Below are 53,338 nucleotides of genomic sequence, written 5' to 3'. Positions count from 1 at the left end.
CCATGACTTGATTTTTTTTTTTTTTGATTTTAGAAACATTAGTAAGTTTTTCTTTATCAAATTCCAAAAATATATTTTTATTTATAATTTGACCAATTTTTTATAAACTGCTTGAGGTTAAGGAGATAATAATTTGGATGTCCTTCTTTTGGAATTTTTTCCCATTGATAATGTTAATATCAATATAACCAATCAATATTTAAATAGTAAAACAATCCCTATTTTCATTAAAAATCAATATCAAAATTCGCCCAAATCGATCAAATTCACCGTTTTACAACCAGTATTCTATGATCAAAATTTAAACATGATATAACTATTTTTTTTTCTTCCACAACATCATATTATGGTTAACTTAAGAAATTGATATACAATTTTAACTTTATTAATAAGTAAGTAAGAATAAAACTACGTAAGTTATGAGACATATGGGAAAATTACAAAAAAACGGATCACAAATATTAGAATAGAAGTTTTCCTTGAAAGGCATAAATCATAATAGAAATTGATAAGGTAAAACGTAAGTACAAATGTAAGGGAATGGGTACTTGTTAGAAGATGTCTAATCATTTAATTAATGTGATCTTAGAGTTTTGAGTGATTAGTCTTATGATTTTCGGCTGTGCAGATACTTTGGTACGTAGATCCAAAAAAATGAAAGGGTATGAGGGCATTTAGTGCCCATTTGGGTGGGCGTTGGAGGCCCCATGACGCGCGTCATCACCGCTGGAATTAGGACGCGCGCTCCATGTTATAGCTTTTTCTAAAACTTCGTTCCTACCGCTCCTACCGCTAATCCAAGCGGGCCCTTATAATTTTATTTTGTGGGGGGAATTAAACGCTTAACATTCGAATAGTATAATTTATATAATGTAGCATATGTATTAAAAGTGAGAAATGTTGTGGGGGCACTTACCCCCTTATCATTATAGATCGAGAAATAGAGAGAATGAGGTGTTTATAGATACTTATTAAATGTCTAAGTATCATTCCATAAAACTTATTACTATAAGATACACAATTTTTAACCTATTGTCAATTCATAGTCAAACATAGCCTATTTATTTCAATTGACGGTAGGTTTCTTGCCTCCACACTATATTATGGGGACACCAACAAAGGTTTCAAGTTTCTTCTTGTGAAACTCCTGTGACATGCAAAGGATGATAAGCAAAAGGAATCAATAACAGATCTTGTTTTCTTCTTACTGTGACTCCAAATTCCTCAGTCATGTCCAATTCTTCACTTCTGATTCCACCGGGAAGCTTCCAATCAAAATGATACAACAACATTGAAAGGCCCAACTCAATACTTCTCAGACCAAATGTGCTACCTGGGCATATTCTTCTTCCAGCACCAAAAGGAATGTACTCAAAATCATTCCCTTTGTAATCAATAGTGCTATCAATGAATCTCTCAGGATAAAACCTCTCTGGTTCAGTCCAATAGTTTGAATCTCTTCCAATTGCCCAAGCATTGACTATGACTTTACTTTTGGCTGGTATGTGATAACCATGTATCTCACATGCTTGACCGCATTCTCTTGGAAGCAAAAGAGGTGCTGGAGGGTGCAACCTCAGGGTCTCTTTGATAACTGACTTCAAATATTTGAGCTCATTGGTACAATGTTCATCAACCTTCCCTTTCATATTGAAAACCTCTCTCACCTCAGCTTGTGCTTTCTTCATTACTCTTGGATCCCTTACCATTTCTGCCATTGCCCAATCTACTGTCATAGCTGATGTCTCACCTCCAGCACTAAATATGTCCTGAAAGTTATCAATAAGGTTAAGCGAATGCAAGAATGTTTAGAAAGATAGTTAATAGATATGCAGACAACATGCAGACAGAGTCCAACTCTGCCTATGCTAGCATAGCTGGTCCTATGATTGGATAAATGATGAGGGTTGTGTTAGGCCTTCGGCAGCAGACTTAAAACTGGACGATATCTTTGATATGGATTTGTTATCCATATAGTCGACCTCACCTGGTGGGATAAGCTGATAAGGCTTTGAATGCAAATGTAGACAGACTCCTATCCAACTCTACCAAAATTATGTGGAAAACATTGCACAACTTCAAAGATCTCAAATATGAGGTATAAGATATTCAGGGGAAATTTTTGAACTTTAATCTTGATTCTACAATAGTGAGCAAGATTATTTTCAAAAAAAGCATTTGAAAGAGATTATAATTTATAACACTTACCAAAATCACGGCCTTTATATTGTTTTTAGTTAAGGAAAAATCCTTGTTGTTACCACCATCCTCAAATTTTAGGAGAATATCTACCAAATCTTCCTCTGCTTCACCTTGTTCATCTTTGGCTTCTGACTTTGCCTCTTTGTGCTCATTGATGATGTCTTCTAATATCTTATCAGTTTTATGATGCAATCTCAAAAACTTAGGCCTCAAACCAGTAAAAAGTTGAAGCCATGGAGAAGAAGGAAACAAATCTCCTAAGTCAAAACCTGCCGAAATCTTAATTGATTCTTTTAACACTGATATAAAACTCTCTTGGTCTTTGCATTTCTTGCCAAAGGCAGACATTGAAACAATTGTGTATATTGATGAAATTACTGCTTCAGTAAGGTTGATTGGCGATCCTATCTCTGAATCAATCCGTTTCACAAGATTGGAGAACACTTCTTCTCTAATGTGCTGGAATGAGTTCACACGTTTTAGGCTTAGAAGCTCCAAGTTGCAAATCTTCCTTAGCTGTCTCCAATAATCACCATAAGGAGCAAAAGCTATGCCTGTGGAATTGTAAGACATTATTTCTGCAGCTAGGATTTTTGGTCTTTTTGCAAAGTTAATGTCATGGGTTTTCATCACTTCCTTAGCACACTCTGGTGAGGAAATGACAATAGTAGAAACCTCTCCAAGTTGAAGGTGCATCAAGGGTCCATATTTTCTGGCCAAGTCTCTTAAATTTCTATGGGGTTGAGAGCTTATAAGATTGTGTATGTTTCCTATAAAGGGTAGCTTCCTAGGCCCTTGGGGAAAGTTATAAGTTGAGTCAGTTTTTTTCGGGTTCTTGCCTATTTTCTGCACTATAAGGGTTAAGAGGACAAAGGAGAAAAGACCTGACAAGTAGAGGATTAGTGTAGCCATGGAAAAGAAACAGACTTGTATTGTGAGTCATATCCTACTAGTGTCTGTTTATATAAAGTATACAAATGAGACTATGTTGTAAATTGTAACTATTTTTGGCTGTCTTCAGTTTCTCTAATATTTGAACAGATTCATTTCCATATTTAATTTCTTCTCCTACTTTTGTAGTATCTACCGTCTTAAAGTTTGGCTGACAGTTGGTAGCCGGTTCAAGCGGGTGACGTAATATGGATGGCAACATTTGTTCCACAATGGTATGAGGGAAAACTCCAACATGGTATCTTCTGTTATACAAAGATGTAACATAAAGAGCATCTCGAATGAAAGTTTTTAGTTGGGTTGCTTAAACACTATTTTAGTGGGTTTTGAATTTTTTTTTGAAGGAAATATTCAGATAGTTTTGATGATCTCATTTTGATGGATACCAGCCGTCCTAGGATGTGTGTATAAAGAATATTTGCATCCCCAAAGTGAATCTTTCAGTTATATTATTATAAAAGTTATTTTCTTTCAATTATTACTTCTTGCGAAACCTCACAAGTGACGGCATGGAAGCATAGATCATGCACTATACAAAACAAACAAACATTACATCCGGCAGGATAATAACTTTAAGAAAAAACAAATAGAATATTCTAAACCTTTTTGGAGTAGAGATCTCGCAGAATCAGTCCAGATGGATAACTTTGGTTGGATCAATAAGTGAATTTCTTAATTCCCTCCGGTCTCTTTAGTTATGAAATTGTTTGGTTGACATCTCACGTTCATCCAAAAAGAAATATAACTACACATAAAGACATTAAAAAAGTCAGTGAAAAAGAAAAACTAACAGACGTAAATGAAAGAGGGCAAGAGAAGGAGGTTCAGTAGAGTTTATTATTGTGAATCAAGTGTTACAGCTTTGAGCAAATATAAATAGGAAATAAGTAAAAGACTAAAAGACTATAATCTGCCACTATGATAAATAATAAAATAATCTTATATTATCTAATAAGAATGACTTCAAGCATGTAACACTTCCCGTAAAAAAAATAGAAGTATGTAACCCTTGAATCAATTTTTAGAATTTGGGTTAAATCTAACATTACCTTAAAAGCTAGTTTAGTGGTAAGAGTTGCTCTAACTTTAGTAAATGCTTATTTAGCAATATCTCAAGTCAACGCAAGACTTCTTAATACACTCTCTCGCGTCTAAAATTGGACATTTGGAGCGTAGAATTAAAAGAAATTAACATTAATATATAGACGGTGTACAATAAGCGGATATAATGAATAAAAGATAAGATTGAAACACATTATTGTCATACCTGTCACTTATCTTTCTACTTGTATTCTCATTAGGCGTGGTTTAATTTTAGGTGTGAAGAGAATATTTTTCTAATATTATCGATGTTATGAATCTTATTTAATTTCAATTAACGGATATCATAAATTTAATCTAACATCTAGCAATATCGTTTTGAAATTTTGATTTATTTACAACTCATTTTTTCTTTTATTTCATTTCCACTATCTCGTTTTATCATATATCTCTCATATCTTTTTTTTCTTCATATATTTAAGGAAAACGTTATTGCATCAAATGATTTGCGACACTGCCATATGTATGTTACCACTCCATTGATGTACTACTCTCAAAATAAAACAGAGAAAATACCAAAAGAAATTCTTGATAAAATAATGTCTAGTACCCTAAGAACCCCTTGCTTCAATGTTCACGCACATAGAATTGCTGCTTTTCACCAAACAGAAAGAAATTGATGCACCTTACCCTTACTCCCCTGTTTTTTTCTAAATGGACCTTCAACCATTCTTCTACCCTTTGACCCTTTCTTTCATTTTCCTCATCTTCATTTTCACTCGAAAATTAAAGAATCTCAAGAAAACTGACTTAATTCCAAATATACCACCCGAAGTTTCAAAAAAAAAAAATATACCACCCGGGCCATGGAAGCTACCAATCATAGGAAACATACACCATCTTGTTGGCTCTCCACCACACAGAAAATTAAGAGAATTGGCCCAAAAATATGGCCCCTTGATGCATCTCCAACTTGGAGAGGTCTTCTTCATCATTGTTTCCTCACCACAGTATGCTAAGGCAATCATGAAAACCCATGATGTTACCTTTGCATCAAGGCCTTATTCTCTAGTCTCTGATATAGTGTTTTATGGTTCCACAGACATAGGTGAGTACTGGAGACAACTTCGAAAGATTTGCACTGTAGAGCTTCTAAGCATGAAACGTGTGCAGTCTTTTAGGCCAATCAGAGAAGAAGAGGTGAATAACCTCATCAAATGCATTGCTTCAGAAGAAGGATCAGTCATCAATCTTGATAGAATAGGATATTATTTATTCTCTTTGTAATTACGCCTGTAATTAGGGTTTAATATTTATTGTTAGTCAACTAGGTAAGTTGTATATATAGGGTATTTCATTATCAATAATAGTCACGGAATTGATTTCCTTCATGGTATCATTGAGCAGGTTCAGATCCCCTCTTCCAATCTGACCTAATCCTTTTATTTTATTTCCTAAATTCTCCCTCCAAACCCACCCACTGCCGCTGTCTCTCCCCTAGCACCCGCCACACCGCCGTCGCCGCAGCACTCCTCTCCTTCTCGCGCCGCCGCCGCCACAGGCCTTCCTCGCTGTCGCCGGTTCTTCCTCTCCCATCGAAGAACTCTCACCACGCTGTACAGGTCTTCTCACCTTGTGCCTGCGTGACTCTCTGCGCCTCCAGGCTCGTCGGACGTCCCGCCACCACCGCCGTCCCTCCCGCCGGCCACCGCTGTCCCTCGCGCCTTCAACCGCACGCCCTCCCGTCGCTTCCAGCCCTTGTTGTTGGCAGCAGACCCGCGTGCCCAGCCGGATCCGATCCAGGATCCAAGTTCCTTTTTTTATTATTATTTTATTTCTTTCCGGTTCGCCAGGATCCAACTCGCCCGGACCGGACCGGTTCCAGCCAACCCGGTCTAGCCGCCCACCTAGAAAAAAAAAAAAAAAAAAAAAAAAACTTATTTTTTTTCCTGTTTTGCAGTTTCTATGGCTACCTCCGACTCGACAACTGGCTCTCCAACCGGCGACACCACTACGGTTCCTACGCCCACTGCCACACCTACGGCCCCTTCGTCCCCCACTGTCAAGCCCGAGTTTCATCCGGCCCTTGCTGTTATTACTAACATCAAAAACAACATTCCTTTCAAACTCGAGCTCGACAAGGACCACTATGCTCTGTGGGCTGAATTGTTTGAAACTCATGCTCACGCCACTCAGGTGCTCCACCACATCATTCCACAAGCTGGTTTGGAGCCTCCTGCGCGCACCGATGCTTCCTATGCTCGGTGGGCTACTCTTGACTCTACTGTCAAGCAGTGGATTTATTCCACCATCTCCTTTGATCTTCTCTCCACTGTTATGGAAAAAGGTTCTACTGCTATGGCTACTTGGAACCGTATCGCTTCTATGTTTGAGGACAATCAGAACTCTCGTGCTGTCGCTCTCGACCAGGATTTCATCTCCACACGCATGGAAGATTTTCCTAATGTTTCGGCCTATTGTCAGCGTCTGAAACATATCTCTGATCAGTTGCGCAATGTTGGTGCCCCAGTCAGTGACCATCGTCTTGTTCTTCAGTTGGTCTCTGGTCTCACTGAGCCTTTTCGTGGTGTTGCCACCTTGATCCGTCAGAGCGAGCCTTTGCCTTCTTTCCTCAAGGTCCGCTCCATGTTGATTCTAGAGGAATCTGGTCTCGCCAGGATGTCCGGTCCGGCCTCTCAGACTGCTTTGCACACCTCTGCTTCCCGTCCACAGGCCTCCGTTGACTCCTCTCCGCAGCGCCCCACCTACCGCAGCGATCAGGGCCACTCCAACCATCGTTATGGGTCAGGGCACACTCGCAATTATCAGGGTGGTTCTAGTAAACCTAAGAAGAAAGGTGGCTCCCGTTATCCTGGATCATCTGGCTCCTCTGGTTCCTCTGCTGCATCTCCTCCACCCTGGCGCCCACCACCGCAGGCATCCTGGAATCCCTGGGGTTGGGCTCCTCCCCCTGGTTGGGCTCCTTCCCCTTGGGGCATGCCTCCTTGTCCTTACCCCACATCTCAGTGGTCGCGTCCCATGGGTGCTCCGCCGCAACCCGGCGTTTTAGGTCCGCGTCCTCAGGCCTACACCGCTACTGCTTCTCCAGCACCCACTGATATCGCTGCTGCCATGCACACCATGTCCTTGACTCCTACAGACACCACGTGGTACATGGACACCGGCGCCTCGTCCCATACTGCGGCATCTCAAGGTACTCTCACGTCTTATTCTAATTTAAGTCATTTAAATCAGAAACTGATAGTTGGTAGTGGTCAGGGCATTCCAATTCAGGGTTCAGGATACACTTCTATTCCTACCCCTCACAAACCTTTAGCACTCAATCATGTCTTGCACACTCCGCGAATTATTAAAAACTTAATTTCTGTGCGACAACTCACTACTGACAATAATGTTTCTGTTTCTTTTGATCCATTTGGATTCTCGGTGTCTGACTTCAAGACGGGGATGCCTCTCCTGAGATGTAACAGCCTCGGCGACCTCTACCCAGTCACTCGTTCCTCTCCCTTTGCTGGTCTTGCTTCTAGTGTCTGGCACAATCGACTTGGTCATCCAGCTTCCTCAGCTTTAAACCATCTTAGGAATAATAAACTTATTTTTTGTGAACCTTCGCGTTCTAGTTCTGTTTGTGACTCTTGTGTTTTAGGCAAACATGTCCGGTTGCCTTTTCGTTCATCTGAAACTATTACTTTGAGACCATTTGATATTTTGCATAGTGATTTATGGACGTCTCCTGTTTTAAGTACTGCTGATCATCGTTATTACGTTTTGTTTTTGGATGATCACACTGATTTTTTATGGACGTTTCCGATTAGCAAGAAATCTCAGGTTTATGAAATGTTTACTACTCTTGCTACACTTATTCAAACACAATTTTCAGCAAATATTAAATGTCTTCAATGTGATAATGGACGTGAATATGACAATGAATCCTTTCATCAGTATTGTGATGCTAATGGCCTTATTTTTCGCTTCTCTTGCCCTCACACTTCTTCTCAAAACGGCAAAGCAGAACGGAAAATTCGCACCATTAACAACATGATCCGCACCCTCCTCGCTCATTCGTCAGTTCCTCCTTCATTTTGGCATCATGCCCTTCAAATGGCAACATATCTTCTGAACATTTTGCCACGCAAGACTCTTCAGAATGATTCTCCTACTCAGCTGTTGTATCATCGCGACCCTTCCTACTCCCACTTACGTGTCTTTGGTTGTCTATGTTTTCCTCTATTTCCTTCCGCTACAATAAACAAATTGCAACCACGATCGACTCCGTGTGTTTTTCTAGGGTATCCGATGAATCACAGAGGTTATAAATGTTATGATTTGTCACACAGAAAAATTTTAATATCGCGGCATGTCATTTTTGACGAAACCCGATTTCCCTTTGCTGACCTATCCTTGACTCCTGCCCCTTCTTATGAGTGCTTCACCAAGGACCTCCCTCCTTCCTTGATCCACCATTGGCAAACCGTATCCTCCCGCCCACCTGACCCTCCGGTCCAGCCGTCGAGTCCCACTGACTCTTCGCCTCCCTTATCGGCTCCCGTCTCCCCTACCGCTTCTCCCTCACCTTTGCCCTTGCCTCCGGTCCCTCCTGCACCACCCGTACGGACCATGACTACCCGTAGCATGCACGACATTTCCAAACCTAAAAAGCCTTTTAGTCTTTCGGTCTCTATTGATGACCCGTCCATCTCACCCTTGCCTCGTAACCCAAAACAAGCCTTATCCGATCCAAATTGGAAGTCCGCTATGCAGTCTGAATTTAATGCTCTTATTAGAAATAATACGTGGGAGTTGGTTCCCCGTCCTTGTGATGTTAATGTTATTCGTTGCATGTGGATTTTTCGCCATAAAAAGCAGTCTAATGGTTTGTTTGAGCGGTATAAGGCTCGTCTTGTAGGTGATGGCAGGTCTCAGATTGCAGGTGTGGATTGTGATGAGACATTCAGCCCCGTGGTGAAACCGGCTACCATCCGGACAGTTCTCAGCATTGCTCTATCCAGATCCTGGCCCATACATCAGTTGGATGTCCAGAATGCTTTCCTGCATGGTGATCTCCATGAGACTGTCTACATGCATCAGCCTTTGGGTTTCCGCGACCCTCACCACCCGGACTATGTCTGCCGTCTGAAGAAGTCCCTTTATGGTCTGAAACAGGCGCCTCGTGCTTGGTATCAGCGATTTGCTGATTATGTTTCCTCTATTGGATTCCGGCACAGCACTTCAGATCATTCTCTTTTCATCTTCCGGCAGGGTTCTGATATTGCCTACATACTTCTCTATGTTGATGACATCATCCTGGTTGCATCATCGCATGATCTCCGCAAATCCTTTATGGCACTTCTTGCATCCGAGTTTGCTATGAAGGATCTCGGTCCTCTGAGTTACTTTCTTGGCATCGCTGTCACTAGACATGCAGGTGGCCTTTTCCTCAGTCAGAGCACTTATGCTACTGAGATTATTGCTCGCGCCGGCATGGCCTCATGCAACCCGTCTGCTACACCGGTTGACACCAAGCAGAAGCTCAGTTCTTCCTCTGGGACTCCTTGTGAGGATGCCTCCCTATATCGGAGCCTTGCGGGTGCCCTACAGTACCTCACATTTACTCGTCCTGACATTTCCTATGTTGTTCAGCAGGTTTGCTTACATATGCATGCACCCCACACCGAGCACATGCTTGCCCTCAAGCGGGTTCTCCGCTATGTTCGTGGCACATTGACTTATGGGCTACATTTGTATCCCTCCCCGGTTGAAAAGCTTGTTTCTTACACTGATGTTGACTGGGGGGCTGTCCTGACACCAGACGCTCCACTTCTGGTTACTGTGTTTTCCTCGGTGACAACCTCATATCTTGGTCCTCCAAGCGGCAACCCACTCTCTCTCGCTCTAGTGCTGAAGCTGAATATCGCGGTGTTGCTAATGTTGTCTCTGAGTCCTGCTGGATCCGCAATTTACTTCTGGAGCTTCATTTTCCTCTCTCTCAGGCAACATTGGTCCACTGTGACAATGTTAGTGCCATCTACCTCTCTGGGAATCCAGTGCACCATCAGCGTACCAAACATATTGAGATGGATATCCACTTTGTTCGGGAAAAGGTCGCGCGTGGCCAGGCTCGCGTCCTTCATGTTCCTTCCCGTCATCAGATTGCGGACATTTTTACCAAGGGCCTACCTCGGCTTCTTTTTGATGATTTTCGTTCCAGTCTCAGCGTCGGTGAACCTCCCGCTTCGACTGCGGGGGTGTGATAGAATAGGATATTATTTATTCTCTTTGTAATTACGCCTGTAATTAGGGTTTAATATTTATTGTTAGTCAACTAGGTAAGTTGTATATATAGGGTATTTCATTATCAATAATAGTCACGGAATTGATTTCCTTCAAATCTCTCTCAAGCAATTGTTTCATTGATGTTCACAATCACTTCTAGAGCTGCTTTTGGCAAAACGTACATGGGGCAAGAAGAGTTCATACCATGTGTAAGAGAAGTTCTGAAGCTAGCTGGGGGTTTTTTCATCGGAGATTTGTTTCCTTCTGCTAAGTGGCTTCAGAACCTCACTCGAATGAAGCCTAAACTTGAAGAGCTACACAAAAAATTGAATAAAATTCTGGAGACTATCATCGATGACCATAAGGCAAAGTCAAGAACCAAACAAGGCCAAGTTAAAGGAGGAGAGGAAGATCTCATTGATGTTCTCTTAAAATTTGAGGACAGTGGCACTGGCCAGGATTTTCACATAACCAATAGAAACATCAGAGCCATACTCTTTGTAAGCATATCAATTGTCTTGCAAAATCATAAACATGTGAATAATTATATATTCTGGTGCGAAAATCAGCTTCTTTTATCATAGAATCAATTCTGACACTCAGAAGCTCCCCACACAAACGCTTCTTTTAGGAATTGATCACTCAGAGTCAATTGTCAAAAATTTCCTAATCACTTTCCGGGAATTGTGCAGTACTTTGATGTGCTGGATACCTTTGATGTTTGAATTGATTTAACTTGATATATTTATATATTGCCTTTCAGGATATCTTCACTGCTGGAAGTGACACAGCAGCAACTACCATTAACTGGGCAATGGCTGAGATGATGAAGGATCCAAGAGTATTGAAGAAAGCACAAGCTGAAGTGAGAGAGATATTCCATAAGAGAGGGAAGGTTGGAGAAACTTGCATGGATGAACTCAAATACTTGAGAGCAATCATCAAAGAGGTCTTAAGGTTACACCCTCCTGGTCCTCTTCTAATTCCTAGGGAATGTGCACAAGCTTGTGAGATTAATGGCTATCACATACCAGCCAAAAGTAAGGTCAAAGTCAATGCTTGGGCAATTGCAACAGATCCTAAATATTGGACTGAACCTGAGAGGTTTTATCCTGAGAGGTTTATTGATAGCTCTATTGACTTCAAAGGAACTAATTTTGAGTATATCCCTTTTGGTGCTGGAAGGAGAATTTGTCCAGGCATGAACTATGGTGTTGCAAATATTGAGTGGATTCTTGCTTTGTTGTTGTATCACTTTGATTGGATACTTCCCAACGGAATGAAAAATGAGGATTTGGACATGACTGAGCTATTTGGAGCGTCTGTCATAAGAAAAGATGACTTGAACTTGATTCCAATTGCTTCTCTTCTCCTTCTCTGCTTGTAAAATGAACCCCAAAAGTTCAATATTTGAACTTTATTACTGTATAATGTAAGAATCTAACCGAAAAAAATATTCATAACCCACTCTTATGTATACACACTCAGACAAAAAAAAAGAGATCAGAGTGAAGAAATGAATTGGTATATGATATAATGTGATAAGGTGGAAATAAAGAGAAAAATGTGTTTATGACTTATGAGTGTCTATATTATTGTGTTTAGGAATCAGTCCTCTTATTTAAATGGTTCTTGTGGTCTACCACCAATTGCAACTTTACTTTGTTTTTAATGAATAAATCTGGATTGGTCTACCACCAATCTATAAACACTACAAAGGAAGAAGCTAAAAGCTACTGTTCACTAAGAGAGTTTTGTAGTATGTATGCTGGTGCACCGTAAGATTCAATGCTGGCAACCTTTTTGATTTATTTAAATGTTTCTGGTATCCTTTTTGTCACTTTATGAGGTTTATGTAATGTTATAGATCAGTGTTTTAAAACTCGGCTCGGTCATCGACTCGGTCGAGGCACCGAGTCAATGAATCACTGGTCGAACCAGTGAGTCATTGGGTTGATTGCTTAACTCGGTTTATATTAAAAAAATAAAAAAATAGAAATACTAGCTAAGATTGGTTAATAATTTTAGTGTTTTAAGCAATTACCAAACTAAAATTTCTTTAATTCTTTGTTGTATTCACTTGCAAATATTTAAATATATATTTCACCTTGGTTGCTTATGTATTATATTACCTATTATATAATTATTTTCATCCAGGAAGACAAACAAAACACGCTGTTAGCATAGTGGTAAGGCTCTCCGTGTGTAATGTCCATGTTATGTGTTCGAGCCCCACCTATAACATTTTTTATAAAAAAAGGCTATTAAACTAATAATTGAGGGTGACCCGCCGGTCCAACCGAGAATCGACCGAGTCACCGGTTTTATGGTCAACTCGGCCGAGTCACACCGGTTTTATCCGGTTCGATGCATTTCCGATCGAACTACTGGCTCGGACCGGTCACACCACCGAGTCCCGGTTGAACCGGTCGGACCGGCCGGTCCGAGCCGAGTTTTAAAACTATGTTATAGATACTTTTTGAAGTGTTGTACTTAGAAAAATAACTTTTTGTCAGTATGATTATATGTTGCAGGACGTTGTTTGATGAAATTGTTATGTATTATATAATTTTTAAATCTGAATGGATAGTTGGTGAAATATTAATTATTTTATTAATGTAGTTAACGAAATTTTAGTTTGGTATTTTTTCTCTTACATAAATAGTTTTAATTGAAATATGGTGATGAATTATAAATGTGTTTTGTAGTACCAATTAAATTTACGTTTTTAATTAGTTATACTGGGGAAAATTAATATGTTTTTTAACATTTAAATCTAAGTTAGGATTAAATTAAGGTTGGTTTTACACTTGTAGGTAGGAGCCGATAAGAAAATGGAGATTAGGTTTAGTGGTTTCTTGCCTCCACCCAAAATTAGGTTCTGGTGATTTTCGAATTTATCATTATGGATCGATTTGCAGACTGAATCAGGTGATGAATTCTTAGGGTTTATGTTTGTTGTCGAATCCCGAATTAAGGTTCTGGCGATTTGCCATCCTTTTTCGTTCAGATCATTCTTCCTGTTTTTTCGAAAATGAATTTACTTTTGTTTAGGGTTAGTTGTCAGTGGTATCTGATGAAAACTTTTTTCTGTTCAGATGAGGTTGTTGTAAGATCAAGTTTTGATCTAGTAGTACAACTCTATGTTTTGATGATTACAAGTTAACCTTTTGATATGAACAATTGTGGTACTCTAACGTGTTTTTCTGAGTGTGCTATTTACAGGCTCTGACCTCAAATCAATCTCACACAAATCAGAAGCACTGTGTATAAAGAGTGACCCAAGCAACGCTTTCGCATTCACCATGTTCAGTATGAACAGTGGAAAAGCTTCAGAAGTTCTGAAGTTATACAAACTCTGATGTGGACTCAGTCACTAGAAGTTCTGAAGATCCAGAAAGTCTGATAACCAAGAAACACTGAAGGCTCAGATGTTCTGATGGTGTAGAAGACTCTGAAGATCCAGAAGCTGAATAGTGGAAACTCTGAAGTCCAGAAGCAAGAAACTCTGAAGGCCATGTTCTTCCCTCTGAGTTCAGAATCAGAAGATACAATGGTCAGAGGATCTGTGCTTTCCCTCTGACTCTGATCAACCGGCTTCACAAGTTCCAATATGAAGCATTCCCCTGATCAGAAGTCTCCTAGGTTTAAAGGTCGCGTCGCTATCCAAGTACAAAAGCTACTGTACCTTCCTGACGACCTACCTAACGTTCTCAGCCACAGCAGAAGCTGGATTTTCCAGAACTGCCCTCCAACGGTAGCATTTCCCATGCATCGCTCAACCCTAATCCTTGGAGTATATAAAGAGGCTGAAGACTGAAAGAAACGGCTAGAAGCATTCACATACGCAAGACATATTCAAAAATCTTCTAAGTTTTCTTTCATCTGAAATTCATTGAGTTTACTATTAGCTTTTTAGAAGCAAATCTCTTGTAAACAATTCTTTGATAAACAGTTTGTTTAGTTCCTTTAGGAGATCAAGGTTGATCGGATCCTAGAGAAGACTAAGAGAGTGAATCTTAGTGTGAGCTAAGTCAGTGTAATTGTTAGTCACTTGTAGGTTTCAAGTGCAGTTGTAACTCTTACCTGATTAGTGGATTGCCTTCATTCTAAGAAGGAAGAAATCACCTTAACGGGTGGACTGGAGTAGCTTGAGTGATTTATCAAGTGAACCAGGATAAAATCCTTGTGTGCTTTTCTATCTCTTATCTTTAGCACTTAAGTTCTCGAAAGATTTGTCAAAATCTTTAAGGTGGAAGTTTTATACTGAAAACGTTATTCAAACCCCCCCTTTCTACCGTTTTTCATACCTTCAGTTGTGAGATGCTTTCATATGTAGTGTGTTTTGGTTTTGATTGTTTTTTCTTTTATTCTGAGGGAAGTACAATTTAAAGCAGAAAATTTTGTTTGTTTTTACTTTTCATGAAAGTTCTGAGCGCTGAAAAACTTTTTGTGGGAAAATAGTTTTCTATGTGCACGCCTTCTTTCGTTGGCTATATAAGGCCTTGCATTTGTCATTTTTGTATGTTCCAGATCGATTCCTATTTTCTTTCCTTTGTGCAACCTAAGTTTAATTTGCTTTAAGTCAATAGTCATGAGTTCTACTGATTCAATTGATTCTGTGTTGACTCTTTGTCCTCCAACCCATAAGTGGAGGATCAAAGTTAGGGTTGTGAGAATGTGGGTTGCTGATTCCTATATGGGTGATAACAAACCTGTTTCAATGGAGCTGATCTTGCTTGATCAACATGTGAGTATTAAATATTTTGTTGGCTTTGAAATTTTGCTGTGTATTTGATGTTTGCTTTCTATTTGATGTTTTCTTTTTAGGGTGGAAAAATTTAAGCTACAATAAGGAAACTGTTGTTTAGGAAGTGGGCTGAATTTATAATGGAAGGAAAAGTGTATTTGATCTCATTTTTTCATTTGATTCCAAATATGGGTTCCTATCGCCCCACTGAACATGGTTTCAGGATTTTATTCAATAACAAAACTAATGTTCTTCCATGTGAGAGCAGTATCATACCAAGGTGGGGATTTTCACTGAAGGATACTAGGGATCTGAATGGGGATGCTTTTCAGTCTGAGTATTTAGTAGGTAAAGCTTTTTCTTTTTATGTTATCATGGAATTTAATGAATTCAGTTATGTGGATAATTGATTTGAAGATTTATCCTTAGATGTGTTGGGTTTGTTGACTGCTGCTTCTGAACTGAGGACCTATGTTAAGGATGAAATTTCTACTAAAATGATGTTGATTGAGATCAGTGATGAGAAGTAAGTCCTTTTATTTTTTGTGTTTTGCACTGCTTTCCTTAATTTTCTAATTTGACTTTTCTGATCGTATTCTTTTATTTTAATAGGGGTAAAGTAGAGTGTGCTCTTTTTGGAAATTATGCTGATCTTGTGTCTGAATATATTGCTGCCAATCCCAATGAAAAACCGATTATAGTGTTTCAGCTTGCTAAGATGAAAACTTTTAGAGGTTTGATTCATTGGTTTGAATATTAATGATTTATAACAACTTTTAATTTCCTTATTAATTTAGTAGTTGAGCGGTCAAACTTCTATATATGTATTTTGTAGGAAAAAATGTATTGCAAAATGTCATGAAGGCTTCTAAGATTATACTAAATCCTGATTGTGCAGAGGCCATTTCTTTCTTGGATAGGTAAGTGAGATGTTGGTTGCTAAATTTTTCAATGATGTGTAAATAATGATATGTAATTTTTTTCTGAAATTTAGTTAACATTTGTTTTTAATTTGATTGTGAAGGATTTCAATCATTGATTTTAAAATCAATCAAGCTGTTGGTGAAATTTTCACTCCTAAGCCTGCTGTTCCTATATATGAAGACTTCATGAATAACCATCTGAAGAAGACAATTGCTGGGTTGAATGAAACAGAGGAGGTAATTTGTTTATACCTAAATTAAATGATTTGTTTTCAGTTGTAATTGTAATAAGTTTATGTTAGATGTCATATTTGTATTTACTTTCTACAATTCAATGTAGGATGGGTTTTTCATTGTGCTTGCAAAGATTGCTGGTTTGTTGCAAGATGACCAATGGTGGTACTTTGCTTGCAAGTGCCACAAAGTTGTAACCTATGATGATGGTTTATACTATTGTGGTGGGTGTTTTAAGCATGTCATGGATGTTATTCCAAGGTGGGCACTTGTATTTTGATGCAAAATTCTATATTCTGTTTGTTACATATGTTTTAACTACAATTATTTCTTATTGTTTTAGGTATAGGATTAAGCTTGAAGTTACTGATGAATCAGATTCTGCAGTCTTTATGCTATTTGATTCTGATGCTCAGCACCTTCTAATGAAGTCATGCAAGGAGGTTTTGTCCTATGTGAAGGTTATTATATGCATGAATTATTATATGCATGAATATGTTTATCCGTTTTAGAAAGATTTTTTGATTGGTTTTTAATTATAATGTGTTTTATATCATTTTATATTCTAGGATCCTAAGTGTGGGGAGTTCCCTGCCATGATTGAAGATATATTGGTTGGTAGAGAAATGTTGTTCAAGGTGGAGAAGAAGTCAAACAGCCTTTTTCAATATGATGAGTCCTATCGCATCAAGAGGGTTTGTAGTGAAGTTGCTATCATAGATGCATATAAATTAGCTGGGGAAGTTAATACACCTGTTGTGGTATATAACAGTGTTTCAGTTTTAGTGATAGCAATTGTTATTTTTTTCAGCGTTTAATTTTGGTATTAAATTTAATATTTAATATTATGGTTTGTTTTTTGTGAAGCCTAATGTTGTTCCATCCACTGCTGTTAATCTGTCTGAAGAAAAAGATGTTTCTCAATGTCCTTCACAATCATCTGATCCTTCATCCCCTGAGGTTTTAACACCTTTTTTGGGAGATGGTCCATCTTATGTTGGGGGTTCTGGTAATATGTTCAAGAGGAAGGTTGGTATGGAGTTGCCAAAAGTTGAAGAAGTGTCCAAGCTGAAGCTCAAGCAAGTTAAAATCGAGAAAGAGTATGGAAACATGTGTCCAAGCTGAAGCTCAAGCATGTCATGTTAAGATAAATAATTGATGAGAAACAATGTGTATTTTGGATGGTTTGAAGGTTGTTAGGTATTGTCTAAGTATTATGGATGGTTTGTACTGTTGAAGTAGTTTATTTGTTCCGGTGTTAAGTATTAAGTTGTGTCTATCTGTATCCTAAGGTTGTTGTTCTTCTGTGAAGTTGTTCAGGGTGTAGACAATTTGCTGTGATGTTGTGGTTTGTATAATAAGTGGATTATTATATTATATAAGGTGATTATTCTATATTTTGTAATTAAGTTTACTAAATTTGTTTAGTTAGCACGTTATTATTGACTAAGTAACCTTTTTATTTGTTGTTTTGTGGGAAACAATTGGTTGATGGTAAAATAATAAAAGTACGAAGAATGGAAGTGAAAATAGCTCTTTTTGGTAGTGAAAAGGGTTTCAATATTAAGGAATGAGAATAAGAAAAATGAGAGGTATCCTCATAGACAAAATAAATTTGTTGTTTTTGAGAGTTTTGTTTTAGCTTCTTGAATATTATGATTTCCTGTTTAAAAAAATATTGTGTTAAAGAAGAAACACTCTTTTTTAAAGAAAGAAGACTTTGTCTTTGATTGGCTTAAAGAAATAAGACTTTTGTTAGATTGTGTTATAATGGGAAATAAATAGGAAACACGATTTTACCATTGTTATTCATATTTTCTGCTTGGAGTGTCATGTATATGAAATTTTTTAAAAAAGTAAACTTGTAACTTGAATTTGTGAATAAAGTTATTGAATAAAGTTAAAAAAATTGTATTTTTTTTATTTAAGTTCTAAAATAGATGAATAATTAACTTTGGTTTCATATTTTTTGTTGGGGAAGTCATTTTTAATATTGACATTTTTTGTTTTCAAATTTTGGATGGTATTTTATTCGGTTATAGGATGAAAATGACATATTTGATGATTTTAAGTAATATAATGTTTACTTTTCGTAATTTTTACTATATATTTTTGTTCTATTTTTTGTTAGTTGCTAATGTTTAGAAGTGAACTTGGGTCCATTTAAAAAAAAAGTGAACTTGGGTGCATTTTAAAGTACTTTGTTGGTCCATGATTGAGTTTTATACTTCAAAAATTAAGATTCCGTTTTAGGTTTACGATAGTTTTCCATGGGTAAACCGTCTGTGGAGTTGTTATGTTCCTTGCTTCCGGTTTTTTCTGGGAATAGCAGTTGTTGTTGATGAGAATTTGTTGGGTGTGATTGTTATTGTATACGAGGAAGGAAGGCCAGGTGAGTTTCTATTTGATTTGATTTTTTGCTATCTTTGATGTATGGTGTTGTTTGCGGATTTTTTTGAAAACCAGAACGTGATAGATCAGTAAAATTGAAATTTGTATATTTGTGTCATTTAGAAAGTAGGTTCAATTCTGAATGGGATGGGAAAAAGGTGTTTCTGTAATTTTCTGATGGCTATTTTAGCTTTTTTGGCAGGATATGAAGTATAATTAACAATGGCTTTTTACTTTTTAGATATCTAAAAGTTTGTATTTTCCTTTTTGGGAGATATTAAGTGTGTAAAAAACTTTTTCTGAAGTGAACCACTTCTAAAAGAGGTATAAATACTTGTGAAATCACCATATGGATGTAACATCATTGTCCTCATTTGAAGTGTTTGATTACAGAGTCATCTAAGGGTGCTCTTTGTAAACATTCTGTTCAAGTTATTGAACCTATTTGTTGAATGGATAGAGTTATGGATTTGTGTCCTCCAAGTGTTAAATGGTGTATCAAAGTGAGAGTGATTCGTAGATGGATTTTACCTGCATTTGCTAAAAATGATAGTGTTTCTTCACTGGAGTTGGTATTCATGGATCATCATGTATGATTATCCATATTGAAATATAGTTAATTTTTTGATGTATATATTTGTTTGTGTGATGGTTAACCTTTGTCTGGTTATCTGCTTATGTAGGGGGATAAAATTCAAGCATCATTAGGGAAGGGAATGTCTCGCAAATGGGGTGACAAATTTGTTGAGGGGAATGCATATGAGATAAACTTTTTTATTGTCCTCCCTGCTAAGGGATCATATCGTGCTACTAATCATGCATACAGGATTGTTTTTAGTGGGAAAACAAAGGTTGTGCTGTGTGAGAGTAATATCGTACCCAATTGGGGACTATCACTGAAGTCGTCTGAACAACTGAGATCATCTCATTCAAATACTGAATATTTATTTGGTATATGCAGCCTAACTATTTTAGTGATTAGTTCATAGATGATAATTGTTAAAAGTAATTTGTGATTAGTAGGTACTGGTTTTTTTTGTTCATTTTCCTAACTGAATTTGTTTTATTATTGTTACAGATATGGTTGGTTTTCTCACAACTGTATCACCTGTTAGGATTTCTAAAAAAAGAGGAGTAGATATGAAGATCATGATGATTGAGATTTCGGATGACAAGTTATATTATATTTCTCAATTTTTTGTTTATTTCATATATTTATGGATTTAGAGTTTTATGATATTTAATTTATGATTTGTTTGTGTTATTAAATTTATGCAGAGGGAGAGTGCCCTTAGTTGTAGCTGGGGATTTGGTTGTTTTACTTTTGGATTATTTATCTTGTCATCCTAATGAGAAGCCAGTTGTGGTTATACAATATGCAAAGATAAATGAATTTGAAGGTAAACCATGTTATGTTAGTAGAACTTTGATATTTGTAGTTTCTTAATTTATTTGACTTTTGTTAATTCAATCTAAATATTGTTGTATTTCAGGCCAGAAGTTATTGCAGACATTAATACCTGTTTCAAAGATATTTTTTAATCCTGATATTGAGGAAGTTGCTGCAGTTAGGAATCGGTATCATTTTTTATTATATAAAAAATTATTTAGTTTTTTGTTTAAGTTGGGTTTTTAAGTTCTTATGGAGTAACTTTGTTCAGGGTTTCTTTGGGTGTGCTTCATCATGGAGGACCTGTTTTGGGGACATCAAGTTTAGACATTTTCGGTTCAATACTCGATGAGCTTGAAATTAGATATCCGAACAAGGTATTTTTGGTAAATCATTTTTGTATTACATGATATGTATGAAGACTGTAAATAAAATTAGAAATAATTAATTTTGAATATCCACATGTAGGAGTTCCATTATGCTGATTGTGTACCATATTGGTATTTTCCTATCGGACATAATGAAGTTATTGAAGCTGAAGAGCAGTTTCTGAAGTATTTGAATGAAAAGTGTGTTGGATATTCTTCTGAATTTGATTGTTGTGATGTCATGCACCCTCATTGTGTTTCCCTGTTATGGCGGATTACGTTTTTTGTAAGTGTATCTGATATTCTTACTTATTATTGTATAGTTATCTATGTTTGTTACTAATCTTTGTCGTCTTTGTTTATAAATTGTTTTATTATAGGGAAATCTTTGTGAAGGTTTACCATTTGAAGAGTTTGAAAATGTTGAAGATTTGATGGTCTATTTTGATAGAAGAAGTGATTCACATGGAAATGATGATTATTTGATGGCTCATGGTAATGAAGATGAAAAGATCAAATGCCAAGAACAGAAGAAGTAATTAGAAGAAGTGCAAATGTGACTAGAAGCAATTTAGTGATTAAATGAATATGTATTTTATTATTATAGTAAGCATTAAACTTATTTAGTGGATAGTCTGTGGGTCTAATTTTATGATTCAGTGGAAGAATAATGCACTTGGTGACATTGTTAGTGTCTTCCAAATTGAGCTATAAAGTTGTAATATTTTTTGTGCTCAACTCCTTTTGCTGTTATTTAGTATATTCAATATATTGAATATTTTTATTAATTGTCCTATTGGTTTATATTTTTTCTTTGGTTTAGCAATATACAATTTGAATTGTAAAAAAGTTGTACTTAGTGGTTTAAATTGAAGTAGAACGTGTTTTGAGTAAAGATTTATAGTCCAGTTTTGTGATATTGTACTTGGGGTTTAGTTGAAATCAATTGAATTTATAGATTTTCTGAAAATCTGATTGTAATGTTAATTTTGAAGTATTGAAATTTTAATGGATTATATATATAATATGAGTAGGTAGCATTATAGTTATTTGTGATTAATAATAATAATAATTAGGTTGGCAACCAGATTTCCCAAAAGAGAAAAAATAGGTAGTGGCTTCAATATTTTGTGCATTTTGGTTTGTTAGATTATTCTATTGGTTTAAAATTTGTTTGAGTGAAAAATAAAATAAACATTTATCTGCCATTATGCAGTGGAAGCATGACTTAGTCCAATAAAAGAATTGGCTTTCGTAATGGATAAGAAATTATTATTTTTTCTAATAACAATTGATTTAGCTTATTTGTATTTTTAAGAAATGCCCTTTATATTTGGTACCTAATATATGAAATTTGAATAAAACATTGGTGTTTTAAATTTTATGGTAATGGTAGATTGAAACTATGAATGTTAAAAGTGAATTGGAAGAAAGTAATGATAATATGTTTTTTTACAATTAAAAGATTTGTATTATTCAATTAGTGTGTCTATTTTCTATAGTAGTAGAATAAGATAGTTTTTTTTGTTACAAGTAGAATAAGATATGAAAGAATATGCATGTAATTTTGGAAGTAATGATAGAAAATTTGTATTAGATCTTTTTTGTATGTTAATTAAAATCTTTACTGAAAGTATATTTGAATTAGGTGATTGAATAAAGAGTTTAAGAGAAAACAATTTGAAATTTGTTCTATTAAAGTATTTTAGAAGAGAAAAAATAATATAAGAAATTGAAATAAAGTTTTGTATAAATTTAATTTGGTAGTGTGAAGTCTACTATGGAAGACGTTAAATACATTATTAAGAAAAGACTTTAAAAATGTACTTATAAAGTTGTAGAATAATTTAAGTAAAAGTTGTTGAAAGTACTTTTTAGCAATTTGAAAATTTGGAAGTACAAAAGGAGATAAGATATTTTGAGTGTCCCAATAAGATGATAACAGAGTGTAGAACCTAAGTATAAGTGTGTGGTTAAAATTAGTGGTGAGAAATAGGTTTACTGAAAAGGATTTTCTGGAATATGAATGAAGTGACCCATAGCTTCGTTCTGTCTGAACCGTTTACAGTATGAAGAGGTGGTATCAAGAGCGGTTTCGGTGTACAGAGGGATTCATAAATTACTTTAGTGGATTCCTCGATATTGAAGGAGTTTATCTTTGTGTCAATCTCAATCTCAAAGGTACGTGTCAGGTTAAGGGCCACCTAATTTTGTTGTTGCTGCGAAGGTAACTATGATTAGCTCTGTATATAGATAACCGATGGGTTTTATGTTTTGTTTTAGTGGGTAAAGAGAATCAGAAAGAATTGTTACGAGTCTGTCTGCTTTTAAGTAGGCAAAGTTATTTTTCAATCGGTGCATGGTTGTTCCTTCTTTCTGTTCTAATTACATAACTAACTTTGTTGTCCTTTTCGGTTGGATTTGCACATTGCACTGGACCCATATAGTCTCTATTGGTTTTACTCTTGGTTGAATTAGACGTTTACTAAATTTAATGGATTTTACGTTGTTAATATTTACTGTCACTTTGTATACCTTACACGCACGCCAACTATTTGTCAAAATGTGTGAGCAGCCATTTAAAGTTAAGCATTCACTTTTAGAGAGCAATCATGAATATGTTTGAAAGTTTATAAATCCCGCCTAATTTTTACTATATAAGTGAAAGTTACGTGTACTCATTTCAAAGGTCTTAGTTCAAATTGTAGTCAGTTATCCAACATAGCTTCATTGAGAGTTCTTTTGAGATGGATAGTGCTGTTTCAATGGGGGTTGTGAACTCATTGTGTCCTCCATCTCAAATTTGGAGAGTTGTTGTTAGAGTTATTCGTCTTTGGGTAGTTTATGCTAAGAATGGTTCTGGACTTCCAAAATCTGTGGACATGGTCTTGATGGATCATTATGTATGTTCATTTCTTTTAATCTTGCTTAACAAGATTCAAATGAAGAATAGAAAATTATGATATATTCATGTTTAATTAGTTACAGATTGATACATGCAATGCAGTTTGATATTTTAAACATGTGGTCTTGTTTTTATATATTTCCAAGTCTAAAGTCCTTGTGCCAAAAGATTGTCATTTGTTACTGTCTTGAACAAGTAATTAATTTTGAGGGTGTTATTTTGAGGATGTGTTGGAAAAAAAATTATCATGTGTTTATGAAGTAATTATTTGAGGGTGTTATATTTGTTGACTTTTAGTTACCTATGTTAGTTACTTACTTAGATGTGAGGATATAAATTAGGTATATGTTAATTGAAGTCTTATTTTTGTATTGTTTTAGGGTGGCAAAATTCAGTGTTCTTTAAGGAAGGAAATGCATGTGAAGTGGGGAGATAAATTTGTGGAAGGAAATGCTTATAAGATTATCTTTGGGCGCCTAATTCCAAACATGGGTGCTTATCGAGCTACTCAGCATCCTTATAAGATGTTGTTGATTGAAAAAACTATGGTTGTGCCATGTGAAATTTCTAAAATCCCTAGGTGGGGTTTATCATTGAACAACTCTGAACAAGTGAAAGCAATTGGTAGTGAATCTGTTCACCTTATTGGTATGATATTTTTATTCTTTGAACTTATAAATCATATTCCTTTTTGGTAATAATAGATTACTTTGTGGATTATTTTTGACAGGAAACAAATTCAATGTTGTTTTTCAGATTTTATGGGGTTGCTCACTTCAGTTATTGAAGAGAGGACATGTGTGAAGAATGGAAAAATGTTTAAGATGATGATAGTTGAACTTTCTGATGATAAGTAATATATAAAAGTTTAAGTGTTCTAAGTAATATTCAGTCATAAAATTAGTTATTATTTTGTCTATTTATTGTATATATTTCTGAATATGTTTGTTTTTCAAAACAGGGGCAAAGTTGAGTGTGTACTATTTGATGACCATGCCAAATTTGTTACTGACCATCTGTCACTACATTCGACTGAAGAGGCTGTCCTGGTTTTTCAGTTTGCAAAAATAAAGAAATTTAGAGGTATTGAAAGAAACATTTTGGCTAAACAGAAGTTATATTGATGGTGTTGTTATTTTTTAGTTACATTTTATGTTTTAAGTCTCAATATAGTTTGTTCCTATATATCTATGTTTGAGTAGGTAAATGTGTGTTGCAAGCTGTGGTTGGAGCATCTAGGTTAAGCTTCAACCCTCAAATTCCAGAGGTTATGTCATTCTGGAATGGGTATTTACTTCAATTTAGTCTTTTTATTGTTTATACATTTAGTGTTTTAAAATCTTGTGGTACCTGAGTTGTTAGTTACTATATAGTATAATTTTGTGTTTAGGGTTGTATACAATGGCGACTGTGGGCATGATCTATTTGGAACGAATGAAGCTGAGTATGGACTTGTATCAATGCTTGACGATTTCATTAGCAATCATCCTAGGAAAACTTTGTTATCATTGAGTGAAACCAAAGAGGTGAGTGTTTGTACTGCTATGAATTTCTCAGTGTATTTCTTTTCTTATTGTAATAATAATTAATGATGTACAAAGAAGGATGCTTAAGTATTATGGATGATGTATGTTTTTTATTTTGCAGGATGGAAAGTTCATAGTTAGGGCCAAGATAGTTAATATCTTAAAAGAGGATGGTTGGTGGTACTGAGCATGTTTGTGTGATCGGGCTGTGATTATTGAGGATTGCCATTATTATTGTAGTGCATGCTTTATGCGGGTGAACTATGTGTCTCCTAGGTTTGGTTTAGTTTTAAAGTTATATGAGTAATGCCAAATATTTTTTATTTATATTTGATGTTGGTGTTAACTTAATAAAATGTGTATTATATTTTTTTAGGTTCAGGATAATGGTTAAAGTATCTGATGGATGTTATTCAATGGACTTTGTGATTCCTGATTGTGTTGTTGAAAATCTAATTAAAAAATCCTGTAGGGAGGTGCTTAGTCAGATTCAGGTAGAGACTTCAGATTCTGTCAAGTTTATTACTTGTATTTTGTCATAGTAGTATATATCAAAATTGTGTAGGCACAAGTTAATTTTAGGGCCTTAAATTTTAATCAGTGAATTGTGAATGTGTAGGATGGAAACAATGTGGATGTGTCTCCTTGCATTGATGAAGCCTTGGTCGGAAGGGATTTATTGTTTAAGGTTGAAAAGAAGATGGTAAACCTATACCACTATGAAGATGCCTACCATGTGGAGCGTGTGTGTGAAGATGTTGACATTATTGATCTCTTTATGCTAAATGGTGCAATTGAAACTCCTAATTTGGTTAGTTTTATTTGCTGTTTTCGTATATATTTGATAGTATGGTAGTTATTATGGAGAATTTGATAGCGTGTAATAAAATAATTTCAGGCAAAGTTTCCAGGGTCATTTTCGATAATGGATCTTGATGATTGTGATTTTGGTATGGATTTGCTTATGAGTCCTGATGAGTTAGTTCCTGCTGAAGTTTGCAAGGCAAAGAGAGTTTTTAGTTCATACGAATATGGGAGTTGCTCTAAGTCATACAAGAGGAAGTTGGAGGAAGAATTTGATGAGCAAATGAAACACCAACGTGCTAAGGGTGATAACTGCATGTTTGGCTGTGATTAGTGTTCATTAGGTATTGATTAAACAAAGTATCATTTGATCTTCTGATTAAGTTAAAAGTATGGGTATGTCTTTTTGTAAACCATACATGAATGTATTTGATCAAGTAGATATCCTATTGTATTTGTAGTTGTATTTCTAGGATTTCAGGTGTATATGATTGGTGTTATCTTATTTCCAATGATGTAATTTCGATGCCTCTGTATGAAATTACCTCCTTGGTAATTGTAAGATATGTGAACCTGGATTGTTCAAGAGTTTAATGAATATTTATGTTTTAACTGTGTGAATTTGTCTTTTCATATGTTTATAGATGGTAAAGACTGTGTATTAGGTGATGGAATGTCATGGTGTTCCTTTAAAGCTGGATCCATATTTATGTGTTATATTTTGGGTAAAATCCAAATATGGAGGTATATATATTTGATTGACAGAAGTTAGTGTTTATGGTAGTTTAAGAAAGACAATGTATTTGTAGTAGACTTTGTCATAAAGTTTCTTCAGTAAGAAACTGGAAAGTGATGAATCAAAAAAAGTAAGCAATAACTTTTTTCTTAGAAAAGAAGGTGTTATTGTATTTGTTAAAAAGTTAACATATATGTTTATAGATATCTTTACTGATATGGTTGTACTTCTGATTTTTCTTTTCGTCTATAAGTCGATATGGTGGCAGATGTGGTAGATGGAAGTTAAAATGAAATAAAGTGAAAAAGGTGAAGGAGAAAAACTTTTGGAGGCTATATAAGTTAGTTGTTGGATTCATATGTTCGATTTGTCTTAGCTTAGAAGGTTGGCATTGTTTTGTTGTTGGCCTAATAGCTGAGGTGTGCATGAGTTGAGAGTAAAATATTCTGTGGTTTTGGTTGAAATCTGGTTGTAAAATTAAGGTTTGTATATCCTGTGGTATGGATTCAGATGATGAAGCTTTCAAACGTGTTAAACGTGGCCGCAGAGGTAATGTTTTCATTTGTTGTGATATATATATATATATATATATATATATATATTGGGTTATGTTGATATGTGTAAAGTTACAAGTTCTTGATCATATTCATATTGATGCATTATATGAGCAGCACATGAAGATGGTGGACAACATTGTGAAATTCAGCCCCCAAGTAAGAGAGTTAAAACCAATATCATCTCAAGACCTCGAAAATGTATGCCTAAAGGTTGTTTTAGCAATAAATGGTGGGATCCTAATGTATCTTCAGTTAGCAAATCTTCATTTGAGGATGGATCTTCATCAAATTTTATGATGTTTGGTAGGTACATTCCATTATGTTAATTACTAATAAATTTAATTATGAAGCATTATTTAGTGAAATTACATTAATTATTCATTTCCTTAAATTTATTTAGTAATTCGATTTTTAATTTATTGGATTCATTATAGCATGGGATTTAATAGTAAACCACGTAAATGAGTAGTTTATTGTTTGAGTAATTTACCATAATTAGTTATTTGAAAGTCTATGTATAATGCGTTTGTAGGTCCTTATTATATTTTTTTGGTGTTTGTAAATTTGAAGTGAGTTTGTTTGTTGATTATGAGATTTTTAAGAAACTTAGTATAACTTTTATTTGATTTTATGTATTGTAGATTCAATGGAATCAGATAGTAGTAAGTCTACTGATGATGATGATGATGACGATGTAATTTTTGAATCAAATAATGAGATGTCTTATAAGATAACTTCCACCGAGTTTGAAGGTATGGAAGACAATATTTAGAATTAAAGTTAGTTTAAGTTATTAAAAATACATAGTGACTTTTTATAATTGTTTAACATATAGATTATGATGATATTGGAGACATGAAATATACTTGCCAATATTGTAGTGCCTTGCATTGGTTTGCTGAAAAAGTTGGAAAGAGTAAGGAGAAGAATCCCACAAAGTTTAAAAGGTGTTGTCTAAAAGGAAAGGTGCTCCTAACATATCTACAAAAACCACCAGCTTTATTATGGGATTTAATAATGGGTCATGATGTTCGAAGTCGTCATTTTATAGAAAATATTAGGTCCTATAATAGTCTATTTGCTTTCACTTCTTTTGGTGGTAAGATAGAAACAGGTATAAATGACGGAGGTGGGCCACCCCAATTTGTTATTAGTGGGCAAAACTATCATCGAATTGGTAGTTTGTTACCAAAGGATGGAGAAAGTCCTAAATTTGCGCAATTGTACATATATGATACACAAAATGAGATTGAAAACAGGAGTCAACACTTTAGGTAAATCTCAATACTAAGTTTTTTGTATTTAAATATTTTTACGTATAATAAGGACAATGAAAGTTTTAACCAATGTTATCGTCTAATTTGTAGAAGCATGGATGGGAAAACTAATCTAATGCAATCTTTGGTAGAAGATTTACTCTCAATGATTGATAAGTCTAATGTGTTGGCCAAAACATTTCGGATGGCTCGAGACTTCATTGGTGAGAATCCAAGTTGTAATATTTCTTTGAGGTTGTTTCGTCACAGGCCAAAAGATCCTAGGGTTTATAATTTGCCAACAGTGGATGAGGTTGCTGCTCTTAGTGTGGGAGATTTTGATACAACTGATTGTGGTCGTGATATTGTGATTAAGGGAACTGATGGAAATTTGCAGCGGATTCATGAGACACACACATCTTTCTTACCATTACAATATCCGTTGATATTTCCTTATGGAGAAGATGGCTATAAAGAAGATATCATGTTTCGTGAGGATGGAGATAGGCGCATTTTTAAAAAAAGAGTTCGTGTATCATTGCGTGAGTTTGTTGCCTTTAGGATCCATGAGCGAGTTCATGAGGGAACTACTATTCTTCATTCTAGAAGATTGTTTCAGCAATTTATTGTAGATTGCTACTCTATGGTTGAGGCACAAAGGCTATCATATGTCAAAGGTAATCAAAAGACAATTCGTAGAGATTTCTTGGCCGGATTAGAAGAAGCAGTTGATAAGGGTGATCTTGATCCATCACATATTGGTACAAGAATTGTTTTACCATCATCATTTACAGGTGGAAGAAGGTATATGTTTAACAATTGTCAGGATGCAATGGCTATATGCAAATTCTATGGTTATCCAGATCTGTTCATAACTGTTACATGCAATCCCAAATGGCCTGAAATACAACGATATGTATCTCAAAAAGGATTGAATGCATATGATCGGCCTGATATAACATGTAGAGTTTTTCATGCTAAGCTTCAACGGTTAATGGTTGGCTTGAAGAAAGGAGAATATTTTGGAAAAGTTAGTGCTGGTATGTTTTTCCTAATGTGGTATTTGTTCAATATATTAGTATTGTATTAAATAAGGCAATAATTTGTTGTTAATGTATTGATTGATGTGATATATTAGGTATGTATACCATAGAGTTTCAGAAGAGGGGATTACCTCATGCACATATATTGCTTTGGTTAGCTCCAAGCTCGAAGTTGAATAGACCTGAATTGATAGATTCTTTTATTTCTGCTGAGCTACCTGATCCTATTGCATGTCCGAAGCTATTTGATGTTGTTTCAACATATATGGTTCATGGGCCGTGCGGTGGTGGTCGAAAAAATTCTCCATGTATGGTAAATGGTCGTTGTTCCAAATTTTTTCCAAAGAAATATGTTGAGAAGACTTCATTTGATATCGATGGGTATCCCATTTATCGAAGAAGGAACACTGGTGTTTCTGTTGAGAGACGAGGCGTTCAATTGGACAATGGCTATGTGGTGCCTTATAATGCAAAATTATTGATGAAATATCAAGCACACATTAACATTGAGTATTGCAACAAGTCCAATTGCATCAAATACTTATTCAAGTATATCAACAAGGGTGTTGATCGAGTAACTGTCTCCATGACAAATAAAGCTGATCTAGGTGAAAAAGAGGTAAACATTGATGAGATTCAGCAATATTATGATTGTCGTTATTTGTCACCGTGTGAATCTGCTTGGAGGTCATTATCTTTTGAGATTCATCACCATTGGCCTCCTGTAGAAAGATTATCATTCCATTTGCCAAAACAACAAGTTGTTTTGTTTAGTGATAAAGAACCTCTTGATTCAGTTGTGAGGCGAAAGAAAAAAGAAGAAACAATGTTTACTGCTTGGATGACTGCCAATAACAAATTTCCACAAGGCAGACACTTGACTTATGCTCAATACCCTCAATTTTTTGTGTATGATCGTAGGCATAAGGAGTGGAGACCAAGAAAAAGAGGTTTCTCTATTGGGAGGATGAACTTTATACCAATTGGTTGTGGTGAGGTGTATTATCTACGATTACTATTGAATTTACAGGTTGGATGTACAAATTACAATGATTTGCGAACTGTAGATGGCATTGTGTATCTATCATTTCAAGAAGCATGCTCAGCATTGCAATTACTAGAAAATGACAAAGAATTCATTGATGGTATAATTGATTGTTCGGAATTGTCATCCGGAAGATCAGGAAGGTACCTTTTTGTAGCATTACTATTGTCAAATTCAATTGTAAATCCTAGACAAGTATTTGAGGAGACATGGCGACTTTTAGCTGATGGAATTTTATATCAAAGGAGAAAAGTTCTATGCAATCCAGGTACGGTATTTATAAATATATATATATATATATAACTTTACATTAAAAAAGTATGAATATGCTAATTTGTATTCTTTGTTATGTTGTTAGATTTGCGAATGGATGATGCTATCTTAAGAACTTTATGTTTAGTAGAATTGGAAAAATTGTTAGTGAGCAACGGAAAAAGCTTGAAGGATATTCCTACAATGCCGTTTCCAATTTCAAATGAAGTTCCACATTATGATAATATTCTACTATATAATGAGTTGAGATATGATGTGGGTGATATGGTTAAGAAGCATGATGACCATGTTTCTAGGTTGAATAAGGAGCAAAGAATTGTATATGAAAAGGTTGTTGATGCAGTGAATGAATCATCTGGCGGATTTTTCTTTGTGTATGGATCAGGGGGTACTGGGAAGACATTTTTGTGGAAAACTTTGTCATATAAATTTCGTGGAGAGCGGAAAGTTGTTTTGAATGTTGCGTCAAGTGGTATAGCATCTCTATTACTTCCTGGGGGTCGAACTGCCCATTCTTTATTTGGTATTCCACTTGTGTTAAATGAGGATACCATTTGCAATATCAAACAAGGGAGTAATAAAGCAGAACTTTTGAAACACACAAGTCTTATTATTTGGGATGAGGCGCCAATGGTAAACAGATGGGCATTTGAGGGATTGGATAGAACTTTGCGTGATATCATGTTAGTGAGTAATCCTGGGTGTATTGACAAACCTTTTGGTGGAAAAGTTATTATTCTTGGTGGTGATTTCAGACAAACTTTACCAATAATTCCTAAAGCAAGTCGTGAAGAAATTGTTATGGCAACAATAAACTCTTCAAGATTATGGAAGTTTTGCAAAGTTTTGAGGTTAGTAGAAAACATGCGAGTGAATAATGCAGATTCTAAAGATGATATAGAACGCCGAACAAGTTTTAGTAAGTGGATACTTGATGTTGGAGATGGTAATTTGGGTGATTACAATGATGGTGAATGTGATATTCAAATTCCTAAGGATTTGTTGGTGGAATCTAGAGGGGATGGTGTTTCAAGTATAGTTCATTCAACATATCCAGATCTTGAGTCAAATTTTTTTCAAGAAAATTACTTTCTTGATAAGGCCATTCTTGCTCCAACTTTGGATATTGTAGATACTATTAACCAATATGTGCTATCCCGATCACCTGGTAAAGAGAAAGTATATCTTAGTTCAGATAGTGTTGTCAAAGTTGATGAAGATTTAGGTATTGAAGCAAATTGGATTACAATTGAGTTCTTAAATAGTATCAAAGGTTCTGGCCTCCCTGATCACAAGTTGTGTCTTAAAGTTGGAGTTCCTATAATGTTAATGAGGAACATTGATGTGGCTCGTGGTTTGTGCAATGGAACTAGACTTATTGTTGACAAACTGCGTCCTAATTTAATCTATGGAAAAGTTATGAATGGAACTAATGCTGGGGAGATGGCTTATATTCCTCGAATGAGTATTACCCCTTCTGATAGTGGCTTACATGTAAAGATTCAACGACGGCAATTTCCTGTTTGTGTTTGTTTTGCAATGACAATAAACAAGAGTCAAGGACAAACTTTGGGTAGAGTTGGTGTTTTTCTACCAAGACCTGTTTTCTCACATGGTCAACTCTATGTTGTTGTCTCCCGTGTGAAATGCAGAGAGGGATTGAAGATTTATGTTGAAGGAACGGATTCTTTGTTGGTAAATGAAACAAAGAATGTTGTTTACAAAGAAGTGTTTAAAAATTTAGGATAAATAGTTGAAATAAAACCAAGTTATGTAAGTGGATATTGGGTTTTGAATACATTAACCAGTGGGATTGAATGATTTGCGGATATTTATTGTTAGAGGGTATTAAATTTCATGAATATTTCATAGGTGATGAAGCAATGTTTGGTATAAAATCAAATATACTTGAAGGCAATACGTGGGAAAGAAAAGAATGTTAAACTTTTGATAGTCTTTTAAATTGAGTAATAATAAAATAATGTATGATTCATACAAAAGAGTAAATTATTTACTTCAGTGCTTACCTGAAGTCTATGTGGTGAAAATTGTTGTAGTCAATAGAATGTGATGAATAGGGAATGGGAACTGTCTACATGTGTAAGCAATATCAATTTTTGTTTTTTTTATAAGCAAAAATATATAAATAAGAAGTACTAGGTGTACTTCGAACCAAATTACAAAGAGATGTTAAAAAGAGAACAATTGATGGTACTAGCTAACCCATCTCAAGATAATCTACCTAACTACAAAATATCACTAGACTAACAAGTTGTACAATAGCTTTAGTTCATCAGGCAAAAAACGAAAACAAACTGCAATAGCACAGCCTAAGTAACGAAAATAGCAGGAGAAATAGGCTCCATATGTTGCAATATCAATATATGTGACATGTGAAGTTAGTTCTAAGTTTTATGTTGGCTTATGTGTATATTAATTGCTATATACTTGATGTTAGTATGATTGTAGGAATATAAAGTAGTGACATAATTTTGTAGACGCATAAAAACTTCATTGGCGGAATTTAAGATGCAGGATTCAAAGATAGAGTTCTTAAAAATAAAGTACTTGTACTGATAAATAACAGTTATCCAGTCACCATTTGAAATTAACCTAATGAAACCCAGATATATTGCAGTTGTTTGGGAACAAAATAATAAGAGCAAACTTGATTTGCGGATTTCTAAGTTGAACCCAGTAATCTTTTGCCACTTGAACCTTATAGTTGTCCACCCACTGGTTCTCTCAGATGAAAAGTTAGTTCTGCTGCTGATCATGTTCTCTCTTCGAAAGCCTACATCAATGGGAAGGAATAAGTATTCATTTTTGATAGATAGGAGTATCTATTTATATACTTATTCGTTGAGCAATATGTTCTACGAATCGAACAGCTAAAGCAATGAAAAGAAAGAAAAGAAAAGGTGAAGAGGATTAGAAGCTGCAAATAAACACAATTGGTTGATCTAACCATGTATTTCTTATAATTTAAGCATATTTTATTATATAAAAAACAAATTTAAATATTTGGAAAGAAGGAATAGTATAAAGATATTCAGGTATGTGATTCATACAATTATGGAGTGAAGATTAAACCAAAGTTATTTCAAAATTATTTTTTAAGCAAAAATGAAAAGACTTGCTGAGGATCATAGCCTATTTTGTTTGCAAACAGTATTAAACAAAGATATTATAAGCACATGAAGGAAATAAAATGAAATCAAGTTACCAGTGGTCAACTTGGACACAATAAGTGTTTTCTTCATTCCTCTTCCACATGATGAAGTGATGTTCTCCTCCCACTAAGCATGTGTTATCAAATTCTTGATTATGAAATTCCTGCCACCCTTGATCAAATGTTCCTTTTGTTGGGAACATATCATGCCAAGTAATCCCCCATTTTGTCCAGGTTCCATCTGGAAGTATAACCTCAATTTCTGTAGGCTTGTGTGCAAACAACTCCTTAGTTATTTTTGTAGGAATGCCCTAAAAACACAAATATGTTAATTGGGAGTATATTAGTATTATTAGTTTAGGAAACAAAATAAATAAACTATCAAATAGTGAAAAAAACTCACAACATTTGATGTTCCCCTGATTTCTTCTTCAGACAGGACTCTATCCCACATTAATCCTCCATGCTTGCCTGAGATAATTATCTCATTCCAAAAAAACACATGATCATAGTCAACATAGAATTCAGGCATGTTACTGTGTCTTCCATTTGGAGGGTTTTGGAAAATCATTTGATTGTGATTCAATGAAGGAGGATAACTGACTTCCTTTTCATCCTTATGAAAAACTCTAATATTAAAATTCCCATGTCCAAAATAGCTAAATTTAACTAAACCTGTTTCTTGAACATGATATACATTTCTTAATACTGATATTGCTTGCCCAAACCACATTGTGTTCCTATATGCATGCACATCAACTTGGATTTGGTTTCCAGCTGGATCTTTCAGGACAGTGTAAGGCCCGAGTTTTTAAGTTTATGCTAAGTGAATAAACTTCTTATTCAAGATTAGGGTTGATGTAATGTGAAGGGAAACCTGAACGAAAGTTTATTAAATGAAATATATTTATGAAGGAGAAAGTTCAGGAAAAGTTCAAGGATTGCATTATGATCGATAAAAGTTATAGCACGATCGTTACACGCTTAAACCTAGGTCAGAAACCCTAGTATATAGCTAATTTTCACTTTTAGGCACGATGGCAGTTAATTCCAAAAATCTTCAGAGAAATGTTAGAACTTCTCTTTTTCCATATGTCACAATCGTTTCGAGGCGAAACTCTAGGATCTACGAACGTCCGATTCCAATCATCGGAAGTTTGCCGAAACCGAATCCCTGGTATTTCAAAACCCTAGAATTTCTCGACAATGAAGACTTTATCTATTCAGAGCTTCAAATGGATATTCTACACGCGTACACCCATTTCTCTTGATGATTTCAATCTTTCTTCAGAAGGAAGTTTTCCATTCCGACATTCGATGCAAAAAGCAACTTATCGGGTAAAATAGTTTTACACCGACTTTGCACCGACTTTGCATTAATTGCCAAAAATACAAGGAGACATCTTCTTAGCTTAGGAATTCCTTTGCCAAAACCTATCTTAGAATTCATGGAGAATGATGCCGGAAAAATCAGATTCGCGAAACTTTCATTTTCCCGCGAATTACCATTTTCTATATATAGCAAGCAAGTGAGAAAAAAACACAAAACTCCTCCATTTTCCCTCTCAAGGCCGCGAGTTCATCAAGGAAGAAGGAGAAGAAGATTTTGTTCAAACCTTGCTTGATCGTCGATCAATCAGTTGCTGCTTCAAGGTTTCGAGGTATAGTCGCTAATCCTTACCTCTGATCGCTTTTTCCATAGCTTTTCTGTAGAGTTTTCTGAGCGGATAGTTTATGGGTTTTTGCAAAACTATCCTGAATCTTTCATTTCTGATTCTAAACCTCTTCTATGTATGCCCAAGATCACTTCTGCCGGATTAGATTTTCCGTTATGTCGCCGGAATTCCGCCGGAATCAATTTGAACCTAAAATACCCATTTTATGTAGTTTTTGAGTAAAGTTCCAACCTTTAGGCTGAAAACTATCGCCTTAGCTTAGTGCTAGTAGGATTAGTTGTCATAAACGTCGTTGGTGACGTCCCTGCAAAATTTTATTTTTGGGATTTCAGTTTTGAAAATCCTAAGTTAAAAATCATGACCAAAATACCCCTGCGACAGTTTTCGATCCGATAATTTTTCCGAGTTCAGAATACCCTTAGTTACGGCTGATGAAAGCATAGGAACCAAGTTTGATCGAAGAAAAATCGAGCCCCATAATTAGCCAAAGTGGCCGAGCCCTATTAAGGGGGAGGAAGAAATTTCCTTTTTCCGAAAACTTGTCTTTCGCGCTAGATTATCGTACCTTAGAGTATAGATTACTTCGAGTAACCTTAGTACGTATCGATAACTTAGTTTTCGATAGATTCTGATAGTATTTCTGTGATTTTGTTTTAAAGGAACTTTTGAGGAATTTCCCGAGGAGCAACACTTTGAGTGCGAGGAAGCACTAGTTGATCGTTCTGGAGATCTTTCAGGTGAGGGCTTCTCACTGAATCTCTAGTTAATGCCTAGGGTCGATGTTTCGACATTGTTTACTGTTTATGCACTGGATGGTGTGTGATTGGAAAATGTTTTCTGAGGCTTCGGCTGACAATGTAGATGATTCATCTACTGAATGTTTTTGAAGATTGACTTACATGCTATGTGCTATGTGGGTAATCTAGGATGTGTGGTGCATGCTTTATATGCTAAGTGCTAAGTGTTAATATTGCGATTTATTGAGATATGACATGTTGTTGATTGTGATGATTTAAATATGCTCTGTATTGGAATCTGAGTTTCTGAACGGTGAGAATAGCGGGCAGGTCATGCCGATTTTATTTTGAGAGTTTTGAGAAAGTTTGATAGGACGAACGAGGTTCGGGCCTTAATCTTGTTTAGTGGATCGAGACATCCTCTGGAAGCGACTTGGGATTGGGAGATCCTGCAAATGTATAAGACTCGCGATAAGACAAAATGGAATCTATTTTATAAAGAAAACTCATAAGACCTTAAATAACCTCTAAATCTTTAAGTAATGATAACAACCTCGAAGGAAGGCATGGGAAGCGAAATCTTAATTTTGGAAAACGAGGAGTGTCGTCGGATCCAAGTGTTGAGTATGTTGTCGTTGTGCTGTTGGAGCAGCGTTTATTGTTGTGCTGTTGGAGCAGCGTGTGTTATTGTGCTGTTGGAGCAGCGTGTGTTGTGGTGCTGTTGGAGCAGCTATGTGTCGTGATGAAGTGCCAAGCAGAGTACTTCGGTATAGCAGGAAGTAACGATCAGCCATGCAGAGTTGGATCGGTCCTGACTATACCTGGCACAACAGGAGGTAACGATCATCCATGTAGAGTTGTATCGTGCCTGTTGATGTTCGGCATAGCAAGCAGAAATGGTCAGACCATGTAGAGTTTGTACCGTCTTGACTATAGCCAAAGGTGATAAGTGACGCCCGAGCAGAAATGGTTAAACACGAGGCTAGTGTTACGACCGTCTCGAGGTGCCCAGCCTATAAGTGGCAATACCTTTGGTTTGTCCCGTCGCCAAGCAGAGTGACGTTGTTGTTTTGTTCCGTCGCCAAGCAGAGTGACGTTGTTGTTTTGTTCCGTCGCCAAGCAGAGTGACGTTGTTGTTTTGTTCCGTCGCCAAGCAGAGTGACGTTGTTGTTTTGTTCCGTCGCCAAGCAGAGTGACGTTGTCGGTTTGTTCCGTCGCCAAGCAGAGTGACGATATTCGGGTTTTATGCTGATCTGACTACATGATGAGTGTGTTTGATACTTGTTAGTTCTACTTGATGCATGTTAACTGTGATTTACAGTCGTTATATTCTTTGTGGAAATATGCAACCCTAGGATGTTATCCCTAGTTATAAGCCTAAGTGGCTATTATCTTATCTATATTTATTGGTGCTATTATTTACATAATTCTTTGGAGTTGACCCTCGCGTCTTCTGTGTGTGCTTTGGCGAACAAACGCCCTTTGTCAGATGTCTTTGGCGGGCTGATTCATGATGGTTCATCCTTCGGGAGGAACTAGGGTTGAGATGCGGGAACTGGAGCGTATCGCGGTAGCGAGAGGAGGACGGATGGTGTACATAGACTAGGTCGTTCTGGATTCAGATTCGGGCGACGATCATGCTAGTATGTAGGTTTTAGTGCTGGTGTGAGCTCCTCGAGATGGGATTAGTGTAGGAGTAGAGTCTTAGCTCTGAACATCATTTGTTTTCTTTGGGGACAGGGTAGTTTCCCACCTATAGCTTTTTGTGTGGTTCTTTACGAGAATCACAGAGAGTTGGTTGGACTTAGGAGGTCTTGCTTCAGGCCGATGGGCCAGCTTATTCTCAGTTTTGAGGGATAGTGTTGCGGACACTTACCTTTAGATTTGGTTTGTACATTTTGCCTTCGGGCGTTACACTTTTCTTTCCGTCACTGGAGGTTTACTCGTGACGAGGTTACTTACAGCGGAGGCTGTTTATATATTGTATATTAGCTCTATTACTTTTCGCTTTTGGGTTTTATTTAATTCAGTCTTGTCTTAGTTATTATCGAAAAAAAAATATTCACGTTTTTCCGCATTAAGTTTACTTTTGGTTACTAAAGTGACGCCACCGAAATCGGGGTGTTACAATGTGGTATCAGAGCACGGTCGAGTCTTTCGGGAGTTGTTGGGGAATAGGTCTTCTGTGCTAGGTTGTGTGACTCTGCAAAGAGTGAAAAATTGATTGTCTGCAAGCGATTTTTCGCTTAAAAATTGATTGAAGTTATTGCTTAATCATATTGTATAGTTATGGAAATGCTATCTTATGATGAGTACTAACTGTTTGTCTAACTAAACAGAGAACATGGTGAACATGAATCAACTCGCTGGGGCAATGACTGCTGTGGCCCAGGCAATGACAAATCAAACAGTGGAGAACGCTCAGTGGCGTGCTGACAAGGCTGAACGTGAACGACATAAGCGTGAGAGGGAGTTAGCCCTAGACCAGAACAGGGGACTGAATGATTTTAGAAGGCAGGATCCACCCAAGTTCTCTGGTGGTACTGACCCAGACAAAGCGGATCTCTGGATTCAGGAAATCGAGAAGATATTCGGCGTACTACAAACTGCTGAGGGTGCCAAAGTGGGCATGGCGACTTATCTGCTACTCGGAGATGCTGAGTACTGGTGGAAGGGCACCAGAGGAATTATGGAAGACAATCACGAGGAGATTAGTTGGAACTCATTCCGGACCGCATTCTTGGAAAAGTATTTTCCAACAAGTGCTCGGGATGAGCGGGAGTCACAATTTCTGACACTCCGTCAGGGAGGTATGTCGGTACCGGAATTTGCTTCAAAGCTGGAATCTTTGGCGAAGCATTTTCAATTCTTTCACGATCATGTGAATGAGCGCTACATGTGCAAGCGCTTTGTAAATGGACTGAGGCCTGATATTGAGGACTCAGTGAGGCCGCTGGGAATCATGCGATTCCAGTCGTTGGTTGAGAAAGCCACGGAGGTGGAGCTGATGAAAAATAGAAGGATGAATAGAGCAGGAATTGGGGGACCGATGAGGTCGAGCTCCCAAGACAACAAGGGAAAAGGAAAGTTACAGATGAAGAAGCCTTATCAGCGTCCTACGGGGGAAGGGTTTACCCCAGGACCGTTCAGGCCTACGATTGCTGCTGCGGGAGGAGCAGGAAGCCAAGCTGGGAGCCGTGAGATGACATGTTTTAAATGCGGGGAGGTTGGGCACTACTCCACGAAATGCCCGAAGGGGAAGCCGAGGTGTTTCAAGTGTGATCTACCAGGACATCTGGCCAACAACTGCAAGACACCCAAGGTTGAGCCATTTGTCAACACCATAAGGGGAAAGCGCCCTGCTGCTAGAGGAAGAGTTTATATCATGGATGGTGAAGGAGCTGATGGATTAGTCAGAAGAGAGCGCAAGAACGATGGTAACTTTCTAACCATTCTTTCTCATTCTAGTATAATATATTCCATTACCCCCGTAGCGTGTGCAACACGTCTGAACTTGCTTTTACCGCTAAGCGTTGACCTTATAGTTATTACGCCTATTAATACCTTATTTGACCGTAGCTCGTATTTTAGCTATAGAAGTACACGAGGTGTAAGATAACACGTTAAGCCTAGAAAGTAGTCTTGTACCGATGCGTTTGACCAGAAGCTTGAAGCTAAAAGAATGAATCTTAGAGAGATTTCGTATGGATAGTATACGTATGATGTCGAGAGTGTGTAGTTCCGTAGCGACATTATTGAGGATTTAATATCAAGATATTTGTGACTATTGGATGATAGGAACTCATTGACTGATCCAGTAGGTTTTTCTAAATTTCACCTTCGATGTATTAGGCCTGATCAACTTAATATTGAGGGGGTGATATTCGGAATCAGAGCTGGCTATGGACTTTGATAGAAGGATTGGTAAGATTAACTTGATTGGATCGAGGATTAGTCGAGCTGGGAGGAAAAAGTTCGCATTAAGAATAAGTTCTCTTGCGAAGGAGATATAGTTTGAAGAAATGGATATTCATTTAGGAAGCATTGAAGAATTAACGGACATTAGAGGTCCAAACTTGGTGAAGGTTTAGGTTTTAAGTCTATGAACTGTTGTCTTAAGTTTCTAGGACTCGAAGTTGGTTAGAATTTGTTAGAGGGATTAAGAAGTTGATTGACGAGATGGTGATCAAGTTACAGAAAAGGGAGGTGTTAGTATCAAGATGAACACTTGAGGTTTTCATATTTGGACAAGTTGCTTAAAGTCTAAGAGTGAATGAAACTTGTTATGGATTTTGGTGATACGAGCTAGAGATTACCGAGTGAATTTTGCTAAGTGGAATGAGAATCTTAGGGTAAAGATTGACTTCAGAAGCTGGAGATCATATTTGAGTAAGAGTTTTAGTGGTGTTATCATTGATGATTGTAGTTAAACCTCGGCAAGTTGAAAGATGATATGTCTGTTGAGACGCCGTTGGTCAACATTGGGACTAGAAGAGTGAAACAATCGAAGGGAAAGCAGAGTGTTTTAGTGAAAATTTTTTTGGAATAAAGACACGGACGGTGTTATGTGAGAGTTAGAGGAAAAGATCAAGGAATAATATCCAGAACTTTTTACTGACCCTTAAGTTTCGAGGTCGAAACTTTCTTTTTGGAGGGTAGTAATGTAAGGCCCGAGTTTTTAAGTTTATGCTAAGTGAATAAACTTCTTATTCAAGATTAGGGTTGATGTAATGTGAAGGGAAACCTGAACGAAAGTTTATTAAATGAAATATATTTATGAAGGAGAAAGTTCAGGAAAAGTTCAAGGATTGCATTATGATCGATAAAAGTTATAGCACGATCGTTACACGCTTAAACCTAGGTCAGAAACCCTAGTATATAGCTAATTTTCACTTTTAGGCACGATGGCAGTTAATTCCAAAAATCTTCAGAGAAATGTTAGAACTTCTCTTTTTCCATATGTCACAATCGTTTCGAGGCGAAACTCTAGGATCTACGAACGTCCGATTCCAATCATCGGAAGTTTGCCGAAACCGAATCCCTGGTATTTCAAAACCCTAGAATTTCTCGACAATGAAGACTTTATCTATTCAGAGCTTCAAATGGATATTCTACACGCGTACACCCATTTCTCTTGATGATTTCAATCTTTCTTCAGAAGGAAGTTTTCCATTCCGACATTCGATGCAAAAAGCAACTTATCGGGTAAAATAGTTTTACACCGACTTTGCACCGACTTTGCATTAATTGCCAAAAATACAAGGAGACATCTTCTTAGCTTAGGAATTCCTTTGCCAAAACCTATCTTAGAATTCATGGAGAATGATGCCGGAAAAATCAGATTCGCGAAACTTTCATTTTCCCGCGAATTACCATTTTCTATATATAGCAAGCAAGTGAGAAAAAAACACAAAACTCCTCCATTTTCCCTCTCAAGGCCGCGAGTTCATCAAGGAAGAAGGAGAAGAAGATTTTGTTCAAACCTTGCTTGATCGTCGATCAATCAGTTGCTGCTTCAAGGTTTCGAGGTATAGTCGCTAATCCTTACCTCTGATCGCTTTTTCCATAGCTTTTCTGTAGAGTTTTCTGAGCGGATAGTTTATGGGTTTTTGCAAAACTATCCTGAATCTTTCATTTCTGATTCTAAACCTCTTCTATGTATGCCCAAGATCACTTCTGCCGGATTAGATTTTCCGTTATGTCGCCGGAATTCCGCCGGAATCAATTTGAACCTAAAATACCCATTTTATGTAGTTTTTGAGTAAAGTTCCAACCTTTAGGCTGAAAACTATCGCCTTAGCTTAGTGCTAGTAGGATTAGTTGTCATAAACGTCGTTGGTGACGTCCCTGCAAAATTTTATTTTTGGGATTTCAGTTTTGAAAATCCTAAGTTAAAAATCATGACCAAAATACCCCTGCGACAGTTTTCGATCCGATAATTTTTCCGAGTTCAGAATACCCTTAGTTACGGCTGATGAAAGCATAGGAACCAAGTTTGATCGAAGAAAAATCGAGCCCCATAATTAGCCAAAGTGGCCGAGCCCTATTAAGGGGGAGGAAGAAATTTCCTTTTTCCGAAAACTTGTCTTTCGCGCTAGATTATCGTACCTTAGAGTATAGATTACTTCGAGTAACCTTAGTACGTATCGATAACTTAGTTTTCGATAGATTCTGATAGTATTTCTGTGATTTTGTTTTAAAGGAACTTTTGAGGAATTTCCCGAGGAGCAACACTTTGAGTGCGAGGAAGCACTAGTTGATCGTTCTGGAGATCTTTCAGGTGAGGGCTTCTCACTGAATCTCTAGTTAATGCCTAGGGTCGATGTTTCGACATTGTTTACTGTTTATGCACTGGATGGTGTGTGATTGGAAAATGTTTTCTGAGGCTTCGGCTGACAATGTAGATGATTCATCTACTGAATGTTTTTGAAGATTGACTTACATGCTATGTGCTATGTGGGTAATCTAGGATGTGTGGTGCATGCTTTATATGCTAAGTGCTAAGTGTTAATATTGCGATTTATTGAGATATGACATGTTGTTGATTGTGATGATTTAAATATGCTCTGTATTGGAATCTGAGTTTCTGAACGGTGAGAATAGCGGGCAGGTCATGCCGATTTTATTTTGAGAGTTTTGAGAAAGTTTGATAGGACGAACGAGGTTCGGGCCTTAATCTTGTTTAGTGGATCGAGACATCCTCTGGAAGCGACTTGGGATTGGGAGATCCTGCAAATGTATAAGACTCGCGATAAGACAAAATGGAATCTATTTTATAAAGAAAACTCATAAGACCTTAAATAACCTCTAAATCTTTAAGTAATGATAACAACCTCGAAGGAAGGCATGGGAAGCGAAATCTTAATTTTGGAAAACGAGGAGTGTCGTCGGATCCAAGTGTTGAGTATGTTGTCGTTGTGCTGTTGGAGCAGCGTTTATTGTTGTGCTGTTGGAGCAGCGTGTGTTATTGTGCTGTTGGAGCAGCGTGTGTTGTGGTGCTGTTGGAGCAGCTATGTGTCGTGATGAAGTGCCAAGCAGAGTACTTCGGTATAGCAGGAAGTAACGATCAGCCATGCAGAGTTGGATCGGTCCTGACTATACCTGGCACAACAGGAGGTAACGATCATCCATGTAGAGTTGTATCGTGCCTGTTGATGTTCGGCATAGCAAGCAGAAATGGTCAGACCATGTAGAGTTTGTACCGTCTTGACTATAGCCAAAGGTGATAAGTGACGCCCGAGCAGAAATGGTTAAACACGAGGCTAGTGTTACGACCGTCTCGAGGTGCCCAGCCTATAAGTGGCAATACCTTTGGTTTGTCCCGTCGCCAAGCAGAGTGACGTTGTTGTTTTGTTCCGTCGCCAAGCAGAGTGACGTTGTTGTTTTGTTCCGTCGCCAAGCAGAGTGACGTTGTTGTTTTGTTCCGTCGCCAAGCAGAGTGACGTTGTTGTTTTGTTCCGTCGCCAAGCAGAGTGACGTTGTCGGTTTGTTCCGTCGCCAAGCAGAGTGACGATATTCGGGTTTTATGCTGATCTGACTACATGATGAGTGTGTTTGATACTTGTTAGTTCTACTTGATGCATGTTAACTGTGATTTACAGTCGTTATATTCTTTGTGGAAATATGCAACCCTAGGATGTTATCCCTAGTTATAAGCCTAAGTGGCTATTATCTTATCTATATTTATTGGTGCTATTATTTACATAATTCTTTGGAGTTGACCCTCGCGTCTTCTGTGTGTGCTTTGGCGAACAAACGCCCTTTGTCAGATGTCTTTGGCGGGCTGATTCATGATGGTTCATCCTTCGGGAGGAACTAGGGTTGAGATGCGGGAACTGGAGCGTATCGCGGTAGCGAGAGGAGGACGGATGGTGTACATAGACTAGGTCGTTCTGGATTCAGATTCGGGCGACGATCATGCTAGTATGTAGGTTTTAGTGCTGGTGTGAGCTCCTCGAGATGGGATTAGTGTAGGAGTAGAGTCTTAGCTCTGAACATCATTTGTTTTCTTTGGGGACAGGGTAGTTTCCCACCTATAGCTTTTTGTGTGGTTCTTTACGAGAATCACAGAGAGTTGGTTGGACTTAGGAGGTCTTGCTTCAGGCCGATGGGCCAGCTTATTCTCAGTTTTGAGGGATAGTGTTGCGGACACTTACCTTTAGATTTGGTTTGTACATTTTGCCTTCGGGCGTTACACTTTTCTTTCCGTCACTGGAGGTTTACTCGTGACGAGGTTACTTACAGCGGAGGCTGTTTATATATTGTATATTAGCTCTATTACTTTTCGCTTTTGGGTTTTATTTAATTCAGTCTTGTCTTAGTTATTATCGAAAAAAAAATATTCACGTTTTTCCGCATTAAGTTTACTTTTGGTTACTAAAGTGACGCCACCGAAATCGGGGTGTTACAATGTGGTATCAGAGCACGGTCGAGTCTTTCGGGAGTTGTTGGGGAATAGGTCTTCTGTGCTAGGTTGTGTGACTCTGCAAAGAGTGAAAAATTGATTGTCTGCAAGCGATTTTTCGCTTAAAAATTGATTGAAGTTATTGCTTAATCATATTGTATAGTTATGGAAATGCTATCTTATGATGAGTACTAACTGTTTGTCTAACTAAACAGAGAACATGGTGAACATGAATCAACTCGCTGGGGCAATGACTGCTGTGGCCCAGGCAATGACAAATCAAACAGTGGAGAACGCTCAGTGGCGTGCTGACAAGGCTGAACGTGAACGACATAAGCGTGAGAGGGAGTTAGCCCTAGACCAGAACAGGGGACTGAATGATTTTAGAAGGCAGGATCCACCCAAGTTCTCTGGTGGTACTGACCCAGACAAAGCGGATCTCTGGATTCAGGAAATCGAGAAGATATTCGGCGTACTACAAACTGCTGAGGGTGCCAAAGTGGGCATGGCGACTTATCTGCTACTCGGAGATGCTGAGTACTGGTGGAAGGGCACCAGAGGAATTATGGAAGACAATCACGAGGAGATTAGTTGGAACTCATTCCGGACCGCATTCTTGGAAAAGTATTTTCCAACAAGTGCTCGGGATGAGCGGGAGTCACAATTTCTGACACTCCGTCAGGGAGGTATGTCGGTACCGGAATTTGCTTCAAAGCTGGAATCTTTGGCGAAGCATTTTCAATTCTTTCACGATCATGTGAATGAGCGCTACATGTGCAAGCGCTTTGTAAATGGACTGAGGCCTGATATTGAGGACTCAGTGAGGCCGCTGGGAATCATGCGATTCCAGTCGTTGGTTGAGAAAGCCACGGAGGTGGAGCTGATGAAAAATAGAAGGATGAATAGAGCAGGAATTGGGGGACCGATGAGGTCGAGCTCCCAAGACAACAAGGGAAAAGGAAAGTTACAGATGAAGAAGCCTTATCAGCGTCCTACGGGGGAAGGGTTTACCCCAGGACCGTTCAGGCCTACGATTGCTGCTGCGGGAGGAGCAGGAAGCCAAGCTGGGAGCCGTGAGATGACATGTTTTAAATGCGGGGAGGTTGGGCACTACTCCACGAAATGCCCGAAGGGGAAGCCGAGGTGTTTCAAGTGTGATCTACCAGGACATCTGGCCAACAACTGCAAGACACCCAAGGTTGAGCCATTTGTCAACACCATAAGGGGAAAGCGCCCTGCTGCTAGAGGAAGAGTTTATATCATGGATGGTGAAGGAGCTGATGGATTAGTCAGAAGAGAGCGCAAGAACGATGGTAACTTTCTAACCATTCTTTCTCATTCTAGTATAATATATTCCATTACCCCCGTAGCGTGTGCAACACGTCTGAACTTGCTTTTACCGCTAAGCGTTGACCTTATAGTTATTACGCCTATTAATACCTTATTTGACCGTAGCTCGTATTTTAGCTATAGAAGTACACGAGGTGTAAGATAACACGTTAAGCCTAGAAAGTAGTCTTGTACCGATGCGTTTGACCAGAAGCTTGAAGCTAAAAGAATGAATCTTAGAGAGATTTCGTATGGATAGTATACGTATGATGTCGAGAGTGTGTAGTTCCGTAGCGACATTATTGAGGATTTAATATCAAGATATTTGTGACTATTGGATGATAGGAACTCATTGACTGATCCAGTAGGTTTTTCTAAATTTCACCTTCGATGTATTAGGCCTGATCAACTTAATATTGAGGGGGTGATATTCGGAATCAGAGCTGGCTATGGACTTTGATAGAAGGATTGGTAAGATTAACTTGATTGGATCGAGGATTAGTCGAGCTGGGAGGAAAAAGTTCGCATTAAGAATAAGTTCTCTTGCGAAGGAGATATAGTTTGAAGAAATGGATATTCATTTAGGAAGCATTGAAGAATTAACGGACATTAGAGGTCCAAACTTGGTGAAGGTTTAGGTTTTAAGTCTATGAACTGTTGTCTTAAGTTTCTAGGACTCGAAGTTGGTTAGAATTTGTTAGAGGGATTAAGAAGTTGATTGACGAGATGGTGATCAAGTTACAGAAAAGGGAGGTGTTAGTATCAAGATGAACACTTGAGGTTTTCATATTTGGACAAGTTGCTTAAAGTCTAAGAGTGAATGAAACTTGTTATGGATTTTGGTGATACGAGCTAGAGATTACCGAGTGAATTTTGCTAAGTGGAATGAGAATCTTAGGGTAAAGATTGACTTCAGAAGCTGGAGATCATATTTGAGTAAGAGTTTTAGTGGTGTTATCATTGATGATTGTAGTTAAACCTCGGCAAGTTGAAAGATGATATGTCTGTTGAGACGCCGTTGGTCAACATTGGGACTAGAAGAGTGAAACAATCGAAGGGAAAGCAGAGTGTTTTAGTGAAAATTTTTTTGGAATAAAGACACGGACGGTGTTATGTGAGAGTTAGAGGAAAAGATCAAGGAATAATATCCAGAACTTTTTACTGACCCTTAAGTTTCGAGGTCGAAACTTTCTTTTTGGAGGGTAGTAATGTAAGGCCCGAGTTTTTAAGTTTATGCTAAGTGAATAAACTTCTTATTCAAGATTAGGGTTGATGTAATGTGAAGGGAAACCTGAACGAAAGTTTATTAAATGAAATATATTTATGAAGGAGAAAGTTCAGGAAAAGTTCAAGGATTGCATTATGATCGATAAAAGTTATAGCACGATCGTTACACGCTTAAACCTAGGTCAGAAACCCTAGTATATAGCTAATTTTCACTTTTAGGCACGATGGCAGTTAATTCCAAAAATCTTCAGAGAAATGTTAGAACTTCTCTTTTTCCATATGTCACAATCGTTTCGAGGCGAAACTCTAGGATCTACGAACGTCCGATTCCAATCATCGGAAGTTTGCCGAAACCGAATCCCTGGTATTTCAAAACCCTAGAATTTCTCGACAATGAAGACTTTATCTATTCAGAGCTTCAAATGGATATTCTACACGCGTACACCCATTTCTCTTGATGATTTCAATCTTTCTTCAGAAGGAAGTTTTCCATTCCGACATTCGATGCAAAAAGCAACTTATCGGGTAAAATAGTTTTACACCGACTTTGCACCGACTTTGCATTAATTGCCAAAAATACAAGGAGACATCTTCTTAGCTTAGGAATTCCTTTGCCAAAACCTATCTTAGAATTCATGGAGAATGATGCCGGAAAAATCAGATTCGCGAAACTTTCATTTTCCCGCGAATTACCATTTTCTATATATAGCAAGCAAGTGAGAAAAAAACACAAAACTCCTCCATTTTCCCTCTCAAGGCCGCGAGTTCATCAAGGAAGAAGGAGAAGAAGATTTTGTTCAAACCTTGCTTGATCGTCGATCAATCAGTTGCTGCTTCAAGGTTTCGAGGTATAGTCGCTAATCCTTACCTCTGATCGCTTTTTCCATAGCTTTTCTGTAGAGTTTTCTGAGCGGATAGTTTATGGGTTTTTGCAAAACTATCCTGAATCTTTCATTTCTGATTCTAAACCTCTTCTATGTATGCCCAAGATCACTTCTGCCGGATTAGATTTTCCGTTATGTCGCCGGAATTCCGCCGGAATCAATTTGAACCTAAAATACCCATTTTATGTAGTTTTTGAGTAAAGTTCCAACCTTTAGGCTGAAAACTATCGCCTTAGCTTAGTGCTAGTAGGATTAGTTGTCATAAACGTCGTTGGTGACGTCCCTGCAAAATTTTATTTTTGGGATTTCAGTTTTGAAAATCCTAAGTTAAAAATCATGACCAAAATACCCCTGCGACAGTTTTCGATCCGATAATTTTTCCGAGTTCAGAATACCCTTAGTTACGGCTGATGAAAGCATAGGAACCAAGTTTGATCGAAGAAAAATCGAGCCCCATAATTAGCCAAAGTGGCCGAGCCCTATTAAGGGGGAGGAAGAAATTTCCTTTTTCCGAAAACTTGTCTTTCGCGCTAGATTGTCGTACCTTAGAGTATAGATTACTTCGAGTAACCTTAGTACGTATCGATAACTTAGTTTTCGATAGATTCTGATAGTATTTCTGTGATTTTGTTTTAAAGGAACTTTTGAGGAATTTCCCGAGGAGCAACACTTTGAGTGCGAGGAAGCACTAGTTGATCGTTCTGGAGATCTTTCAGGTGAGGGCTTCTCACTGAATCTCTAGTTAATGCCTAGGGTCGATGTTTCGACATTGTTTACTGTTTATGCACTGGATGGTGTGTGATTGGAAAATGTTTTCTGAGGCTTCGGCTGACAATGTAGATGATTCATCTACTGAATGTTTTTGAAGATTGACTTACATGCTATGTGCTATGTGGGTAATCTAGGATGTGTGGTGCATGCTTTATATGCTAAGTGCTAAGTGTTAATATTGCGATTTATTGAGATATGACATGTTGTTGATTGTGATGATTTAAATATGCTCTGTATTGGAATCTGAGTTTCTGAACGGTGAGAATAGCGGGCAGGTCATGCCGATTTTATTTTGAGAGTTTTGAGAAAGTTTGATAGGACGAACGAGGTTCGGGCCTTAATCTTGTTTAGTGGATCGAGACATCCTCTGGAAGCGACTTGGGATTGGGAGATCCTGCAAATGTATAAGACTCGCGATAAGACAAAATGGAATCTATTTTATAAAGAAAACTCATAAGACCTTAAATAACCTCTAAATCTTTAAGTAATGATAACAACCTCGAAGGAAGGCATGGGAAGCGAAATCTTAATTTTGGAAAACGAGGAGTGTCGTCGGATCCAAGTGTTGAGTATGTTGTCGTTGTGCTGTTGGAGCAGCGTTTATTGTTGTGCTGTTGGAGCAGCGTGTGTTATTGTGCTGTTGGAGCAGCGTGTGTTGTGGTGCTGTTGGAGCAGCTATGTGTCGTGATGAAGTGCCAAGCAGAGTACTTCGGTATAGCAGGAAGTAACGATCAGCCATGCAGAGTTGGATCGGTCCTGACTATACCTGGCACAACAGGAGGTAACGATCATCCATGTAGAGTTGTATCGTGCCTGTTGATGTTCGGCATAGCAAGCAGAAATGGTCAGACCATGTAGAGTTTGTACCGTCTTGACTATAGCCAAAGGTGATAAGTGACGCCCGAGCAGAAATGGTTAAACACGAGGCTAGTGTTACGACCGTCTCGAGGTGCCCAGCCTATAAGTGGCAATACCTTTGGTTTGTCCCGTCGCCAAGCAGAGTGACGTTGTTGTTTTGTTCCGTCGCCAAGCAGAGTGACGTTGTTGTTTTGTTCCGTCGCCAAGCAGAGTGACGTTGTTGTTTTGTTCCGTCGCCAAGCAGAGTGACGTTGTCGGTTTGTTCCGTCGCCAAGCAGAGTGACGATATTCGGGTTTTATGCTGATCTGACTACATGATGAGTGTGTTTGATACTTGTTAGTTCTACTTGATGCATGTTAACTGTGATTTACAGTCGTTATATTCTTTGTGGAAATATGCAACCCTAGGATGTTATCCCTAGTTATAAGCCTAAGTGGCTATTATCTTATCTATATTTATTGGTGCTATTATTTACATAATTCTTTGGAGTTGACCCTCGCGTCTTCTGTGTGTGCTTTGGCGAACAAACGCCCTTTGTCAGATGTCTTTGGCGGGCTGATTCATGATGGTTCATCCTTCGGGAGGAACTAGGGTTGAGATGCGGGAACTGGAGCGTATCGCGGTAGCGAGAGGAGGACGGATGGTGTACATAGACTAGGTCGTTCTGGATTCAGATTCGGGCGACGATCATGCTAGTATGTAGGTTTTAGTGCTGGTGTGAGCTCCTCGAGATGGGATTAGTGTAGGAGTAGAGTCTTAGCTCTGAACATCATTTGTTTTCTTTGGGGACAGGGTAGTTTCCCACCTATAGCTTTTTGTGTGGTTCTTTACGAGAATCACAGAGAGTTGGTTGGACTTAGGAGGTCTTGCTTCAGGCCGATGGGCCAGCTTATTCTCAGTTTTGAGGGATAGTGTTGCGGACACTTACCTTTAGATTTGGTTTGTACATTTTGCCTTCGGGCGTTACACTTTTCTTTCCGTCACTGGAGGTTTACTCGTGACGAGGTTACTTACAGCGGAGGCTGTTTATATATTGTATATTAGCTCTATTACTTTTCGCTTTTGGGTTTTATTTAATTCAGTCTTGTCTTAGTTATTATCGAAAAAAAAATATTCACGTTTTTCCGCATTAAGTTTACTTTTGGTTACTAAAGTGACGCCACCGAAATCGGGGTGTTACAGACAGCACCATTTTGCAATTCATGTCCATGTTTGGTTGCAAACCAACGTGGTATGACCATGTTTTGCTAAATTATTGCATGAGAAAAAAGAAAGTCAACAAGTTGAACATAGTACACCTAAAGAAACCAGGTATAAGGTATAGAAATATAATAAATAGAATGAAAGTTGTATATAATTACCCGATATGGATATATTTGCCTCACAAAAATTCTGTGATTTTTGTGCTGATTTCGTAAGCGTAGTGGATACATATCTAAAAATATATAGAACAAATAAGTGTAAGTGCAAAACTGTTAGAATATGTCATTAGTATTTTAGAGTAGAATCTTCAAATGATGTGAGTCCAAGTAAGATGATATAGTATTTAAACATGTACTGAAAAAATATAAGACAAATGCAGACCCAAAGTTTATGTAAGATTGCTTAGTTTGTTAAGGTTAAAAAAATTTGGGATTTTCTGCTATTAGCAATGTAATGTCATTTGATATTTTCCTTGGTAAACAGGTCTTAATAAGGACAAAATTTTAGAATATTTGCATCACCAATAAAGGGTACTATCTGCCAACAAAGTTTATTGAATTTTACCTCAAATAATAGAACATGGTTCCAGAAGAAAACACCAAGTTAGGATAAATTTACCCTATTTGTAGAAACAATAATATTAAACTGTAAAAGTGCATGTGGCTGGGCCATGGCATATAATCGATTTTCGAGGTTTCCAGAGAAAGGTTATACTCTGGGGTAATGTGATACGTAGAAAACGACATGCAGGGTATCAAAATTGGTAAGTATAACGGTGATGTAGTCCTTTTGTTTAACGCTGGTAATTTATGCACTAAATTAAGGAAAAAATTAGTTAGCTGTGACTCTTTCATCAAGAGGACTACTTGAAAACCTACAAATTGGGTTCATTTTAATTGGGATTTCAAATCCGAAGTTAGAAAAACATTTGAATGCAAGAATTGAAGATCAAAAACAGAATGTAGCAGGCAAGTCTTTTGATGAATTTACATGAAAGGAATGGATAACATACCTTTGAGGTTGGTGAAAGACGTGCTCTGGATGTGGCGGCTCCCTAATTCTTTGCCGTGTTCAGATTAGGAGTAATCTCTAGGGTTCCTTTGTTAAACTGCACCCTGATGTAGGCGAGCAGGATGTAGGCCCAGTAAGTTGGGCCACGATTTTTGGTAGTTTTTGATAAACGATTTCATGCTATTTTTTTTGAACCTCTGTGTCATTTTTTTGGTACATTTATTTTTTTATTCTATATGTTATATATGATATTTTTTGAAATGATGTTATATATGATATTTAACCTTCTTTATTTTGAAAGCCAAATAATTTAACCAAAAAAAAACCAAAGAATAATATATGATATTTAGCTGTTTTAGCTGTAGTAAATAACCTTTTGTAATAATGAAATTTTAGCGAATTATATAAATGTTCATGCTGTTTTAATGCAATAAAAGAATTAATTGTTGAAATCTATTTGTTTTGAATAATATCTATCTAATAAGGTGTTCAATTTTTTTAATTTTTTAACGTAAAATTTGGTTGTCAATTATATTTTTTTGTTATTTAGTATTATTTTACAACAATTTAAGTTTTTACTTAATTACAAAATTGAATTGTAACATTAACAAATATATTTTTCTTTTGATTAAATTGAATGTCAAATTTATTATTATAAAATTGGTTATTGGTATCAAATTGTTTGTAGTAAACATTCATATATATATTACACCCTTTTCAAAACTAATCACTTAGTACTTGGGTGAGATGTAAATTAAATTAAATATGGGACAATTAGTCATTGACACTTGTATTTAATAAAAATAAAATGACTAGAATTATTATAATTTAAATAACTATCTCTAAACTTTTTTCTTGGAATAGAACTATATCTAAACTTAGGGAGATAAAAAAGAGAAAAAAAGAAAATGCACCGACGATGTAAAGTTTTGTTATACCGTCAAACAATCAGATTTCAAGGATGTGTCACGCGAATTAATGAAATTAAATAAAGATAGATATTTTCTCACATCATTATTAATATGATTGATTGATGGTGAAAAAAAACTGATCATCGTCAGTGCATATAAATTAAACTCTTAAAAAATTAACATATTACAATCTGTTCTTTAGATAACTTTTTTTTAGTTTGATTATATTTTGTTTTTCTATTAAATTAAGTTACGATATTTATCAATTGTGTTATTAATGTGTAGTATATTTGATTGATAAAACATTAATTATATTTTATTAAATATATTAGATTAGTAAATTATAAATGTTTTAATTTTATAAAATTAGTGACCGTGCATCGCACGGGTAACTACCTAGTGGTATTTACATACACAAACATCATTTTCTCAGATAAATACATTTGAGATTATTTTGTGAGTCTT

General features: G+C 36.9%; 3 protein-coding genes and 2 pseudogenes across 3 annotated transcripts; 3 read left to right on the top strand and 2 right to left on the bottom strand.

Moving 5' to 3' along the window:
• Positions 1-884: 884 nt before the first annotated feature.
• LOC130726918 (cytochrome P450 71D11-like) lies at positions 885-3,171 on the bottom strand. Its single transcript, XM_057578239.1, has 2 exons — positions 2,209-3,171; positions 885-1,769 (listed from the first exon to the last, which is right to left on the bottom strand). The coding sequence occupies exons 1-2, from the start codon at positions 3,112-3,114 to the stop codon at positions 1,125-1,127; spliced, it is 1,551 nt and encodes a 516-aa protein (XP_057434222.1). The 5' UTR covers positions 3,115-3,171; the 3' UTR covers positions 885-1,124.
• A 1,701-nt stretch (positions 3,172-4,872) lies between these two features.
• LOC130726808 (cytochrome P450 71D11-like) lies at positions 4,873-12,066 on the top strand (annotated as a pseudogene).
• A 3,016-nt stretch (positions 12,067-15,082) lies between these two features.
• On the top strand, positions 15,083-17,520 carry LOC130725325 (replication protein A 70 kDa DNA-binding subunit C-like; annotated as a pseudogene).
• A 10,922-nt stretch (positions 17,521-28,442) lies between these two features.
• LOC130723998 (uncharacterized) lies at positions 28,443-32,510 on the top strand. The gene is made up of 3 exons (XM_057575154.1): positions 28,443-29,368; positions 29,467-30,684; positions 30,775-32,510. The coding sequence occupies exons 1-3, from the start codon at positions 28,444-28,446 to the stop codon at positions 32,436-32,438; spliced, it is 3,807 nt and encodes a 1,268-aa protein (XP_057431137.1). The 5' UTR covers position 28,443; the 3' UTR covers positions 32,439-32,510.
• Positions 32,511-33,211: 701 nt separating this feature from the next.
• On the bottom strand, positions 33,212-37,373 carry LOC130724332 (uncharacterized). Its single transcript, XM_057575536.1, has 3 exons — positions 34,265-37,373; positions 33,916-34,172; positions 33,212-33,483 (listed from the first exon to the last, which is right to left on the bottom strand). The coding sequence occupies exons 1-3, from the start codon at positions 34,592-34,594 to the stop codon at positions 33,447-33,449; spliced, it is 624 nt and encodes a 207-aa protein (XP_057431519.1). The 5' UTR covers positions 34,595-37,373; the 3' UTR covers positions 33,212-33,446.
• Between the last annotated feature and the right edge of the window lie 15,965 nt (positions 37,374-53,338).

This window comes from Lotus japonicus, chromosome 6 (genome assembly GCF_012489685.1).
Source record: "Lotus japonicus ecotype B-129 chromosome 6, LjGifu_v1.2".
Lineage (NCBI taxonomy): Eukaryota > Viridiplantae > Streptophyta > Magnoliopsida > Fabales > Fabaceae > Lotus > Lotus japonicus.
This window is presented reverse-complemented; position numbering and strand designations above follow the sequence as displayed.

What these genes read in the sequence shown, in the direction of transcription:
- LOC130726918 (XM_057578239.1), bottom strand. Translation starts at nt 3,114, where the DNA reads ATGGCTACACTAATCCTCTACTTGTCAGGTCTTTTCTCCTTTGTCCTC. An exon ending in ATATAAAGGCCGTGATTTTG is followed by an intron (nt 1,770 to 2,208) that starts GTAAGTGTTATA and finishes GATAACTTTCAG; the next exon opens with GACATATTTAGTGCTGGAGG.
- LOC130723998 (XM_057575154.1), top strand. Translation starts at nt 28,444, where the DNA reads ATGGATGGGAAAACTAATCTAATGCAATCTTTGGTAGAAGATTTACTC. An exon ending in TTTTGGAAAAGTTAGTGCTG is followed by an intron (nt 29,369 to 29,466) that starts GTATGTTTTTCC and finishes GTGATATATTAG; the next exon opens with GTATGTATACCATAGAGTTT. An exon ending in AAAAGTTCTATGCAATCCAG is followed by an intron (nt 30,685 to 30,774) that starts GTACGGTATTTA and finishes TTATGTTGTTAG; the next exon opens with ATTTGCGAATGGATGATGCT.
- LOC130724332 (XM_057575536.1), bottom strand. Translation starts at nt 34,594, where the DNA reads ATGTGGTTTGGGCAAGCAATATCAGTATTAAGAAATGTATATCATGTT. An exon ending in TCAGGGGAACATCAAATGTT is followed by an intron (nt 34,173 to 34,264) that starts GTGAGTTTTTTT and finishes TTGTGTTTTTAG; the next exon opens with GGCATTCCTACAAAAATAAC. An exon ending in TGTGTCCAAGTTGACCACTG is followed by an intron (nt 33,484 to 33,915) that starts GTAACTTGATTT and finishes CCATTGATGTAG; the next exon opens with GCTTTCGAAGAGAGAACATG.